At 48.3% G+C, this 68,488-nt stretch overlaps 4 protein-coding genes across 9 annotated transcripts; 2 read left to right on the top strand and 2 right to left on the bottom strand.

Annotated features, from left to right (window-relative positions):
- Positions 1-18,250: 18,250 nt before the first annotated feature.
- On the bottom strand, positions 18,251-29,186 carry Tafa3 (TAFA chemokine like family member 3). Of its 3 annotated transcripts, none has more exons than XM_070007437.1 (8): positions 29,108-29,186; positions 26,282-26,651; positions 25,075-25,128; positions 23,462-23,548; positions 23,252-23,367; positions 22,439-22,588; positions 21,522-21,646; positions 18,251-20,247 (listed from the first exon to the last, which is right to left on the bottom strand). In XM_070007437.1, the coding sequence occupies exons 5-8, from the start codon at positions 23,364-23,366 to the stop codon at positions 20,236-20,238; spliced, it is 402 nt and encodes a 133-aa protein (XP_069863538.1). In that variant the 5' UTR covers position 23,367; positions 23,462-23,548; positions 25,075-25,128; positions 26,282-26,651; positions 29,108-29,186; the 3' UTR covers positions 18,251-20,235. The 3 variants fall into 3 exon arrangements, with proteins under 3 accessions (XP_069863538.1, XP_069863539.1, XP_069863537.1); XM_070007438.1 differs by having other exon boundaries at positions 23,462-23,527; XM_070007436.1 differs by lacking the exon at positions 25,075-25,128.
- A 138-nt stretch (positions 29,187-29,324) lies between these two features.
- On the top strand, positions 29,325-34,615 carry Ppm1j (protein phosphatase, Mg2+/Mn2+ dependent 1J). Its single transcript, XM_070006318.1, has 10 exons — positions 29,325-29,662; positions 30,890-31,007; positions 31,477-31,764; positions 32,041-32,153; positions 32,625-32,709; positions 33,257-33,375; positions 33,559-33,622; positions 33,775-33,882; positions 34,034-34,185; positions 34,327-34,615. The coding sequence occupies exons 1-10, from the start codon at positions 29,325-29,327 to the stop codon at positions 34,472-34,474; spliced, it is 1,533 nt and encodes a 510-aa protein (XP_069862419.1). The 3' UTR covers positions 34,475-34,615.
- A 3,194-nt stretch (positions 34,616-37,809) lies between these two features.
- Positions 37,810-43,881, top strand: Rhoc (ras homolog family member C). The gene is made up of 5 exons (XM_070006317.1): positions 37,810-37,906; positions 41,125-41,282; positions 42,001-42,121; positions 42,362-42,492; positions 43,292-43,881. Exons 2-5 carry the CDS (start codon positions 41,127-41,129, stop codon positions 43,463-43,465), a joined length of 582 nt encoding a protein of 193 aa, XP_069862418.1. The 5' UTR covers positions 37,810-37,906; positions 41,125-41,126; the 3' UTR covers positions 43,466-43,881.
- A 376-nt stretch (positions 43,882-44,257) lies between these two features.
- Mov10 (Mov10 RNA helicase) lies at positions 44,258-67,248 on the bottom strand. Of its 4 annotated transcripts, none has more exons than XM_070006313.1 (21): positions 67,173-67,248; positions 66,590-66,794; positions 54,276-54,479; positions 53,755-53,990; positions 53,352-53,610; positions 51,852-51,986; positions 51,239-51,407; positions 50,499-50,680; positions 50,076-50,252; positions 49,814-49,961; positions 49,297-49,455; positions 48,990-49,093; positions 48,710-48,807; positions 48,390-48,606; positions 46,878-46,995; positions 46,489-46,680; positions 46,177-46,251; positions 45,202-45,327; positions 45,034-45,122; positions 44,679-44,800; positions 44,258-44,592 (listed from the first exon to the last, which is right to left on the bottom strand). In XM_070006313.1, the coding sequence occupies exons 2-21, from the start codon at positions 66,724-66,726 to the stop codon at positions 44,501-44,503; spliced, it is 3,039 nt and encodes a 1,012-aa protein (XP_069862414.1). In that variant the 5' UTR covers positions 66,727-66,794; positions 67,173-67,248; the 3' UTR covers positions 44,258-44,500. The 4 variants fall into 4 exon arrangements, with proteins under 4 accessions (XP_069862414.1, XP_069862415.1, XP_069862417.1 ...); XM_070006314.1 differs by having other exon boundaries at positions 50,499-50,653; positions 67,173-67,247; XM_070006316.1 differs by lacking the exon at positions 67,173-67,248 and adding an exon at positions 67,004-67,068.
- Between the last annotated feature and the right edge of the window lie 1,240 nt (positions 67,249-68,488).

Raw genomic sequence — 68,488 nt, 5'->3', positions numbered from 1 at the left:
GATACTAGAGTCAAAGAAATGAGAACACACTTGGAGAGAGTAGAGCAAGCAGGGACCAGGGGGCTCAAGGTTCTCACTGGCACATGAGCTCCAAGTTCCCTTAAGCAAGGCAATTTATTTAGTTTAGTACAGGGAAGGTTACTACAGGTACATGCAGAAAACAAGGTATCAATCTATTTTGTGGTTACCATCATTGACAGAGTTTGTGTACTTAGTGATCACTGACTCCCTTATTGTTAGGGGGCAAAGAGAAGTGGTAAGTATTTTCAAAAGCTAGGACTGTGACTTAGACAGTGATCTTATTCCCTTTGTCTCAACCCTTATAAGGACCAGTTCTCAGCCTTCTGAGCACTGGTGAGGTGGCATTTCAACCTCTTACCCTTTCCTGACCTTACAGCTCAGCTTCAGAGTTCCCTATAGGGGATCACTTGGGATCGCTTCCCACAAAAGCTCTTTGCACCCACATTCTTGCTTTGGGTCTCTTTTAGAACTGAGACACAATACTTTGATGTGTGGTATCCTGAATCCTGGCCCTGTGGTGGTTTTACTAATTGATGGGCTTTACAGAAGCTCACAATAGGATATCACTTGGGCCCACACAGTGGGTTCAGGATAGAATGAATAGAATAACTTCCCTCATCAGACGGTACAGCTCTAGCTCTGGAGCAGCAAGCAAGATCTCAGACCATTAGTGTCATTCCCTTCTTCTGCCCTGCGGAGGATTTTAGAAGCCCAGCTGGCATGCTCACTAATTGCTTTGAGAGGTGTAGAATCCATAATCCAAGAAGAAAAGAATGGGAAAGATCACCTCAGCAAAAGGGAAACAAGTTGCTTTTCTGAGGCAGGTGCTCATGCGCTGGGCTTTCCTAACAGATTGGAAATAGATGTCCAGAGTCTAAGCCCAGAGCACTTCTATTCTGAAGTAGGCACTCATAGAAGACAACTGCATTAGAAGGCAGGATATCTGGCAGGAGACACTAGCAAAACACTTAAGAGTAAAACTGACTTTATTCAATTTGCTTATTTTTTAGGGTGGGGGGGGGTTGGGGGAGTGCACTTATGCTAGTCAGGGCCTCAAACTCTCACTAGGCTTTTTCATTCAAGGCCACACTTCCACTTCCAGCATTTTGATGGTTACTTGGTAACATTATTCCGCAGAACTTTCTGCTTGGTCTGGCTTCAAAGCTAAGTCCCCAGATCTCAGCTTCTTGAGTAGCTAGGGTTCAGGGAAGGAACCACTGATTTCATGATTCAACCTTTTAAATATTTGTTTTTCAATTAATAACCTTGCTGAGTGAGCTGAGCTGATCCACCATTCATTCATTTATGGGGATAAACCTAGAGCCTTTTGTATTCAAAACAAGTGCTCTATTACTGAACTATACCCTAATCTTTATCAGTTACTTATTTTTAGAGTTGTGTGTCGGCACAGTGTTAACTAAAACAGGTACAAGAATGATAGCACTTGCCATCTAGAAGTTCTTGATCTGGTAAACAGATACAGACAATCTATGTGAAGAGAAAGGTAAGCTCAAGATGCAGCAATACTTGAAAAGGCCTCTAAACCAGGCCAAGAAACCCAGGAAAGAGCTGCTACTTGAAATGAGTCTTGAAGCTGCAGTTATAAAGGGATCAGTATCTGCAACAGAGGGTACAGTTAATGACCATAGAGGAAGGAAAAGCCAACACAGGAGACAAAGCTCTGTGGCTGCTTCTGCATGGTATGCCAAGAGCATATGACTGGGCTGGGCTGGATCTTGACTTCCACATTTGACCTGTTGTATAACATTGAATATAATAATGTGAAAACATCTACTTCTTTAGAAATATGGAAGACTGGAGAGTGAGTAAGAGAGAACTAACCCTACCTCAGCTGTTGAAAGAGATGATAACAATGGGCTGGGAAGGTGGCTTAGTGGTAGAGTGCTTGCAGAGCATGCATGGAGCCTTGGGTTTAATTCCTCAGTATTATATAAACAGAAAAAGCCAGAAGTAGTGCTGTAGCTCAAGTGGTAGAGTGCTAGCCTTGAGCAAAAGAAGCTCAGGGACAGTGTCCAGGTCCTGAGACCCGGGACTGGTAAAAAAAATTTTTAAAGATAATAACAAGAGAGAGGATCCCTGGGGCCCTATTTTCATGTTCTGCCTCTTGTCTGACATATCCTAACTGAAAAGCAATGAAAGTAATTCTGTGCAACAGAACTGGATTAGGAGCAACTGATGAAACACATTTCCAGTAATTTAGTCTGCAAGTTTTTGTGAATTTCCTACTGTATGCCAGGCTCCCTCAAATATACAGTGAGCACAATGAGGAGCAAGAAAGACAAGCTTGGGAGGGGCGGGGGCAGGGGAGCATGTCTCGGATGAGGAAACCATTCATTTCCATCATCGTATTTTATTCCCACACTGCTTTGGAGAGTAGATCAGACTGAGATTCTAACTCTTGATTTCTTAATTAGGGAACCGAGGCTCACAGACACACAATACCTTTCCCAAGTCACACTAGATCATGATAGTACCAGAACCCACACTAAGGTCTCATCCTGATTTCTTCTCTGCCACTGTTCTTACACAGAGACAAATGTGATACAAATCCTGCACAGATGAGGGTCAGAGTGAAGAAGTCAGCTGAGTCCTGGAAGGTGTTAGATGGAAGGGAGAACTGGGCCTCTGGCACCCCTGAAACAGCCTCAAGCAGCAGAGATGGAAAGAACAGGCAACTGGGTTTGGATGTCTCTAGACCCAAATCCAAGAGGACCTTCATGTTTCACATGAAATCCCTCCCACTGCCTCCAGTTCTTCCAGCAAAGTCTGACTCAGCCTTCCTCGGCTATGAATTCATTTATTCCAAAAGGATAATGCATCCTGAGGTCCTTTTTTCATCTGGCTTCCTCCACAGCTCCCATCTGCTTCCTCCCCATGCCTGGAAATAGGAATATATATAGGGATAAAAAAAACAAAAGAAGCTGCAGCTAGGCTGCTAATGACCTGAACATTGCTTATTGAAATCTCCCCTCTAAATGTAACTGGCAGAGCAGGGAGAGGGAGGGGAGGTTGCCAAAGGCTCTGATGAAATTCAAACAGCTGGAGAAGTGGCTTTAAGAGGGCCTGCTGAATGGGAGTCAATAATCCAGCACTTCATCAGGCTGAGCCAGATGTTGGGTGGAGGGAGTGTGAGGGGATGCTGGGGAACAGAAATAACAAGAGATTAGTGACCTCTTTTCCAGGAGTAGGAAACAGGTACAGTGTCCAGGCACAGTGGAAGAGTCTAGCTTGAGGTCAGAGGTTCAAATGGTGTGTCTCCTATTTAGACAGCTAAAGCCCTTCATTGGAGCTCACTCTTTTTTTTTTTTTGGTAGGTTGTGGGGCTCGAACTCTGGCCTGGGCACTGTCCCTGAGCTCTTCAGCTCCAGATAACAGTCTCACGGATGTTCCTACCCGGTCTGGCTTTGAACTGTGATCCTCATATCTCAGCCTCCTGAGTAGCTAAGATTACAGGTGTGAGCCACCGGCACCAGGCTCCCACACATTTATTGATTTACTACTTGCACATTTACTAAGCACCAATCAGGAGCCAGACACTACTCAGAGCTAGAAAACAAGGTCAGTGTTTGTAATCCAGGACTTTAACAGGGTTGAAGCGAACAGACAGGCTGACTGATAAGAGAATAAAGGGTGGGCAGTCTGCCGGAAGGATACATCCTGCATCATGGGATACACAGAAGCCATGGCGGTTCTACTCATTATATCTACACAGATTTTGTGTAACAATTTGAATCTTGAGGGTTTGTTAGTAGGAGAGGGAGGAAAACCATCCCAAGCTCAAGCACAGTGATGCTATGTGTCCTGGATATATGAACACGTCAGGTGTTGAGTTACTTACTTTCCTCATTCCTGAGAACAAAACATTCGCATAAAATATTTAAGGAAGAAATGATTTATTTTGACTCATGGTTTCAAGGGTTCGGTCCAGCATGGTGAGAGGCCAGGGGGAAACAGAGCAGCTCACATTGCAGTACCAGGAAGCAGAGGAAGGGGATACAGGAAGGAGTCAGGGAAACATACATTCTCCAAGGACGCTCCACACCCCCCAGTGAGGCCCTCATCTCCCACTTTTCACCATCTCCCAACAATGCTTCATATCATGAGTCCTTCAAGAGATCAATCCATTTGCTTAGATCAGAACTCTCATGATCAAATCTTCACATACATCATCACCATACACTCAAAAGTGTGCTCTTCTAATCCCCTAGTTGTTTTTACTGTTTCTATAATTGTTGTTATTGTTGTTGTTATAGGGGCTTTGAACTCCTGTTTGTTAGGCAGGTACTATTACTTGAGCCACACTTCCAGCCTGCTTATAATAATGTTTCTCAACCTAATCAAGTTGGCAATCAAAATTAACTCTCACCAATATGGTTCTAAGAGCTTAACATAGTATTCTTTCACTGTTACTCAAAATGTCCCTGAGTGGTAAGCTTATTGTTTTATAAATGAGGAACTTGCAGCCCAGAGTCAGTTTAGGGGAACTGAGAACTAAGGCTTGTAGAGGTGAAGATGTTCTTGATATGAAGAGGCCAGAAACATAGGCATATGCCTATGTTTGGACCTATGTTGGACCTATACCTGTGCAGCCTAGTTCATCTAAAACTCTATGAGCTGACTTCTGTTTCCCAAGATCACCTTGGCAACAGAGCTGAAATAGAATTGGTGTAGCAAGACAGAGAGGCAATTAGGAGAAAAACCTAATGATCCAGAGGACAAATAATCAGGTTGACTAAGCTAGTGACATTAGTAATAGAGACATCAACACCAGAGGAGAAAATGGGTGGGAAATCCCAGAGGATAGGAGCTGAGCACTTCTGACTCACATATGTAATCCTAGTTACTCAGGAGGTAAGAAGCTAGCCTGAGAAGAAAGACCCAAGAAACTCTCTCCAATTAACCAGTAAAAAGCTGAACCACAGGATCTCATGCTCTTACTTGGTTTTCTTGCTCATGATTGGCACTCTATCACCTGAACCATGTCTCCATTCCAGATTTTTGCTGGTTATTTTGGAGATAGAGTCTTGAGGACTTTCCTGTCTAGGTCAGGTCTCAATCTCCTGAGTAGCTAGGATTACAGGCATAAGCCGCCTGCTTCATCTCCCTGTCTGCCTTTCTATCTGTTTAAAACTAAAACATGAGCTGGTAAGACTGTATAATCCCAGCATTTTGGAGACTTTGAAAAAACCTGGCTTTATCACTTTTGGCTTTTCTTTCTCCTCCCCCCCCTCTCGTACTGTGGCAGGGGGGGATTGAACTCAGGGCCTAGCTCCCCATGGGCTAGCACTCTACCACTTGAGCTACCTCTAGCGTTTACAGCTATTACTTTTTAGCTGAATGGAGTTGAACATGTTTCTTATACTCTCTATTCCTCCATTTCTTCCACCTGCAAACAAAAAGATTGAATCAATGACAGTGAAGAATTTGAACAGAGTTCAGTAAACATTAGATCCTAGTCATTAGTTCTTTAGTCATTGAGGGTGATTCCAGTTGATAATATCCAGAGCTGGCTGACCTCTGTCTGGACAAATGAATCTAGCTGGAAGCTAGATGATCTGCAGCTCTTGCTGGGAACTTGGAAGCTTGAGTGGAGCAGTACACTGGCAAGATGGTCCCAAGTGGAGGAAACCATGACCCAGCTAGGACATGGGAGAGCTGGTGCAACCACCCCGGATAAGAAAGAGTGGCACTGAACAACAAAGAACAATTCAGACCCAGGATGCAAAGCAGTGCAGAGTGAAAGGGTCAGCCTGGGAGATCAGCCAAGAGAGAAAAGGGAGTGTGGTTGTTGATATTTCCTTTGCTTTTTCTGTCACAGGGGATTAAGGTGGAAGCATCAGAGGTAGTGCTTACCCATTAATGGGGTGCTGACAGTGAGTGGCTAAAGCAAATGTGTATGCATATATAATGGCTCTCTCCTTCTGGAAGATGAGCTGTGTGCATAGTTCAGAGAGCCCATAGGGCCAAAGTTACATCTTCCTGACTCAACTCAAACCTCCAAAACCAAAGGAAGCATTAATGCCCCACCCTTGAAAAAAGGTTTCTGCCACAACTCGTCTCCTGCAGCCTCAAGACACTTAGCCAAAGCCAGGATGAGCAATCTTGTGCAGTCACTGGAGAGATCACTGGGGCTCCTCTTCCTATCGTAAGCTCCCTGCTTGGCATAAGTCACCCCTCCTGAGTATTGAATAGGGTTTGGGTTTGCTAGTTTGGGAGTGAAAACTTGCAAACATTTCCCCAAACAGGCTACTGAGTCCTCTTGAGGAAAAAGTGTCAGAACGCTATTGCTGTGTTGCTGCTGCCACTGCTGTTACTTGATTGGTAGCAGCTAGCTTTGAGACATGACGATATGTAAAGAAAAGTTAAAATAGAGGAAAAGATCACAAGGTCTCTGGAAGAAAACACTGTACTATAAACAAAACTTGCCCACTCAAGTGAGCTCAGCTCTATAGACTAGACCTAGAGAGAGGAATTTCTCCCAATCTCAAGTATTCAAATGCTATCTATGCTCACCCTAGAAACAGCCTACTTTCCATCTTGAAAGTGTTTTTGTAACAAGTACTTAAACTGTCTAGCTGCCATGAATAAACTAAACACAGAAGGAGGCATCCCTGCCTCCATTTTGTATTTGTCATAGTTTCCAATTGTTCCCTCCACAGCCATTTGGCAGTCACCTTGGGTCCCAGAAATGAAGACTGATGGATAATATCTTTATGACAAGGGACCAAAACTACCCCTAAGGAACAGTAGGGCCTGAAAAACAGACCCCCCCCAAATGAGGGCAATTACTTATAATGATGAGGCTACACATGCTGGAGCAGAAGAACCATCTCAGAGAAACCAGATTGCTCCCCTCAAGTCATGATAGCAGTAACAACTCTGACATGAGAAAAACAGAACTGAGATATGGACCAGCCAGACCACATCAGTAACTGGATCTCTTTATACACATATGCCTTCCTAATTCTTCTGTTTAAACTTAACACTCATATCCATACCCCAGAAGTGGTTCACATAATAATAAATCTCCTTTCCCTGCCTTTCATCAGGTCTTTCTTTTCTTCTGCACATTATGGCCCAACCTGATGTTTCTTTCCTAATAAATTTTACTATCAGTTTTACTAGGTGAAGAATTTTTGTCCTAATTCCTCTCTCACTGACTCAGTTGTTAAGGGGCTAGTTTTGCTCTGGACTCCAGTACTCTTTTGGAAAGAGGCTGTGGATGGTACATGCATTTCCAGGAGCTTAGCAATGAGAAGCAAAGCCAGGCAGCAGTGGCTCATACATGTAATCCTAGCTACTCAGGAGGATGAGATGTGAGGATCACAGTTCAAAGCCAGTCCGGGCAGGAAAGTCCTTGAGACTCTTATCTCCAATTAACCACCAGAAAACCAGAAGTGGTACTGTGGCTCAAGTGATAGAGCGCTAGCCTTGAGCTGAAGAGCTGAGGGACAGCGCCCAAGCCCAGAGTTCAAGCCCCATGATTAAAAAGAGAGAGAGCGAAGCAAAGCCAGGTGCTACTCACAAGACTGAGATATTAGGATCACGTTCAAAGACAGCCCAAGTAGGAAAGTCCATAAGACTCTCATCTCCAACTAACCACTAGAAAACTGGAAATGGTACTGTGGCTCAGAGTGGTAGTGCACTAGCCTTGAGCAGAAGAGCTCAGGTACAGCACCCAGGTCCCAAGTTCAAATCCCAAGACCAACAAAAAAAAAAAAAGAAAGAAAAAAATGAGATGCTAGAGCAGCCTGGTTCAATAGAAAGAGTTTGAATTTGCAGTTTGTTTCAAATCCTACTCCTTAGTTTTGTCTAGGCAAATCAGTTAATTTCTCTGAGCTTTTGTTTTCTATTTGTAAAATTGTAATGACAATAATAATATCTTGAACTAGATAAGATCTGAGATTGTGTGAGACAGTGAGAGAAAAGAGGAACCCTTTCCAAAGTCTAATTTCAAGCAGAACCTGAATATCCATTCAAGATTAAAATGGTATTCTATATGAATGAATACATTTAACAAGATTTCTAACTTTAACATCTTAATGTCAATAACTGTATCTTATAGTTGCTGTGGTGAATCTTAGGTTGTTCGATGAATACAAAAATTTGAAGTTGAGAATTCTGAACAATAATTTCAATCTAATGTATCCTGGTTGTTGGCTAATTTTATTTTGCTTACTCAGAACAAAACTCGTGATTCCACAAATGCCTGCAGCAGTGTTAGAAGTGTTGCAATTTTTTTCACCTCCACGAAGCATAGGTGTCCTTGAGGTTGTTCTTCAGATTTGAGGATAATAGCCCCCACCCCCCTATTTCTTCTTGAGCTAGTGTATTCAAGTGATCCTATCTCAAACTCCTCAATGGCTGGAACTACAAGCACATACCACCACACTAGGCCTGAGAATTTAGACTTCTTAACACACAGAGACCATGCCTTATAGATCCCCAGAGCTCCATCTATACAAGACACACTCATACTTGCGCCTCCCACACAAGTTCCTCATGCATGTGTATTCTGCTCCACAAACTCAGTTATAGTTCTGTGCTCAGTCCTCAAACCAGAGAAACATGATAACTACTACAGGTACACTACGTTAGAAGAGACAATATAGGGACAAAGTATGGACAGAGAAAACATGAAGGCTACTAGAGTCTTCCCTCACTTTCTTTCTTTTCTTTACTGCTCTCTACATTCTTCACCTTGTTCTTTCTGCCAGAGAAGTAGCTCAGCTAATGTGGTCCCCCTGTCCTTCAGTCTCTACTTTGGATCATTTTGACTGTTCAGGGAGAGGCAGCTGAGATCTGAGACACAGGCAGACAAAGATGTTTAAGGAGACTTACCAGGTAGGAGATCAGCCAGAAGACCCTGGAAATTGAGGAGCAGAAATAGAATTGCATGCTGAGTTGGACTTGCATTCCTTGGTCTGAAGTCAGGTCTATGATCCTTCCAGGGCTCAGGTCTGCGGCTCTTTGCAAGGCCCTGCTGCCTAAGCACCAGGCATTTAATAGCTATGTAGTCTGTAAGCAAACTTCGTTTATCAAAGAAAATTATGTGCCAATTCTTATACTGGCAGATCACTGGATTTACCAATCTTTCTACCCTTCTCCCAGGCCAGCCCTTTCTCCTTTCTATTTCTACTGACCTCTCAGCTAAGATACAAGCACCCCATCTACCTTCTACACATCCTTTCTCCCGCTGTCTGTAGAAAAATGTAGGACACAAAGTATATAGAAATGCCTTGACCACGGCCAAATGTTTGTACAGACTAAACAAATCCCAGAGGCTCCAGACCAAGGATGTGGCCTTCTGACAGTCTTACTCAGATGAGTCCGAAAAAGAGACAGGACTCCAGAACTATGCAAAGCTTTTTCTGCAAGAAATGTTAAAAGACCAATGCATTCTAAAGTCCTGCCTTCCCCTGCCTTGGAGACTCCCCTGAAAGGCCCATCTGACCTGGACTACACAAGTGCCCAGCACACACTCCAAGATTTACCAGTCAACCATTCACAATAAGGTACTCCCCAGGCCACCTAGGGGACCTCGGACTCAGTTTTGCTGTTGCTTGTTGCTCTTTTGCTTTTGCTTTTATGTTTTACTACGGCAGGGTTTGAAGATAGGGCCTCATGCTATCATTTGAGCCACACCTCCAAATCAGGTCTTGAGATGAAGTCTCTTGGACTTTTACACCTGGGCTGGCTTCAAACTGTGATCCTCTGAATCTCAGTCTCTTGAGCAGCTAACATTACAGAGGTGAATGACTAGAGAGCGTGGAACGTCCCTGACCCAATTTTCCATATAGATTTCTTCCAGTACGGATTAGCTTCCCTGACAATTACCCTAATTCTAAAAATAACTACAAAATCAGGTAAAATGAATAAAATCACTATTTTCAAACCTCAGGTAATAATCATCAGTGAGGATAGTTGCAAAATTTTTTAAAATGTTTGGGTGATGACAATCTTACAAGTCTTACCCCCTTCCTGTCTCTTTTTCGGACTCATCTGAGTAAGACTGTAAGAAGGCCACATCCTTGGTCTGGAGCCTCTGGGATTTGTCTGCCTGAGCGGGCTTGGGATGGGGATACTCAGACACTCAGACACCCAGCTCTCAGACACCCAGCTAGCAGAGCTAGGGTGACAGGTGTGAGCCGCCAGCACGCACTGCATTACACCAAAAAGTTTAAAAACGAGGAGACACAGGTTTGCACGGAGCTTCATTGGGAGGAATCCCAGCGCCTTCGGCTTCCGGTGCACGCCGAGCCGCGGGGCAGACGCAGGCGGAGGGGGACACGCGGGGACCGGGACGAGGGGTCAAAGCCCCTGGCGGGCTGAGGACCCGGGCCGGCCCGCAGCCAGGGGATGCTGTGCTCCCAGAGGCCCCGCGCCCACCCCTTGCCGGCTCGGGCTTCACCGCAAGCGCGCGGAGGCCAGAAGGACCCCGGGATCGGGGTCCCGGTGGCCTTACACTGGCACCTCCCCCTGCGCCCCGCATTGCTGTGGATACAAAGGACGCCCAGGGAGGGTGAGGGGAGCCGACAGGAGAAGAATCCCTGGGAATGAGTGTTCAGCCTCATGGGGGGGAAAAGGGGGACTGTGCAAGGGGCTGTCTGTCTGTCCTGGGAGAGCTGTCCCAAATTGTACCCGGAGAACTCTTCAAATTTTGCACGCACACACACACCCCTCAACCTTCCCCACCCCTCCCAAGCCCCCACTCCTCCAATCTCCTTTCCCTTCTCTGACATCTTCTAATTGGCTAATGTCTACCAACTGTTTCTTAGTAAACTTAATTGAAAGTTGGGGTTTTTTTGGAAAGATTATAGATGTGTAATCAGCTTAGCATCAGCCTAATCTTGAACAATCAGCAACTACAAGCAAACAGCATTTGCAGGTCCCCTGGCTGGTGGAAGGCTAGGCCAGCAGTCAGTGTGTGTGGCCAAGAGCAGGGGGAGACCTCCCAGGAGGGAGCAGCACACGAACCACCCCCTCCACCCTGGAGGATGCCAACTTTCCCATCCTCTTGGCTCTCTTTTGCCTTTGCTCTTAGAAAGACTTGGGGACTATGTAGGGTGGGACTTGGGTGAAGCTCTCACTGTTCCTGTTTTTTGCTCTAAGTGCTAGAAGGATCTCAGATAGGCTTGGCAAGTCTGAAGGGGCCACCTGTTGAACATCTGTTTCTCCATGGTGGGATTGGTGGGTGGGGGGTGTCAGGATTTCAAAAGAGCTTTTTCCACTATGTGCTCCTCTCTAGCTGGGCCCAGACTGCCTTGAGCACTCCAAGCTTGGTCTGTTAACTCAAATGTATAAAGAAAAGTTCGAGAGAAACTTGACACTGCAGCTTGACAAGGCTTCCCAAATTCCTGAAATCCAAAAGACAAATAATTTATCTTCACCACCCACCCTGACCACCCCAGCAGCCTCTCCTTCCAGGGCAGTATGGTCTCCTCTCTTTAGCAAGAGTTCCTGGACAACTAGTCCCCCAGAATCACCAGTCCATCAGCAAACATTTCACCTTTTGCTCACAGTGGGCTAGGATTTAAATGGTAACCCCTACATAATCCATGCTGGCTTTTGTGCAAATACATCTTTAAAAGGGGACTCTCAGGCCAGGTGCTGGCAATTCACACCTACAATCTTGGCTACTCTTGGAAGGTGAGATCTGAGAATCATAGTGGGAAGCCAGACTGAGCAGGAAAGTCTGTGAAATTCTTTTCATCTCCAATTGATCACCAAAAGGCCAGAAACAAAGCAGTGGCTTAGTAGAATGAGAGCCTTGAGCCAGAAAGCTAAGGGGTAGTTTCCAGACCCTGAATTCAAGGCCCACTATTGGCCTTGTGCATGGGTCTGTGATATAGGAGAGGAAAAAATTCAAGCATTGGTTATATAAATGAGAAGAGAGCCTGAAGCTGGAAATTCTCTCATTGCCCTCCCTCTTCTCTCTGGTTCAAGGGCTTATCCCTTACCTGGATGATTATTAAAACATCTTCTTATATCCCAGTCTGCAGTTTCAACTCTTATGTGGCCAGATAGTCCTGTCTTTGATAGGGACTCTGCATCTTCCCTTGTCCCTGTGTCCTTGTGAGGATCTCTATCATCTCATCATCTTCAGGATAGAACTCAAGCTGCACAGTGTCCAGCTTCTCCCAAGTTCACCCTAGGCTGACTTTCAGCATCATTTCTCCTTCCCTCCTTACCCTTTGTATTCTGGCCAGAGTTAATTCCTTGTTTGAACTTGCCTCAAGCCTTTTTGGCAGATGTTTTTCACTCAGCCTTTGCTCAGCTTTCCCTTCAATATGCACACACACACACACACACACACACACACACACACACACACACACACACACACACCACAGGTTGCTTCTCATTCAGCTTTAAAGACTTGGTACTCAGGCTAGATTCAATTCTCTTTATTCATCCACAACCCCCTCCTACCTATTACACATCCCATCACCAGGCCCCTCACTCCTTTCCTAGGCTTGACTTGTGAAGTGTTTGGATCGTTCATCCTGTAGAAAATGACTAGAACACAGCTCATGTATCCTGAAAGGGTACAACAAGCTTGAGAGGTGAGCCAGACTTGTTCAACTCTGGGCAAACTCTGGTTCTGCTGCTTGTGAGTTCTGTTATCTTTGGCAAACTCTATTGAACCTCTGAAACTTCGATTGCTTGCCTGAAAAATGTAGACAGCAATAGCTCTATGAAAAGACCATGAGACTTAAATGAGACAATTCATTAAAAAAAAAATGTCCACTCTAGCCAGGCACTGGTACACTAGTGACTCAAAAGGCTGAGATTTGAGGATCGAGATTTGGAGTCAGCCCTGGTAGACAAATCTAGAAGACTCTAACCTTCAGTTAAGCAGCAAAACAGCCAGAAGTAAAGGCATGGTTCAAATGATAGAGCGCCAGCTATGAACAAAATTATGAGCATGTGCACCAAGCACTGAGTTCAAAACTTAGTAAAGTCTAGCCTTCAGTGTTCACTTTCCTTATGCCTTTTCCTTGCCCTAGATTCCCCAGTCAGTATGACAGCAGTGATCGAAGCCAGGGGCTTTGTTTTTCATCCTCTTAGAGCATCTGTATCTGTAAACTGGTGTTAATTACACTTACCTCATAGATTCTTGCAGGGAAATAAATGTGCATCCCTTCACTGAATTGCAATGACTTGCTATGGCTCCAGCAGATAGCTTGTTTAATTCTTTCTCACATCTTTTCCTTGAATCCTAACATGGACCCTCTTTATTTTGTGGTTTGTTTTGTGGCTTTAGATGATCTTCTTTGCCTGGCTCACTGTCTCCTAAACACTGTGATAGAAATGAGATGTACCATATCCCAGAACCTCTCTAGGATTGCAGGGCACTTTCCCAGCCACCAAAGCTGCTGTCAGTCCCTTCCAAGAGTGTCCTGAAGCACTGGCAATGGCCTGAAGGCCTGCCTCTCTCTCTCTCTCTCTCTCTCTCTCTCTCTCTCTCTCTCTCTCTCTCTCTCTCTCTCTCTCTCTCTCTCTCTCTCTCTTTGTTTCCTTCCTGAAGATTCCAATATGAGGCAGATTTAAATCCCTGTGAACATGGTTACAAATGGTCTGGAAGCATACACACAAAGCCTTTTACAAGGCTGGAAAAAAATAGTCTAGAATCCTGATTTAGAATATGGGAACAAGGGGCTGGGAAGGTAGCTCAGTGGTAGAGCGCTTGCCTTGCATGCTCAAGGCCCTGGGTTCGATTCCTCAGCACCACATAAGCAAAAAGAAAAAAAAGCTGGAAGTGGCGCTGTGGCTCAAGTGGTAGAGCGCTAGCCTTGAGCTGAAGAGCTGAGGGACAGCTTCCAGGCCCAGAGTTCAGGCCCCACAACCGGACCCCCCCCCCCAAAAAAAAGAATATGGGAACAAGTTGGGCACTGGTGGCTAAGGCCTGTAATCACACTCCAGAGGCTGAGATCAAGTCCATGAGACTCGTATTTCCAATTAACCACCAAAAATCCAAAAGTGCATCTGTTGAGCAAGAAAGCTCAGGGACAGTGCCCAGGCCCTGAATTCAAGCCCAATACTAGCATGCATGTGCACACGCACATACACACACACACACACACACACACACACACACACACACACACACACACACACACACATACACAATATGGAAGCAGTTGAGACTAGTTAATACTTTTTTATCCTGACTTTTAAGGCTTCTGTCAAAAAAATTAGTGGGGATTGTGGGTGTGCTAGGGTTTAAATTCAGAGTTTTGAGATTGCTAGGAGGCATTCTACCAATGAACCATGGCTCCAGCCCGGTTTTTCACCAATTATTTTTGAGATAGGGGTCCTGTTTTCTACTGAAGTGTGCACCTAAGCTGTGATTCACCTGCTTTAGGCTTCCCATCCTAGCTGAATGACAAGCATGCATCACCGCTTATAGCTTGCCTCCATTGAGATGGAATCTCCTAGACTTTTCTGACTAGCTTGGCCTGGAAATGTGAACCTTTCACCCAATTTCAGCTTCCCACATAGCCTAAGATGGCAAGCCTCACCATCACATCTTATCCTATGGCTATAGGGTAAGAAGAATCTTTGACACTTTTCTGCCTTGCTCATCTCAAGCCATGATTCTATCATTCTTAGCCTCCGAATAGCTAGGATTACAGGTATGAGCTACTGGTCCTTGGCTCTCTAATCAAGTTTTGGGGTGGAAAGATTTCCATTTAATATTACTGTTACCTGTATAAAGAGCCTAGCATTGTGCTTGGCACATGGTAGAAATTCACTAATAGAAGTGCTGGTGCATCACCACCAGTCCCAGCATGTAGGTCAATTCAACTTTTGGAAACTGACCACCATTTTCAAAGGTTGAAATTCTCTTCTTTTTAAGCTCAACTAACGAGTCCATTCCTGCACCCTCAAGAATGGTTTGAAAGGTAGTTGCCTGGGCCTCGTATGCCAAATGTAATGCCTATTCCAAGTTCACTTACAGCCATCTGAGTTCAATAGCTGCTATGTCCCTGCTTCTCCCAGACCCATACTCAGTGACAAGTCACAAGCCCATGGATATTGGCTGGCTGCTTATAATAGGAGAAGAGGAAATGAAGCTTCTCTGTTGGGGAGCTCCATGTCAGCCACATAGATGGAACAGGAACATATACTTATGGGCTGGGCTGGGTGTAGTCAGTATGTCTTAAGTCTGGTCAACTGAAGTGGTTATATGTATTTTTAATACATATGGCTTATGGATGTGGAAAGACTCAAATCCACCAACACACAGAAACTTGAGCAGCAAACATACATGTATAGTACATTTTTAGATGTGGTTGCACAGTTGTCCTCCTTAAATTCAAAGGTAGCAGTTACATAAACTGAGAAAATATGAATTGATCCAATAAGAGCTACGATCACTTATTAGGGAAGCATCCATCTGCTCCAGGTCTTTTTCTTGACCAATTACATTTCTTTGGTTGTTAGATATCACAAGTGAAAGCCAGGGGCCAGTAGCTCACACCTATAATCCTAACTACTCAGGAGGCTGAGATCTGAGGATTGTGGTTTGAAGCCAGCCTGGACAGGAAAGGACATGAGTCTATTAGGTCCAATTAACCACTAAAAAGCCAGAAGTGGAGCTGTAGCTCAAATAATAAAGCACTAGCCTTGAGAAAAAGAGTAGCACCCAGGCCCTGAGTTCAAGCCCCTGGGGTGGCGCGCGCGCACGCACACGCACACACACACACACACACACACACACACAAAGAAGTGACAAAATGGCACTAGAAGGGATTGAAGGGAACACAAGCCACAAGCACAGGCAAAAAAGACTATAAATGCAGAAATATAATGTAATCATTTACCACAGGTGTGGAAATTGCTACCAATTTTTTTCATATGAAGTCAGATGATTATTTAGATTCTGTGGGCTGTTTGGGCTCTTCACAATGATTCACTTCTGCTATTGTAGCACAAAAGTAGCCATAGGCGGCATGACTGGATAGATCTAGTGGCAAAGCACTTGGCTGACAAAAGAGAGGCCCTAGGTTCAATTCCCTCTACTGCCCCCCTCCAAAGTAAGAAATAATAAGCAAATAAGCATGGTTATGTTTCAATAAAACTTTATTTGCAAAAACAAAACAGTGAAAGAACCCAAAAACCAGCCCGTCACTTGGTGGCTCATGCCTGTAATCCTAGCTACTCAAAAGGCTGAGAACTGCAGAATTGTGGTTCAAAGCCAGCCCAGACAGCAAGGTTCATGAGACTCCATCTAATTAAACAACAAAATACCAAGATGGTGGCATAACTCAAGTGGTAGAGCACTAGCTGAGAACAAGAAAGACAAGCAAGAGCTCAAGGACCCTGGGTTATGACCTAATACAAAGAGGAGAAGGAGGAGGAAGTGGAGGAGGAGGAGGAGGAAGTGGGGGAGGAAGAGGAGGAGGAAGCAGCACTCAGATTTCTCACTCAAGGCTGGTACTCTACCACTTGAGCCACACCTCCACCTGACTTTTTGCTGACTTTTTTCACACTGCAGCCTCAGATTTCAGCCTCCTTGAGTAGTAGGGAATTGTAGGGGATTCGGGGCTGTTTTTTGGTTTGGTTTGGTTTGGTTTGGAGACAGTCTCAGTACATAGCTCAGGCTGATTTGCAACTTACAATCCTGCCTCAGTCTTGCTCATGCTTGGATTGTACCATAGTCCAGGCCTGCCAAAAGATGGTAGGGCTCCATTCTTCCTCTTCAGAAAGGTCAAGAGTCAATCACTTTTTTATGTACATCAGTGTTTTTAATATTTTACTCTGTGTGTGTGTGAGAGAGAGAGAGAGAGAGAAAGAGAGAGAGAGAGAGAACTACTCATAATCTTATGCTGCTAGGCAGGCTCTCTACCACTTAAGTCATACCCCCAGCCCTGTGTTGGTGTCTTCATGGTCTAACTAAATAATATCAACTTTTCCTTCTTGTCTTCTTTCCTCTTTTGGTATTTATACAATGTACGATTCTCTCTTCTGTCCCTTGTACTTATAGCATTGGATGATTCTAGAATGACACTTTCACATTCATCCATACTGTAATCTGGCCTCTTTCCAGGGTTTCATCTGTTCTGAGGCTAGAGATGATGTGCAGTAGTGAAAAGAACAAGTTATCTGTTATTGGGCAGTACATGTCACCAATTTGCTGTGTCACTTTAAGCACATTACCTAACCTCTCTGAGCACTTTCTCTATCAAATATAGCACCTAAAATCACTCTGGCTATAAGCTTTTGATTTTCAGAAAGCTGAAGCCTTAACCCCATGAGACTATCTGGAGTCATTAATTAGGCTATCACCCAAAAAACTTTAATAAAATTGCCAGAAAAGCTAGGTGCTAGCAATTCATGCTTGCAATCCTACTTAGTTAAGAGTCTGAGACCTGAGGATGAAAGTTTGAAGCCAGATGGGATAGAAAACTCTGTGAGACTCTTATTTCCAATTAGCTATCAAAAAAACATGGAAGTGGAAGTGTGGCTCAAGTGGTAGAGCACCAGCTTTGAATGCAATAGCCAAGCAAGAGCATGAGGCCCTGATTTTAAGCCACCTAGAGGGGGGAGGGAGAAGGAGAGAGGGAGATAGAGGGAGGGAGGGAGGAAGGAAGGAAGAAAAAAAGAAAAGAACTGCCAGGAGGCCAGTAGAAGCTGGCCACTTGATCTGCAGAATGTAACCACCCTAAGACCTGCACAGATGAGGGGAGGGGGGAGCAGCAATTTCAAAGGCTCTGAGATCCCATCACCAACAGAAGAAAAGGAAGACCAATACTTCTAGGAACTTTGTCTGTTTGCCATTGTAATCGCTTGAAAACCTACAGCTTTGATTCCATCGTAAAGCAAAACTCAGGGAACAACTCTTGTTGCCCTTCTCATCAGACCCTCTTCTGTGAGAGACTTTTCTCACCATGTAAGAAATACCCAACCCCGAAGCCCACCAAAGAAATATGAATAGGTCAGGAGAGAATGAGGCTCTGAGGAGTTAAATCAGTGAGTGACCCTATGTCACTCTGGAAGTGGAAATGTGGGTGCTCAGGGAAGGTAAGAGCCAGGATGTTGATGGAGGTAGGGCTTGTGGGGAGCTAGCCGGGGCTGGCAGCTCAGGAGAGTTTATGCAGCATGGTTCTCATGCTCTCAGGCTCATCTCTAACTCGTGTGGATAATACGGATGAGCAGGAGGACAGGATCTCCAGAACAGGGAGAAACAGAGAAGCCCACATTCCAGCCTCCAGGACAGCAAGCAGGCTTTTAGTTGGATTGCTAAAGCTGTCTCATTTGTAGCCTAAATAATTCACTTGCCTATCTCTCAAGGAGCATTATGAGAAAAACAAAACCTGTCCCAACCCTGAGCTCAGGTTTCTCCTTCACATGGGGCAGGCCGGGAAGCTGGAGGCCATCCCAGGACTTGAAAGGTTCCCTGGGGTTGACAACTTGCTGAAAAGGGGCTAGAATCTGATTTTAAGTTAAGAATGGATTTTACATTTCTGAGAGGTTTCTGAAACAAAATGAAAGGAAAACCAGTAACAATGAAGACTATGCAACAAGGACTTACATGGTCTGCAAAGCGTACAATATTTACTATCAGGCTCTTTACAGAAAATCTTTGCCAACCCATTTGTCTCTCCTCTGACCTCCATTCTCCAGTGTTGAAGGAGACAATGGGAGCCTTTAACCCTCTCCTTGGCTACCCAACCCCATAAGTCATCTATGAGCAGTGATTTTATTAGCTGGAGTTTTAACATTTCTAGTTCAGTGAGAAACTGGATCACTGTTCACTCCATTAACAAAAACAAAAACCAGAAAGTTCAGCAGGGTGGGGTGAAGAAGGGAGATGTCAGCCTTGGGTCTACTGCAAGGGGAAGGAGGCACAAAGGGAAGGAGACTCAGCTCCACACCATCATCCAATGGGCTTCTCTGAAGGACAGAATTCAACACCATCCAGGTCTTTAATGACCCCCTAATCCCTAAGGCCATGACAATTCCTGTAAGCCAGTGCATTGCCCCTATACCACCTGGATTGCTAGCCTGACTTCTGGCCTTAATCCTGGCCAGAGGTCCAACCTACCACTCCCCCTGCTGAGCAGGGCCTCTGCAGGAAAGGGGTGCTGACCTACACACTCCAACTCTCCTTGACCTAATGCTTCTGAGAGTTACAACACAAAGGCTCCAGAAAAAAATGAGTCCTGGCAGGGTACTGGGATGACAGCTCAGAGACCATAACTGTAACTGGGCTGAGGGACCTTTGGGCTGTCATGGGGCTTATTTAGAATTTGGATACTAAGGGAAGAGTAGAAATCAATTCTGGACGAGTTCTAATAGAACTGTGATCTTGACCAAAGACCCATTTCGAGCATCTCTCAAGATAAATACTGCTCCTGATTAGCCAATACTTTGCAGGGTTTAATACCTGAAAAAAAAATGCACAGGGAAGGCCCAAACTGAAATCCTAATATCCACATTAGACTAAGTGCCAGTCTTAAGAGACGTGGGAACTATGAGCTTTGAGGCAAATCACTCATTATTCTACGACTCTGTTTCCTCATGTTAAAAAAGCAAACAAAAACCTAAGGTGTTGGGGTAGGGTGATTTTAAGGTCCTATCTGTCACTCATTCAGTGAACATCCCAAACTAGGCCATTCCTCTCAATGTTTGGCTGGAGAGCTGTGTAGTTTCATCTTTGCTTTCCTACTCCTAAGCCAATCCAACCTCTTCTAAATGAGATCCCATTGGCCTGGTTTGTAGTTGGGTCAGTGTTTCCTATAAGGTGTTAGCAGCTTGTTGGAGATTCAAGACTGCCTGGAGGGATAGGATGCAAGGAAGAAGAATATGACATCTAGTCTTTGTGCCCTATGGCCAGGGGTTGGCTGAAGGACTATGGGAGTTTCATCCTCAAAACTTCACCATGTCCACAGCAGGTGGCTCAGAAGTCTAAGTTGTCTGTCATTCTCTCTCCAACTTGACTGGATATTCCTCAAGGGCAGGAATGGTGTCTTGACATTATTTGTCTCCAAGAGAACACAGATCCCCAGGTATGTGGTTTCAAATCCATCCATTTCTTCACAGTACTGAAATACCCAGGAAAGACAGATGCTACATGTGACATGGAGCCCATGTTCAGGTAAGTGAATCCCCATGTTTGCTGGCTAAAAACTGGATATTGTTCTTCAGTCCAGGACTCCATCCAGCCATGATTCCCCACAAGAGCTATCGGGTGACCTAAGGAGCAAGTGATAGGGTAGATAAAGGTTAGAGAAGTCATTGGGGGTAATCCCAGCATGCAGAGACTCCCCCATGAAATACAAGTCACTGAGAAGGTCACTCATCCTGGTTGTCTCCTCCTAAAGAAGCTCAAGTTGGGAAAGGGAGCCTGGGAGCCTATATTAACACAAACTAAAATGCCTCACAACTGGACTCACTACACAAATGGCAAACATAGACATTCACTTTTCAGGCTACAAGCCCAGATCTATAACAGGATAACAAATGTTCTAACCTCTGTGCCAGGTCTCACTCTCTTCTAGCCTTAAATACACTCCAAATGCCTGTTTCTCTTCCCTACCTACAGATCAGATAGTCTGCCTTATATCCACTTGATTTTTTTTCCCACAACTGCTTTTGTTCTGTGCTTTAGAAAAATCACTGCTTTCTTCAGAACCCTGGATCCTGCCCTTTTCTTCTCTGGTTTTGTTTGTTTGTGTTTGTTGTGGGGAAGAAAAGCTGTGCCACGGCTTGACCTGGAGTGTCACTCCTCTGTATACATGGTAATAACAACACAATGCAACTAATTAACCATGACACGCATGGAATTGTTGAAGAGTTTGATAAAATTTTAATTACCCCTTGTTTTGTGGGGCAGGCAGCAAACCATGAAAATATTCTTCTTGAGTGCTGTCACAGCAGACAGAGCAATTTGACTAGAGAAAGATAGATCTAAACTTCAGGAAGCTGATCATCATGGCAGTGAGATGAGAATCCATGGCAGAGGTAGCAACAGACAGAGCTGGCTACTGTAGTGGGATTCAGGCTGGAGAGAGACTTTCCTGAATTATCTAGGCAATTTCCCCAATTCTTGTTTTGGTTTGGTCTTGTTTGTTGAGTCACGGTCTCACTCTGTAGCCACACTAGCCTGTAACTCACTGGCTCACTTAGGATTCTACTGCCTCAGATTCTGGAGTACTGAGATTACAGGCATGTACCACCAACACCTGCCTCCACTTTGTCTTTCTACACCTGGCAGTTTCTGAAGGCAAACACACAGAGAAAGAAACAAAAGCATATGTAACATCAAGAATTTTCCCAGAAAGACACACTGGAGTTTGGATGTCAAGCCCTCCCAGAGTCAGGACAGATCCAGAGGGATTTTCTTGGGATAGATTGTCGTGGCTCACAAATCTCACCTAGTGACCCTGTCCTCCTGGACCCCCAAGGGCTTCAGAATCCCCTTTGCTGCCCCCCAAGTAAGAAAGAAGATGAAGTGTCCATTCCGATACCTTGGTGGTTTTGACTTTGTGTCCACTGCTACAACTCCATCCTGACAGGTCGGGGAGCACCTTACACTCCTCCCCAGGCAGGCAGGGCTCCATCTGACACCACCACCTCTGCAGGACAATGGAGGCTGGGGAGCAGGAGGCAGAAAACCAGTTCTAAGCTCTTTTCAAGCACGGCAGTGGTTCTGAGGGGTCCCAGAAAAAAGGCATACATTTGGCTTTGAGGCCTGAACTTCCATTCTCTTCCCCTTACTCTAGGGAGTCCAGAAAGACAGCCCTGTGCTCAAGCAGAGGCCTGAACTTTATCACATGGATCTGCCTTGCGTCAAAGACAGCAAGGGAGGATGGAAGTGGGGGAAGCCGCCTCGGAGGCAGCCAGGCCATTCACACAAAGGCATAATCTTCAGCATCCCTCCTCACACTGGTGTACAGCGTGTAAGCAAGTGTGGGAGCTGTGTTCAGGAGTGTACAAGCTGCCGTGTGTAAGCAAGTCATGGAGCTGTGTCCAGGAGTATACAAACTGCCGTGCATGAGCACAGTGAGCAGAGGATGGATGGAGAGGTAAGAACAGGGGTCAGGATCCAGTGTCTTCATGAGGAGAAGATAAAGGCCTGGCTGAGAAGAGGCAGCACATGGAAGAGGGCCCCCTTTGGAGGAGTACTGGAATGCGTATGTGCGCATGCGCCAGAGGGCGGATAGAGTGGCACAGAGGCTGTAACAAGAGCTTTCTGCATCCATGACACAGAGATGGCCACATCTGCCCTCTTGTCCCTCAGAGGGTGCCCCACCGTTTGAGACTCTGATCATGAAAGCCCTGATGAGGATGAAATTGGATCCCCAACAGATGGTAAGGCCTGAACACAACCTCCTTATCTCTGCTCAGGGCCTCCCCACCCGCCGGCCAGACCCTGGTTACTCACCATCCACGCAGGAAGGCTTTGCCCGTGTAGTGCCAGCCACCTGGCCAGAAAGACAGGAGCATTTGACAGTCTGAGAGCGCTCCTCGATGCGGTTCTGGTTGCAGCAGCGGTGAGCAGCAATTACTTCACACGTGCCCTGCTTTTCGAGGACTGATGAGGCCAAGGCACACAAGATCAGGCCCCAAGACTTGCACCCCTCCCACCAACCCAGGTGGTCCTCAAGCACCTCCTCCCTGCTTGGGAGGGAGGCGCTATTTAAGAGATTCCCAGGGCTGAGGCTCAGTAATAGCAGGTGGTGGAAGGGGGAGAGAGGACAGGAAGATTTCCAGGTAGAGGAGGTGAACAAAACCTGCCTCTTCCTCCCTAGCAAGGCCACACTCATCAATCACCCTTTGTCAGAGCCTAGTCTTTAGGCAGAAGAAAGTGGAGTCCTACATCAGCCCCCACCTTTAGGCTTTCTCAGGGTGAGAGCAAAGGGCCCCAGGGCTTACAATGCGTGAAAGGGATCATCCGCTTACACAGGCTTTAGCCATCCCAGAAGGAAAACCTCAGAATTAGGCCAGGAGGCTAGATTTAAGCCCTCATGCAAGGTCCTCTTTCTCTCTCTTGCTACAGAACACCTTCCAACCTGGAAGGAGCCATCCCAGGCCTTCTCCGGCCAGGGGGAGAAGAGGACAGAGTGTCCTGGGTAATGATCAGAGGAGTCAGCCCCTGAAATCTGTGGGTTTTACTCTACCTCAGATCTGCCTGCTATGTGGAATGGGGTAGGGTGTCCCGGGAAGCTCTTCTCCGAGCCCCACACCTCCCTCAAACCTGTGGCAGGTGAAGGCTGCAGAGAAGCCGAGGCCAGGCGGGTCCACAGCCAGGCCACGCACAAGGCCAGCAGCCAGCCACCCGGGCTCCAGTTCCATGCGAACCTCTCACTCATCCTGTAGAGAGAAGTGCATATCCTGCTTTGCTCAAGGCAGGTGGCTCCTCTGTGCCATGCCCTCCAGGAAACACAATGGTGGGCAGGATGCATACCTGGTGCCCAGCAACTTGCAGCCTGGAATGAAGTCAGCGTAGGACAAAGTACGTGCTACCAGAGGCCTGGGGGTAATGAGGAAGAGACTGTGGAGGAGATAACATTTCAGATGGGTCTTGGGGAGAAGGAACCAGAAGGAACCAGAACAATGCCGCTGACTCCCATTCTTTGAGCTCTTGACTCAGACACTTCGCATGCATGATCTTAAATCCTTCATAATCATCTCACAAAGCAGACTTGTTATATGTATTTTACAGATGGGTGAAGCATCAGTAAAGGACTGGCTGGATACAGTGTATAGGCTATACAAATGTAGTCCTTTCCACACAACTGTTAGAAAAATAAATAGGCATTAATGGCTCACACCTGTAATCCTAACTACTGAGTCTGAGAATCACAATTCAAAAACAAAACAGAAAGTCCATGAGACCCTTATTTCCAATTAACCATTAAAAAGCTGGAAGTGGAGGTGGCTCAAGTGGTAGAACATGAGCCTTAAGAGCACCCAGGCCCTGAATTCAAACCCTAGTACCAGCACACACACACACACACACACACACACACACACACACACACACACACACACACACGGGGTTGGGGAAAGTAACTGTATAGAATGTTATATAAAATGTTATGTATAGAATGTTATGTAAGCCGGGTACCAGTGGCTCATGCCTGTAATCCTAGCTACTCAGGAGGCTGAGATCTGAGAATGCAGTTCAAAACCAGCCCGGGCAAGGAAAGTCTGTGAGAGTCTTATCTCCAGTTAACCACCGGAAATGGCGCTGTGGCTCTAGTGGTAGAGCGCTCACCTTGAGCTAAAGACCTCAGGGACAGTGCCCAGACCCAGAGTTCAAGACTCACAACCAACAACAACAACAACAAAGAATGTTATGTATAAAGGGGAGGGGCTATCTCTGTTGTTTAACTTACCTCTGGAAAGTGTACACAAAGCCAACAATGTTTGACACTAAGAAGTGAAACTGGGTGGCTGGATTTGAGAGCAAGAGGTAGATTATTTTTCTCTCAATTTTTCATACCATTTGCGTTTCAAACCTTAGGAATGTAGTCGCAGTTCAATTCCATTTAAATAAAAGTTAAAGTTAAAAATTAAACTTAAAGAGGAAGAAATGAAACAAAAGCTAATAGGCTTAAGACCTCGCAGCAGTGGTAGCAGAGGCCAGAGACCAGCAGCTTCCCCAAGTCCTCTGCACTTTGCCTCTGTTCTTCTCCGTTACTTCTCTTCCATTCTCCATCAAACCAAATCAGGCCTCCCAAAACAAAGTTAGAAACTAAGGAATCCCAGGAAAGAAGAAACACAGAGTAGCTGCCCAGTCACAGAGCCAGGGAAGAACAGGGGCCTTGATTGAGCTCAAGGGTTGGCCTGGGTCACTGCCTCAGCCTGTGTCAGAGTCGAGGACTGAGTGGACTCTTAGAGGGGGGGGGGGGGACTGCCAGCCTCCTGTGAGCATTGCTAATCATTCCCCCACCTCAAATGCCAACAGAGTCCCAGGAACACAAGGAGCCAAACCCAAATGCTAGGATTCTTTAGATGCTGACTTGTTCTCTGCCTCTGCTCTTGCTCACTTCCCATCTTTGTTTCCCCACTTACCTTGTTGGAGATGTTTCAGCCTCTGTTCATCTGCTGGCCTCAGACTGACTCTACCTTGACAAGTGGAAAAGAATTTTGAGGGGTTGTAAGGAACAGAGGGAGTCCAGGCCTCCAGAGAGGGTGAAGGAAAGTTTGGGAGAGGAGAAGGGGGTGGGGTGGGCACGCCAGTAGAGTCAGTTCTGAAGCTAGCCCCAGGATAAGGGCAGAGTCTTTCTGCCTGAAGCACATGAGGGGTTCTTATAGACTCAGGCAAGCCTGAGACAAGTGGCCAGGAATTTCTCTGCCCTAGGAGTGAAGCAGGGGTGGGTGGGGCCTAAGAATCAGTGGTGTCATCTCTCTGGTCTTGGGACAGACTTGAGGGTCAAAGATGGGTTTCTCAGCAGAATCCATCTGATCTCACTGGAAGAGGCCACTAGGGAGATTCCAGGGGGCCCTGAATCTTCTTTATCATTCCTTCCTCCCCCCCCCCCCAAACCATTGCTTCAAGGACTCAAATAGATTTGGCTTAATTCTGCAGTCATTCCTGTCTCCTCCAGGAATAGACTGGGGGGTGCCACAGTTTCTGAGCCTCGGAGGCTACAATCCCCCAAGAGCCTCTTTATTCTCTTTTCTCTCTTGGTTCAACCTCCAACAGAGACAGAAGTAAAACTCACAGGCAAGGAGGCCCAGGAAAGACAAAGTATCCTGTGTCCAGCTCTCAGGCATAAAGGGGTAATGGCAGATGGAAGAAGTAATGCCAACACCCACAGGAAGGGTGTGCCCATGGGCAGACAACTCCCACCCATCACGATGGGCCTGTTTTCTGAGTAGCCTGCCTTCAGGAACTCTCATGCTGACCATTACAGATGTAAATTGGTGTTCTCTTAGGAGATCCTATTTCTCTGAGCGGTCACAGGCTCCAATCCAATCCACCTGGGATAGAGAGGGGCATGGGAAGGCAGGATCTCTGGCATTCTGTTCACTCCCTTAAACGGCACTAGAAAAGATGCTTCTGGGATTTCTTTCATCAGCTTTCATTCTCTGTTTTAGTTTCCCAGCCCATTGGCCCCAAGCTCCAATGCAGACTATGGGTGAGGCTGATGGATCAGCCTACAGACCAGCAAGAGAGTAAGGATGTGGACTAACGAAGTACCTGAGACTTCTCCCCACCTTTTCCCGCCCCCATTCAGCGCCCTGCAAATTCTGGGTCCCCACACCCCAGACCTACCTGCCCCTCATGATCCAACTTGCTGGCTTGAGGTCTTTTCTGCTTTTGCACAAAGGATTAAGACTCTGCAAAGCTCGCTGCAAGTTTAGGTGCTGTCCTTCCTAAGAAGCGCTGTCCTAGTCTGTGACCACGTTGCTGTGCGGCGGGCACCGCGGGGTGCTACCTAAGCTGGCATCCCTCTCCCGGTGTGATTGGTTCCGGACACCGGGGCGCTCCCGACTCCGCTCCTGCAGGCGGGGACTGCGCAGCTCTGTCGGGGAGCGCGTAGCCACTGTCTCCTAGCCTGGGGTCGCCAGGCTGCTTCGGCCCCCAGGGCTCTGCCAACTCCTTAAGCTAGGAGGAGGGGTGCTCAGCCTGCACGCAGCGGCCCCTGGCGGCACAGGACAGGAGAAGAGAAAAGAGCTCGAGTCCCATGCTGATGGACAGCTCACGGGTGCAGACCAGGACAGCTTGGAGCGAGTCTTTCCACCCTGCCACCCTAGGATTAGATCCCTAGTTCTGCAGGCTCAGGGGAGGTGGAAGGGGAAAGGGCTGGGAGTGAGGAGTCGTCACCCAGACCTGCATGTGTTTCTGAGTTTTGAAGACTCTAGAAAGCCTCTGTTCAATTCAGTACTTGCAAGCTGCTATTTCAATTTGCATCTACACTCATTAAATACAATTCAGTTCTTCTTCAAATGCTACTTAAAATGTTTATTGGCTTCAAGAAGCTTCTGGGACTTTATCAGGAAAACTGTAATATATTCAATTGTGTCATTCTTTACAGGGTTATATTTTGGATATGGATGTTATCTGACACAAGGGGGGGCAGAGATGTTTTGTTCATTTGTCTCTTCACAGGAAACAGGTGTTTCTTTGCTAAGAAGGTTTTGGGAATTGTGTGTGTGTGTGTGTGTGTGTGTGTGTGTGTGTGTGTGTGTGTGTGTGTGTGTGTGTGTGTTGAGGGGGGCTAGGGGTTAGTGTTGAGCCTTGGGATAAAAAGCCTATCTCAAATCTGTCCTGTCTCTCTCTGGCTCAGGCCTTGTGCTCCCATATGAACAGATCACTCAATAAAGTATGTTAACTCTCATCAGTGAAAGCACCCACAAATCTGCCTCCCTCCTCCCCCAGCTCCTCTCACTTCGACTGCCTGGGGGAATGAGGCAAGGTGATGACCTCCTTGCCAGGTCTGAGAGTACAAGAGATATGATGACGCTAGGAAAGCTATAAGGCTCAGGGGGAGGAGAGTCCAGGGGGTTGGGTATAGCTGGGGACTAGAACCCAAGAAATCATGGGCTTTCTTGTTGGCTGATCTAGTGCTGGAGTCAGGGGTCTTCTAGTTCTGTGGCCCACTTTAACAGTCACACCTTGGTGTTGTGAAGAGCAGGGGATAGGAAGCTGAGTGATACTGAGATGCAGTAAGTAAACTGTCCCAGAAACACTGAATAATAAAAATAGCCATGGGTTATGTGCTTTTTATCCTTCAGTCTTTGGCTCCCTGCTGATGTGATGCCATTTATCAGAGCTGGCTTGATTTTCTCAAACAGAACACCCTCATAGCAGTGTGTTCTTTGTCCCCAGCTGCCTTTGCTGCTCTGTTTTTGTTTCTAATTTTTTTTTTCTGTTTGTGACTTCATTTTTCTGGCTCTTTCTACCCAAAGCACAGGGATTAGTACAGCAACTATACAAATCTGAAGGACCATTGTAGGAGTTTACTTATGAGCTGCCAAGAAAGCCATCCCTTCTTGGGGCAGTTTAGCCTGGGGAGCAGAGTGGGATATAATCAGGAAGCACCCAGTGGATAGAATCTGAATTGAGTCACAACCATGCATCAGTTGCCAGTGGTCCCTAACAGCCTCCCTTGGTGTTAGGACAATAACTTGCCCTCATTTGAACTGTGTTGGGAGCCAGGTGTCTCTGAACTCCGGGTGACCAACTCCTTGACACCAAGCTTAAGGATAGAGCTTTTCATGTCTCAGCTCTGTACTACCCTCCTATAGTCTTTCAAGGAGTGAGCTTTTCCACTTTTGTCAAGTGTTTAGTTTGGCCTCTGTCTCCCCCTGGTGTCAGCCAGAGAACTTGCTCAACATCTGGAATCTACTCTCAATCTCTCTTCAAGTGGCTTGAGAGAGCATGAACCCATCCAGCCATCCTCTCCTTCCTAACACTTCCTCTTCCGTCCAAAGAAATCACTTGGTTCTTAGGTCAGAACCTTGTTTGGGTATCAGGTGGCAGACAGAGCATGAATTTCCGAGTGGCTGTATGATCTCTTAGGGTAAGTCACATAAAATGACAGAGGCGTCCCGTCCAGCCTCATCCATACAATGGGTTAGTGTGCAGTGGAACGGATTTGTTATGTAAGGCCTAGTGTGCAGTAAGTCCTCAATAAATCGTGATTTTGTTCTCTTTACCACAAAATAATAGACAAGGAAATCTAACTATGAAGGAAAAGGTTCTGGCAAAGAAAGCGGGGTGGGAGTGGCAACCACTCTCCCGGATGTGAAGATGGCCTTCAGAGAGAACGCAGCTTTCAAGAGCCTAGGAATTTACCCCAGCAGCCTGATCCAGAAAGATGGGCTGCGCCCAGAGTGGCATCCACTCATCCCTGGGTGAAGCACCAGCTCTCGGACGTCGCTGATCTGGGCGACTTCAACCAGAGGTGGAGTCACACCAGGTGCTTCACACCCAGGGGCCCTGAAGTGGCTGTTTTGTGCTGAGGTCATCGGCTCCTCGCACACCGGTCCCCCAAGGGAGGGACCACTCCCGTCACAATTGGAAAAGTCTACTGATGTCTCACTCAACCGGACTGCAATACGGTTTCCCTGCCTCCACCCACTTCCCACAACAGACCTCGAGTATTCCTTTGAGAAACCAGGGTGCGACACAGCCGGGAGAGGGTGGGGCAGAGGCTCAGAACCAGCTGGGCGGTTCCCGGGGTGGCCCAGAGCCAGTGAAAGTTATTCCCCCCGACGGAGCTCCGCCCACTCGGAGCCCTAGGGGCGGGGCCTGGGCGGGGCGGGGCCAAGCGGAGGGCGGGGCCACTCGGAGGGCGGGGCAGGGAGGCAGCATGCTAAACCGAGTGCGCTCGGCCGTGGCGCACCTGGTGAGCTCCGGAGGCGCTGCGCCTTCGCGCCCCAAATCCCCGGACTCGCCCAGTGCAACCTCCGAGTCGCAGGCAGCCGCTCCAGGAGCGCCCAAGAGCCCGCCTGCCAAGCCCGGGACCGCGAGCGGCAGCGGCAGCGGGGCGCCAGCGAAGACCCCGGAGGCTCGCGCGAGCTTCTCCAGACCGACCTTTCTGCAGCTGAGTCCGCGGGGGCTGCGACGCGCCGACGACCACGCGGGCCGGGTGGTGCAGAGCCCCCCGGACACAGGTCGCCGCCTGCCTTGGAGCACGGGCTACGCCGAGTGAGCGCCCCCCTCCCTGGGGCATCCCGAGCAGCGCGGGACTCGCACCCCTCCCCAGCTCGGCATCTGGGGTGCTGGGATGTGTCCCCGGCGCGGCGGTCTGGGCCAGGACCTTCCCGGGGGATCGCACCCGCTTCCATCCCTCTCTCCAGTCGGGGCATCCGGAATCACCTTCGTCAGGACCTTGCAGCTCGTGGATCATCGTGGCTGCATCAGGACCGGGTTCCCTCCCACACACGGGAGGGCGGCGGGGGCCGGGGGGGGGGGGAGAGGGGCGCCGCTTGGGATCAGTTAGCCAGTTCTTAGTTGCAAGCCGGCAATTTCAAGGCTAGGGGAGGAAAGGTTCCAGAAGAAGCTAGGTTCCTTCTTATAGGGAAATGGTGGTTGAAAAGAATCGCTAACCGGCTTCCTGGGCGCAGCGTCCCAGTTCCCTGTCCCTCTTACCGTTCCCCCTCCCCCTCCACACCCAGAAATAGCCCGCGACACCAGGAGGCCGCTGGCTTCCCGGGACGGGGGAGGGGGGGTGGGGGGCGCCACCCCGAGACTTGCACTGGTGGGACAAGAAAGTAGACGCTGGTTGGTCGGCTGGCCTCTTGCTCCCAGGCTAAGTGTATTTGTAATACACCTGCTGGGAAAGCCAGCCCGCCCGCCCCCACCGCCCCCTGAGGTCTGGGAGGGAGTTGGCTTTAGCCCTTCAGCTGGAGGAGTCTGTGGTTGCATGGCTCTTGCCCAGTCCAGGTGTGGTCACACGTCTAGTCTATTTCAATCCCTCTTTCCCCCTCCTAGGGAGCCCTTCCCCATTGCCAGTGGGGCAGAACTTTGGTTGGCTGCAGGGTTTTAGAGAGATGGTGCAGCATGGTGAGGACAAAAGGACTGATCGAAATTAGGAGGAGATGGAAGGTCTTGGTCAGAAAGAAGGACAACTTCCTGCTTCTATATGGCCCCTCCCCCAGCAGCACCACTCCGGAAACCACCTTTGCCAAGGATGGGGGAACTAGGCCCACAGGTGCTGCCACCACCCTTTCTAGGAGGTGGAAGGGCCTGTCACCCAGACTGTACTCCTTGCTGGCCCTCCCTTCTCTTCCCTCTGGCCTCCATCCCAGGCAGCTGTGACCTTTCTGAGCTTAGCCAACAGGCCAGAAAAGGATGTGTGTGTCTACTAAAGTAGGGGGTTATTCCGGGATCTGGTCTGGTGTCCAACCTAATGTGGTCACTGTGGCCTGGCAGGGTCATCAATGCTGGCAAGAGCCGGCACAATGAGGACCAGGCTTGCTGTGAAGTGGTGTACGTGGACAGCCGGAGGAGGAGTGTTACAGGGGCCCCTAGAGAGCCTAGCCAAAGTCAGGTAAGCCCTGGCCCTCTTTTCTAGGCCTCTAGGCATCTGGTTTTAAACCTGAGACACGCAGAAGAGCTGCCACATAATTCACTAGGCTTCCCGTATGGCAAAGCCTCACACGGCTTTGCTTTGTGAAATTCCACCATGTTTGTATAAATGTTTCCTTTTCCTCTTAAAATACAGATGCTTTGGGCTGGGGCTGGGAATCAAGTGGTAGAGTATCTGCCTAGCAAGCATGAGCCCAGAGTTCAAACCCTAATACCACCAAGAAAAAAAAAATGCAGATGTTCATGTATTTGTGGATGACTTAATCACCGACAGGGGCTTTTTGTCCTCTTTCTTGTATTATTTATGTAGACCCTGCATGAATAAGTGAATAAATCTAATTTGCCCTTCATTACAAGCTGTTTGCCTCACTGATGTTTATATGGATGGTAGTTTTATTCTCTCTCCCTCTCTCAATTTTTTTTTCTACCAGGGATTCTGCTTCTACTACTGGGGCTTGTTTGATGGGCATGCTGGAGGTGGAGCTGCAGAAATGGCCTCCCGGCTCCTGCATCGTCACATCCAGGAACAGCTAAAGGATCTGGTAGACATACTTCAGGACCCCTTGCCACCTCCTCTCTGCCTCCCATCCACCCCAGGGTCTCCAAGTTACTCCAATACCTCTCACTTGGTTAGCCCTCAGTCCTGCTGGTCTTCACAGAAGGAAGTGACCCACGAGAGCCTGGTAATAGGAGCCATTGAGAATGCCTTCCAGCTCATGGTAAGTGGGTAGGCCTAGGCTAAGGGCTCGCTAGGCAGACACTCAGGTTCACTCTAAGTTCAAGGAGTGGTACTGAGAATGTGTAACACCTTTGAGAGCCTATGTGAAGCTTGGTTCTCAAGGGAAGAGAAGGGATACTTCCCCCGTCCCGTGTATTGCTCCTTTCCCTGTATGGACTGTTTGAGCCAGATGATATCTGCAGATGGGTATGGGGAAGGTAATCATGTGCCTGCAAGTTCTTCTTCCACTCTCCTTTGACCCTTCCTCACTTGGCAGGATGAACAGATGGCCCAGGAGCGTCGTGGCTACCAAGTGGATGGGGGCTGCTGTGCACTTGTTGTGGTGTATCTGCTAGGCAAGGTGTATGTGGCCAATGCAGGTGATAGCAGGTATGAAGAGAACTTTGAAAGTGGTTATAAGGGGCCACAACCTCTCAGATGATAGGATAGAAAGAGTGAGGTGGTGGAGGCTGAAAAGAAAAGATCAAAGAGGAGAGAAGAGGAAAGATGGGGTCCAGGTGAGGAATCCTAAAGGTCATTATTAGCAGGGTTTGATCTTTCTGAAACTTTCCACAAAGAGGGCTGAGGACAGTTTTGTTTGTTTTGGTGCCAGTACTGGAGCTTGAGCTCAGGGCCTGGACACTGTCCCTGAGCTTCTTCTGTTCAAAACTAGTACTGTGCCACTTGAGCCACAGCTCCACCTCTAGCCTTTTTGGTGGTTTATTGGAGATAAGTCTCACAGACTTTTCTGCCAGGGCTATCTGTGAACCACAATCCTCAATCTCAGCCTCCTGAAAAGCTAGGATTATAGGAATGAGCCACTAGTGCCTGGCTAGGAGAACCTTTTCTGTCTCTGTTCAGAGCCATCATTGTCCGGAATGGTGAAGTCATTCCTATGTCCAGGGAGTTTACCCCAGAGACCGAGCGACAGCGGCTTCAGCTACTTGTAAGTAGGACAAACTCCTTATGCCCCTTCTTTGAGGCTTTACCTCTTCACTGTGTTCCTAAGAACTCTCATAGCCCTGACACCCATATCAAAGCTTTCTGGGGACAGGGCAGCTGTGTGGACTGTGGAGAGCAGGGCTGAGCTGGTGGGATAATGTAGTAGGAAGGAGCCTGGGCTGGCCCAATGTCCATACTGTGACTCCAGCTGAGAAAGAGAGTACAGTCAGAAGTGGGATAAAGGAACAGCAAAGGTCCTTGACTCAGTAGGGTTTTGTTCTTCAACACATTAACTCTGCCTGGGATCACATCCTGGTTTCTATGTTTTGCTAATAGTGGGAACTTTTGACAATTACATTAACCTCTGTATATCATGGGTTGGTGTGAGGTGTGAATGAGTTAACATATGTTAACATTCAAACAGTGTGTGGCATGTGGTAAACTTTATATAAAGATCTACTATAATTAACATCATTTGTATGTTGTACCAGGGTGTCATGAATGTAATATGCCATCCTTGTGCTCTGACTGGCCCTTCCCAACCTCTTCAGGGCTTCCTGAAACCAGAGCTGCTGGGCAGTGAATTCACCCACCTCGAGTTCCCCCGCAGAGTTCAGCCCAAGGAGCTGGGCCAGAGGATGCTTTACAGGGACCAGAACATGACTGGCTGGTAACACTTCCCTCAGAGCTGGGGCTGTTCCCATGACAACACAACCAGTCCCTCACCAGCAGCTAGGTGGAAGCTGATGCCTGGGGGCTGGGGGGATGCGGTCCTTCCAAGGAGAGGTGTGCAACCACTAGCGAAGAGGAGCTTGGCTGCACAGTGATGCTTCCTCTGTTCCCCCTTCCCTAGGGCCTACAAAAAGATCGAACTGGAGGATCTCAGATTTCCTCTGGTGTGTGGGGAAGGCAAAAAGGTAAACTCCATAGTAGAGGTGGGAAGGGGTGGGGGAGAGGGCAGTGGGCCCGCTTTCATTTGTCTAAGGAGGTGTAGAGGATGGGAGGGATCTATGGTTTCGGGGAGTCTGTGAAAGGCCGAAATAGCAGCACCCCTCCTCATTTCCCTCAGGCCCGGGTGATGGCCACCATAGGGGTGACCCGGGGCTTGGGAGACCACAACCTTAAGGTCTGCAGTTCCACCCTGCCCATCAAGCCCTTCCTCTCCTGCTTTCCTGAGGTGAGCACTCCATCTTTACTCAGGGAGGAGGGGGAGGGGGGGAGGCAGGGAGAAGGGAAGGTCCTCAAGCTGGCTCGCACCCAAGATCCCTTAATCTGAACTGCAAATCCCAAACCCCACAGCTCAGTTCTTGCTACTCCTTTCCCATCAGGTACAAGTATATGACCTGACACAGTACGAGCACTGTCCAGATGATGTGCTAGTCCTGGGAACTGATGGTTTGTGGGATGTCACCAATGACTCTGAGGTAGCCACCACTGTGGACAGGGTGCTGTCGGCCTATGAGCCCAATGACCCCAGCAGGTAGGGGCTGCATGGCCTAGTGATGAGGGGATGGCAAATGGTGACAGAAGGGCAAAGGGAAGTAAGGCCTACTTGTGGGCCTTTGTATCTGGCTTCTCATATACATGTTAGAACATGAGTGTGCACATGTGCTCCTGGCAGGTATACAGCTCTGGCCCAAGCTCTGGTCTTGGGGGCCCGGGGCACCCCCCGGGATCGTGGCTGGCGTCTCCCAAACAACAAGCTGGGTTCCGGGGATGACATCTCAGTCTTCGTTATCCCCCTGGGAGGGCCAGGCAATTACTCCTGAGGGGCTCACAACCCCATTGTTCCTACTACCGTCCTAGCCTCTTCATACCTACCCCTCTCCCAGTCCAAATTCTGAAGTTGTCTCCTTAACTCTTCCTTAGTGGTCATTTACAGCTATTGGCAAATAAACCAGATGGATAAAGTTTTGTGTGTGTGTGTGTGTGTGTGTGTGTGTGTGTACGTGTGTGTGTCTTTCTCTGACTAAACACTGAAAAGTATGGAAACTCTTTGGAGTGATAGAAAGAATATTAATAGTCCTATGTTTCTCTAGGTCTGTCTTCTGTTATGCCCTCTTCCCACTTCCTGCATTTGCTGGGAGTACTTGCATCAATCTCTGTGACTTCATCCATCTGCCTTCTTGTTTCCAGCTGAACCTTTTATAGATTCACATATCCCAGTTATCTCCCACACATCTAGACAGGAGACGTGCCTCAACGTGCCTCAACATACCTCAAACTGAACTTTTCATTTCCTCCCATAAATATGGTCCTTCTCCTTCATCCTCTCAGTGGGCACCAACTTGGCTGCTCAAGTTAGAAATATTGGACTTGGTTTCTATCAGGAAGTGAGCCATGTTTCAATAAATCACCTGCATATATGACAGTATATACCAGATAGCCTAGGTGTGTACTAGGTGGTTCCACTTGTATAAATATGCTATATGGTATGCTGGTCACACAATGAAATCACCAATGAATTTTTCATAATACCCTCACCATTGAGGAATGCATGACTGTACTGTTGTACATATAGATATATAGCTACTGGAGTCTGAACTCTTAGCCTCATTCTTGCTAGGCACTCTACCACTTGATCCATGCCCTCAGCCCTTTTTAAAATTTAGTTTAGTTTTTGGGTAGGATCTCACATGTCTCCCCCTGCCTCCCCATACACACACAGGTTGTCCTAGGTTTCAATCCTTCTGGACCTCCCACATGTCTTGCTTTTTTTGCCTGGGCTGGGCTTAAACCATGATCCCCTCAATCTTCACCTCTGGAGCAGCTGGAATTATAGGCATGAACGATGCCTGACCTTGATTATATATTTAAAAAATGGTATTTGCCCACATATCATCACTTCCATTGTCACCTTAGTTTTTTTTTTTTATTAAATAAGCTTCTTAACTTTAATGGCCCTTTATTATAACTAGAACAGAATTTATATTCAGTCCCTGAGACTGTTCTATAAGACTGTCACATAAGACCTTCATTATCTAGCTATCTATTATAGCCTTCTCTAGTTTCATGAAGATCCTCACCACCACCATCACTGCTCTTCTGGAATTCCCAGAGCTCTGTGGGCCTGTAGTGGCTCCAACTTTATTTAAAATCTACATATTCCTTTTTCTTGAATACTTCACCTGTCCAGGACTGGGCATTCCACAGCCCATGCATGCCCTTCATGGCAATTACCTCCTGGATTATAACAGCTTATCAAAGAGCTACAGAAGTAGAAGTTAAAGAGCAGAGACTCCAGAGTCCAGCTGTTTAGATTCTGGTGCCAGACTTGACATTGGCTCTGTAAGCCCTTTGAGACTCCCTTTTGCAGTATCAAGCAGATCACAGTGCTGCTTTCTAAGGTTGCTATCAGTTAAGTTGTGAGTATGTAGAGCAAGGTCCATGTAATAATTTAATAAATGTTAGCTATCTTGGAACTGTCTTTATTTTTTAATATTTGAATTTTGTTCCTCTTTTAATTTTACTTCTTTGCTTTTTAAAAAAAAATTTTAGTTTATGTGGTACTAAGAATCAGACCCAGGGCTTCATGCATGCTAGGCAAGCACTCTACCACTAAGCCACATTCCCAGCCCCTGTCTTTATTCTTTAGGCTGTAAATGTTTTGAAGGCAGAAATTCACCTTGGCACCTAATGTTCAGTTCACAATAAAAGTTCATTGAGCATATTAAGAGGCCTGTTAGAGCACTGGTGGTTCAAGCCCATAATCCAAGCTACTCAGAAGCCTGAGATCTTACTATGGAGGTTTGGAGCCAACTCAGGCAGACAAATCAATGACATTCTTAGCACCAACTAACTAGCAAAAAAAGCTGGAAGCAAGAAGTGGCATGGCTCATGTGGTAGAGTACTAACTAAGCAAGAACATTAAGCACAGAGTCAAGCATCAGTACACATACACACACACACACACACAGAGGTCTGGTGAGCAAATTGCTCTGTGCCCCAATTTCCTTTTTTTAAAAAAATTAGATTTATAGTATCAGGTTTTTAAGATCTATATGTCTTCTAACATGCATTCATTAAATATGTGCCCCATACTGGCTAGACAGTGATAGGCAAGGGAAGACAGCACAGGCCCAACTGTCCAATTCTTGCTGTCACAGATTGCAAACATTTGCAGAGCCACTTTTGTTAGTTTCCTACCTTCTTCCCTCTCTCCCTAACTCCCTCTCTTCTTTTCTTCCTTCCTCTCTCCCTTCCTCTTTCTTTTTGACTCCGGGTCTCACAATAAAACCCAGGATGATCTTGAATTTACTCTTTAGTCTAGGCTGCCTATATGAACTGGAAACCCACCTACCTCAGCCTCCCTGTGTTGGAATTACAATGCTGCCAATGCTGGTGGCCATACAGGTGATGTGAACCCAACCCATGCCAGGCAATCACTCCACTACTAGGCTACATCTCAACTACTTTCCCAGTTCAGCTATGAAGCATATTAAGCACAAGCTAATAAAATGTTGGCAGACTTCCTCGCCTCCCTCCACCTCCTCAGGGTAGGTGAATACCCTGTGCAACGCGCCAGTCGGTGGAGCAATAGTAATGGCACGGTAATAGATCCGGAGTGGGGAGAGTTCCCAGCGGGGAGCCGGAAGCCTTTCCACAGGGGGCTCTGAAGACTACGTAGGAGCTGGATTCAGAAGGACAGGACTCGGGAGACAGAAAAGAATGGTGGTCGGGACGGGTAGATCCTGAGGCCTTCAAAGGCTGGGACTGCCTCCGGCCGTCCCGGCCCGGCCTGGGCTCCGCGCGCGCGGCGGCGGCGCGTCCCCTGCGCGCTCGCCCCATCCCCATCACCCGAGGCCCGAGTGGGGCTGTTCGGCCGCCGGAGGGCAGCCTCGCCCTTCCTGACCCCTCTCCCGGAGCCTCTCAACTTTCCCGACGCCGGTCCGCCCCGAGGGGCTGGAAGGCAGGGCCCAGGGTAAAGCCTCGGGGTGTGGGGTGGGGCGCTCCGGCTTCCCCCACGCCCCCGATTGCCGCCCCTTCCTTCTCTGCCGGGGCATCTCTCCGTGCCACCCCGGGGCAGCGCCCGCCGCGGCCGGGGGCAGAGGCAGGGGCGGGCCGAGCTCAGGGCCACCCTCCCCGATCCTCCCCCTGCCGGGCCCGCCCCAGCCCGCGAGGGCGGGGCGCCCCCTCCAGCCCGCCCCGGTCAGTCGCAGCCTCCGGCGCCGGCCGCGCAGCTGGAGCCGGCCGAGCAGAAGGTACTGGGGTGGGGGCGGGGTGGCGGGGCGTCCCCGGTGCTCCTTCCCCGGGGTGCGCTGTTCCCAGGGAATGGCGCTCGGGGCGCGGCCGGGGAGAGGGGTTGCGCCCCCTCCCCAAGCGGAAGCACGGAACCCCGGTAACTGCCGGGCAGGGGTTCGACCTCCCCCGCTCCCTCCTGGCCTCCCGCGCTCCCGCTCCGGCGGGGCGGCCCGACGTGGGGCCGGGGCCGGCTGGGGTGGGAGCTCCCCCAGGCCTGGAGGGTGGTGGGAGCGGGCATGGGGCGGGTGTGGCCCGTGGGGACTGACAGCCGAGGAGGTCTGTCGCTGCCTCGGATGCTGGCGTGGGGGGGGGGGGGGGAGGAACAGCTGAGGTAAAGGATAGGGATGACCGAGGGGGATCCTGTGTGTGTGTGTGTGTGTGTGTGTGTGTGTGTGTAAAATTCTCGCCCTTCCTTCACACTCCCAAACCAAGCTAAAAGACTATCCTGCATCGGGGGAATCCGAGGCCCAGAGGTTCCCACACTTGTGGCTTTAAAGGGGAGGAAGAGCGATCTCCAAAGGACCGATTCCTTCTCCAGACTTCCCGAGAAGCAAGCAGGCAGGGTACAGGGCCCCCCTGGGTTATCTGGAGAATGGTTGAGGAGAGAGCTAGAGGATCCACAGTATTTTGTCTCAGGGAAGTTTCCAGACGTTCCAGGCCCCTCTCCAGACTCCACTCCAGGCCCAATGTGAGATTTCGTTGCCCCTTTTAGGGTCAATGGAGCAGATCCATGGGGGTTGCCTCTCACAGGGAGCTGTTGTCTTGCCATCTTGGCCTTGCGCCTACTGGCCTGGTCTAGGTTGCCAGCTCCTGTCTTTTGGCCTAACCAAGAAAGTCTTCTAACTGGGCTGGGCTATCAGGCCACTGAATGCGTGTCACTGACCCAAGTTCTGGCCTCTACTTCTACCCATCTGATGCCAGCTGCCTTCCTGGGGTCCCGCAGTGCACACTTATGCTTAAGTGACCATAATTGTGTATTCAGCACAGTGCTTGACTTGTAGCAGCACTGTCCACTCGTGGTTGGCACTATTGCCAGCCTATCTGTACAGTTGGGGTTGGAAGAAATCCTACAAATGGACCACAGTTACCGGGTAGACTTCCAAAGGACCCCTCTTTGGAGAGAGCCTGCTGGCAGCGGCAGGCTGGATGCCTTCTTGACTGCCTTCTGAGGTTCCATCAGAGAGTCTCTTTGTGGTGGGGGAGAGCGTGCCAGTGTACTCTCAACTCCTATAAATTCTCTGTGATTCATGTCCTCTTCCCCGCTTGCAGTTTTTTGAATGTGTGTGTGTAGAGATGAGGGAGGGGCCACCCCAGATCCTAGTTGAGGAGAATCAGCCTGGGGCTGGAGAGTTCTGCTTCCTAAAGGGCGGGTGGTGAGTTCATGAGGTAGTAGTGGTGGTGGTGGTATGCCTGAGTAAAGCAGTTCAGCTCAGCCTGACAGGATGTGGGACTGAGAGAAAAAAAGCCAGGTTTGGAGTTGAGATCAGATTACCTTCCCCAACTTAACTGCTCCCAGTCTGGGTGGTGCTGGGATTGGCCTCATTTGTCTCTTTTGAGGCTCCTCCCAGCCCAGGCTCCAGCCCCCTCCCCTTTCCCAACAGCTCAACAGTCCTCCCTCTTCCTCCTGGACTGTAGGCTTAGGAGCTTCAGCCCTTCCCTAGGGAAGGAGGAAGTGAGGGAAGCAAGCTGTGAAGGTGATGAACTGCAGGTGTGAGGAACTAACTGCTTGTCCCTGTGTGTTGTGGAGAGGGACACAGGCCTACTCAAGGAAGCTGATTCCCTCCCCTGAGTCACAGGGAGGGGCGGGCAGAGCCTTAGAGCGAGCTGGGCTGGGGAAGGAAGGGGCAGGGGCTGCGGCAGAGTGGGTGGAGGTGATTTCTCAAGTGGATTCTCAGTCGCTGCTGTGGTGGATGTGTGGTTCCCTACAGTGTGGTCATTGTCCCCTGCTGAGAGCTGAGTGACCTAGTGTTGGTGCCAGGCCGGGGAGGAAGGGGAGGGGGGTGCAGACTGCCCGAATGCAAGAGAGCTGTGGGCACTGCCAGGACTGAGCCTGCTTTGTGTGACTGGAGTCTTTGGGGAGAGGGTGGGGTAAGTCCAGGGAAGCCGGCTGGCTGTTGCCACTGTCTTCTGTTTGGATTTCACTGCTTCTGCTCGCCTTTCCACCTGTGAAGTGACATGGAAAGATGGCACAGACTACAGCCACACAGCCCCGCTTTGAGTGTTGTCTCTGAAGATTAGGTGCCAGACTCTTGAATCTCATGACTAACCTTCACTGAGTCTTAATTTCCAAGTGTGTCACTGTAGGCAGTGTACCATCCACCTGGCAGATACCTGGGGACTGAGGAGCTTTTCATCCAAATGCCCAACATAGTGTGGGACACCTAAGGACGCTACAAATACGTCTGGCCTTACCCATCCACTACCTATATCTGGTTCTGCTGGTCTTTAGTCTTGAAGAGGAATTCCTGTGATGAGGCAGGCATGACTACTGCACAGGACAGTCTGTACTAGATTGCATCTTAGTGATTAGTAACCTTTAAATGTATCAGAATCCTGAAATTCTGTTAACAACTGAAGAAGTCTCACATAAAACTCCCCTATGCAAAGCAGATAAAAGCTGACTCTTTTGGAGCCTAGGTGTCTGGGGTCCCCCAGCTGAATGAATGAATGAAACACATTTTCTAGCTCTAAAGTATTGGGCTTGTTCTGCATCCCATTTCTCTATTCTAACCCAAAGGGGGAGACATGTCCCTCACCAGAGACCAGGAATTCCAAGGTCTTCTGCTTACAGGACTGGTTTTGGGAAGACTGTACCTGGGCAAGTCCACTTTTCTCCTTTCCTTTCTTGAAGGCTGGGGAAAAGGAAGGAAGAGGGTGGAGGGGTAGAGGGTAGCCTAGAAGTGATCTTTGCCTGACACCATTGGTAAAACTTACCTACTCTGGAGGCTGAGAGCTGAAGCTTGAGATCCCAAGCCAGCTGGTGCAGGAAGGTCCATGAGACTCATCTGCAGTTAACCAGCAAAAAGCTGGACGTTGAACTGTAGGTCAAGTGATAAGAGTACCAGCCTTGAGCAAAAAAGTTAAGGATGAGTTTAAGCCCCTGTTCTGACAATTTTTAAAAAAAGTGATTTTTTTTCTCCCCTCCCAAATCCCCTATGCTTGTTGTCTGTCACCCTAGCTATGGCTGCAATACGGAAGAAGCTGGTGATTGTAGGAGATGGTGCTTGTGGAAAGACCTGCCTCCTCATCGTCTTCAGCAAAGACCAGTTCCCAGAGGTCTACGTCCCTACTGTCTTTGAGAACTACATCGCTGACATTGAGGTGGACGGCAAGCAGGTGAGGGCTAAGAACCTCTTTCTACACTACCTTGGCACCTTGCCATGTATGGGCCTAGTTTGCCCTTCCTTACCGCCCACACTAATCTGCTTCATTCTCCTTCCTGGAACCAGTTCAAAGTTGGGGAAGATAAACTGTAACCTTAGATAATCTGGATGGATGCTCTGGTTCTACCACCTACTGGCTGTTTAAGCTGGACCAAAGTTTTTTGACTCTAGATTTACACACACACACACACACACACACACTGCAAAATGGAGATGATAGCAAGAGCTCCCCCCAAAGAGTTGATGGAAAGGTGAAATAGAGTAGTGCTCACATGGCAACCAAACCTGCTTGTGGGAGAGGGGCAGCCGGGTAATGGCAGTACTGGAGCCTTAAATCTTTCTTGGCTGTTTTACCCAAGGCTATTATTGCTCTACCACTTAAGTCACATCTCCACTTCTGGCTTTTTGCTGGTTAACTGGAGGAAAGAGTCTCAAGGACTTTTTTGCCAGGATGGCTTTCAATGGTGATCTTTAATCTCAGCCTCCTGGGTAGTTAGGATTACAGGCATGAGCTACCAGCAGACAGCTTCAAACTAGATTATTTTAGAGCTTAGTTTGTTGTGTAGACAGTACTCAATAGATGTTCAATGAATTTAAAGGCCAATGGTTTTAAGAGAGGCCCTCTGGGTGGCAAAGGGTTGGGACCCTACTCACTGGCCCTTGTATGTCAGGTGGAGTTGGCTCTGTGGGACACAGCAGGACAAGAAGATTATGATCGCCTTCGGCCTCTCTCCTACCCAGATACTGATGTCATCCTCATGTGCTTCTCTATTGACAGCCCTGACAGCCTGGGTGAGCTTCAGTGGGATTGAGACCCCTGGAATCAGCCATCTTCAGAGGCTGTTTGGGGTGGGGGTGGATTCTTCCTGTGGCAACAGTGACCATGGGGAAAATTTGGGGAAGATGGGGTATGGGAGAGGTTTTGAGCAGTAAAAGTTATTGCCATGTTGAATAGTCTGATACTGCCATGGATAGACCAGAGGCCTTTTGCTAAGTGGAGATACTGACACCATTTGGGACATGTCTGTGCAGAAAACATTCCTGAGAAGTGGACTCCGGAAGTGAAACACTTCTGCCCCAATGTTCCCATCATCCTGGTGGGGAATAAGAAGGACCTGAGACAAGATGAGCATACCAGGAGAGAGCTGGCCAAGATGAAGCAGGTGCATGGACCACATACTAGGAACCCTTGGGGCAGAAGGGACCTTCTTATGGGTAGCAGGCTGGTACCAAAGGCAGCCTTCTTAGTTGAGTCCACAGTGTTTAGAGTTGACTTTGGTCATCTACTCCTTGTCTATGCCATGGCAAGAACCTGAAGAGCCCTTGGTATCTGATTAAATACCAAGAAAAGTGACTTGTCCAAGGTCACATGGCTCCTTCATTTCTTCTAGTTTATAGTCTGTTTTTTAAACTGGGCCTAGTAAGACAGTCCTTGTCCTCAGAGACAGCTGTCCGTCCCTTGGAGTATACAAGCTGTGTCAGTGGCACACCTGGAGACAGAAGGCACTCTAAGAAGGTCCATAGAGAGTGAGGGAGAAAGAGCCAGAAGCCATTTGGGGATGTGCTAAGTGGCTCTCCAGCCAGAGGACTACTTTATCAGAGGAAGCTGCCAAGATGAAGAAGTTGGACCATACCGGGAAGATAATTATGACAATATTTTAAACTGGGGATGGATGTCAGGTCTGTGTGTTAGGAAAAAATATGGCAGCTGGAGTATGAATCAAGTTAAGGAGATTGGTTAGGGAGTGGCCACTTGTTTGGTAGGGTGTAGAGGCTGGATGGAAAGAGAGGGACTAGATTGGGAGGATTTAGAATGTAGTCTTAGGTCCCTGGCCAGGGCTTGGGTGCTTTGTGGGGTTGGATCAAAGTTCTCCAGTCAAGTTCTACTTATTAATGGTGTCCTAGGGAGAAGCAAGCCTAGCACTAGCTCCCTTTAACCTCTCTTATCTTCTGTCTTCTCAGGAGCCTGTTCGGTCTGAGGAAGGCCGGGATATGGCGAATAGGATCAGTGCCTTTGGCTACCTTGAGTGTTCTGCCAAGACCAAGGAAGGGGTACGGGAGGTATTTGAGATGGCCACAAGAGCTGGCCTTCAGGTTCGCAAGAATAAGCGCCGGAGAGGCTGTCCCATTCTTTGAGACACCTCTGAAGGCCTCCCAACCCTTCTTTACACAGGAGTAACCAATTACTCACCCACCCAAACTCCACCTTTGTAGAACTCTGCACTAAAGGCTTCCTTTGCAATTTGCATCTGCCCATGACTGCATCAGATTTCCCCAGCTCCAAATGGTGATGGTGGGTTCTCCTCTTCCCCTTCCCTGTCTTCTGGGAACTTCTTGGCCCGTGTCCTACCCTTCCTGAGCAGGATCTGTGGTCCTGTTACCTTGGTCCGGGGGTGAGGCTCCTGTTCCCTGTGGCCTTCCCCAAAGGACAGCCACACCAGCACTTTATACACTTCTGATGTCTAGGGTGGTGAATTGGGGTTTCTGCTTTGGGCATGGCCTTGTCTCTGACTGTACTTGGTAGGGGCATGAATAAAGGCTGCAGGTTCTAATGTGTGTGGCATCTTTCTGTCTTTCCTGGTCCCTAATTTTGCTGCAAGCCTAGAGTCTCATCTTCATTCATTTCCAAGTTGCTGGCCAGGCTGGCCCCATTCGGAAAGGCAAAGGCGGGACTGAGGCAGGGTGGAGTCTAGAGCAAAGGGATGAGGTCATGGCTGGCTGTGAGCCCAGGAGGTGGATGAGGGAAGTGGTCTGTAGTGGGGGCTAAACTTAGAAATCTGTGTGTGGCTTCCCTGCCCACTGGGTTTCCTCCCTTGGAAATGGGGGGGGGCACCTCTGGGCAGACCTTAACAGTCTCACCCTCCTGTAGGGGTCATTTTGGGGGCACAGGAAGTTGGGGGTGGGGCTGAGGAGACATAAGCAAGAGGCTTTTGCATAGAACAAGATTTTGTTTTCAAGAGTTTTTCTTCCTCCCTTCCCCCAAGTGTTAGCAGCTTGGTATGTCACTCTCCCCAGCAGGGGAGGGGAGGAATGGCTTGGGTTGTAAACTCCCTCCCCAGCCTTCCTGTCCTTCCCAGGGGCAGCTGGGCTGGGTTCAGGTTCAGGGTTGGGCAGCGGTTAAGGCTTGGCTGGCTGGCGTGAGAAAGCTGGCAAAGGCAGGCAGCTGTATCTTCAGAGCTCATTCCTCCACTCTGGCTCCACTTGCAGGCACAAGCTCCCTTCACCCTCCCTCTCCTGGGGGAGGTAGTCACGGCAGTGGGGGCCTTGGAAGAAAGGAGGTATACTTTTGTCTTTTTTTTTTTTTTATCCCCCTCTTTTCTTTCCCTAGATCTCCCTGGACCTTTCATACCTGAGGTAGAGGGGCTGAGCTTGCTCAGACCTAGGAGTGAGTTCTGTCCCTGCTGCAGGTCCAGTTTGGCAGGAAAGGGGCACCCAGTATACCCTCCGTTTTCTTTACAGAACTCCAGGAATCTGTGGGTACAAGGATGTTGGCACATGACACTAGGCAGGCCTGGCCAAGTAGTACTGGAGATGGTGCATCATCTGAGGTGGAGACCAGAGGTCAGGCCCCAGTCATCAAAGGTACACAGTCCATACACATCCAGTGAGGCCTAGCAGAGGCATAAGTAGTTGGCTAACAAAGACACATGGTCTAGGCTGGGCTTATGGCCACCAAGAAGGATTTATGGGGTGGGAATGCTCACGCTTTCCAGTCGGGGTCATGGCCCAGGAGAAGAGGGTTGCCTATTACGATGAGTAGAGCCTTGGCCCGGGTCACTGCCACATTGAACCGCTGGAAAAGAGGTGCTGAAGTTACTGGAGGGAAGGACTCTGAGGAAGGAAGAATTCCTGCCACCCACCAGTCCTCAAACCTTAGGGTTCTTAAGGAAACCCAGGTTGAAGTCCAGGTCCAGTTGCACAAAACCCTGGCTGCTTCGCACAGTGGAGATGAGGATGACACTTCGTTCTTGCCCTTGGAATTCTTCCACGGAGCCCACCTAAGATGAGGGGTGGCAGGGCCTGAGGCCAGGTGGGCTCAAGGGGAACAGGCCTGGGGGGGGGCAGTGAGGAGGGAAGGGAAGGGGCACCTTGTTCTGCCAGGATTATACCAAAGTCACAGGGAAGCTGTGATGGCCAGGAAAAGGGGACAAGAGGTATACCATGCAAGCTGAAACCTATTCAGCTATGGGGTAGACCTGGAAAGGGTTCAAAGCAAAGCAAACATGGCCAAGACTACTAGTAACTGAGCAGTGTTTCTGAAACTTTCCTGAAGATAATCATAAGTCCTGCCTTAGTAGGATCATAACAACCCTGGGTATAATCCAGAACTCCTGATCAGAATTGTAAGGGAGAGGCCTCTAAATCATAAAGCAGTGGTTTTCAACCCTGGCTGCACCTCAAATCACCTGAGGAGCTGTAAAACATACCAGTGCTTTGGCTCTGCCCCCAGACAGCAATGTTAATTGGCTGGGTGGGGCCTTGGCACTGGGTGTATTAAAAGCTCTCCAGGTGGTTTTTATCTGCATCTAGTACTGTGAACAACTACCTCAGAGCCAAGCTACTGAGAATGGGGGCAGAAAGGGGCTGGCAAGGTCACATGACAGATAAGACCGTGGAGTTTGGACTTCATCCTTCGGGCAGAGGCCTCAAACCTGCCTGCTGGTAAGAATGACGTAAGTGCTTGTTAAATAAACAGGCCTCCTGATTTCATCCCTGATCTACCTGGGGAGAGCCTCAGGTCTGTCTCAACATAGTGGAGTGGGTCAGGGACACAAGCTAAGGTCTCTGAAAGTGGAGAAGTGAGGGGTACCCAGAAGGCAGGGAGCAAATGTGGAAGAGTGTGTCACCTTTAAGTCCTTGATGTCATCCAGTGCCCGCAGCTCCCTGTCAAGTCTGGTAATACAGTGGCGGATTTTTTCCACCTGGAGGGAAAGGAAGAATGCCTTTCTCTCTTATGTGTCCTCACTCAAAAGCAAGAGGCAAGAAGCAGGCAGGATGCCAGGGAGGAGGGGCAAAGAGGTTGAGGACACCTGACCTCTGTGCTCTTCTGAGATCTGAGATAAGGGCCGGCAGAGGTTGGGGGCTCCTAAGTCTCTGCCTATTTAGGGAGATGCCAGCTGTGGGGAGGTTCCACCTTTGCTGCAAACTGAAGGCCAGACCTGCTTCCGGTATGGAGAGATGACCCCCACACTTCGAGGGTTCAGGCGGGCTTTGCCTTTCTTGGAGGAAGGGGCCAGGAGCAGCTTCAGGTAGGAAGTCACTGTGGCGGCCTCTTCAGGATTGAAGAAGGATGGGCTATTGCCCTCGCGCTCATCTTTGCCCATTACACCATGAAAGATGATGGGAAAGCCCTGGACATAGGGTAAGAAGAAGAAGAAACCCTTAGACACCCTTCCCGAGAAAGTAAGGGGTCCCTGGCCAAGATGACAAAGGGAGGATAATATAGCATCTACTCTGCACTCAAGTTCCTCCTGCCACGTTCCTTCAGCAGGAGGAGGCAAGTCAGGGTACAAGGTAGGGAGCCCGAGCCTGCTCTGCTCAGCCTCACCTGTCTGGGAAGACCCTCCCAGCGGCAGAAGCGCTCCCGATCAACTGTGTCTGCACAGGCCTGCAGTTCCCCCTCGTAGTACAGTCGGTTAGGAATGTCCAGGATGGTGGGATGAGACCTAAGAGGTAGGAGGAAAAAGGAAACACAAGACTGAGGGTTGGATTGTTTCTACCAGCCTTAGGGGACTCCCCTTCCACCTGCCCATGGCCCACACACAGCTTCCGCCTTCCTGCTCCTTGCCCAGGAGGCCTTTCATTCAACGTCACAGCCAGACCACAGAAGAATGAAATGTGGATTCACACAGCATGCAGACCTGGAATTTCATTGGCCAGCTGAATGACTTAAGATACTAATGACCCATTCAAAGGATAGCACACACACAAAGTATTTCCTATGCCCACCACTGATAAACTTTGTTAAACCTAAGATATGAGTGCTATAACTAACATTTATTAGACTCACCAATAATAGTGTAGAAATAATCTAAAAGTCTGTTTTTTTTAGTACTGGAGTTTTAACTTAGGGCATCATACTTTCTGCACACATACTCCACTATCCACTACTTCAACCATACCTCCAGCTCTTTATTGCTTTTTTAAGGTATTTTTCCAGGTGCTGTCTCCAGCCTCCTAAGTAAGCTGTGATTACTGCTTTAAGATCATTATTTATTTAATCCCGAGGTTTGAACTTAGGACATTTCTACACAAGCACTCTATCACTTGCACCATACTTTCAATTCTAATCTAAGCATTTCTAATGTCTTATGTTATAGTTGTAGTTGCCAGTACTGGAGCTTGAACTCAGAGCCAAGGCTCTGTCCCTTAGCTTTTTCACGTAAGTCTGGTGTGCTATCACTTGAACCACAGTTCCATTTCCAGCCTGTTGATGGTTAACTGGAGATAAGCATCTCATAGACTCCCGTTACAGGCTAGCTTTGAACCACTGTGCTCAAATCTCAGACTCCTGAGTAGCTAGGATTATAGATATGGGCTACAGGCACTCGGAATATAGTCCTTTTCTAAAAGAAATATACAAGATGGGTACAGTGGCACACATCTGTAGCTCCAACTACTTAGAAGGTTGAGCCAGGATTGCTTGAGCCCTGGAGTTGAGTCCAAGCCTGACAACACAGACCTGTCTTAAAAGGGAAGGGGAAAGTGAGGGTGTAGCTAGCCTAGCCTGTGCAAGTCCATGGGCTTGACACCTAAGCACCACATACACACACACCATAAAAATAGCAGTATATAGCTTACAGCTCTATGCTTATTTAAAAACTAAACAGAACACCTGTATTCTGCTTTTCTCATTTCTTTTGGGTTGCCTAGAAACTTAGACCCATTCCTGACCTATGCTAGCATACAGATTAGCCATGTGGTCCAGAATGAAAACTTATGGCAGCGGTGATGGGGCTAGAAAGAAACCAGCACAGAGTCTTTCTGAATCACACAGGCCCTTAGTCCCCAGCTGAGGCATGTATGGGACAGCAGTGTCCGTGGGGAGAGATGGGAATACCTGTAGTTTCGGAGCAGTTTGGTTATAAACTGGGGGTTGTAGCCATTGGGGCCCTTCTTGTACAGTGTGTTATAGGTGAGCAGCCGCTCCAGCAGAGAGTACCCCAGCCCATACTTCTGGGTCAGTGGGGATCGTAGTACAGGCCCCAGCTGCCGAGGGTCTCCTGCCAGCACCAGCTGCCCTCCTGGGTTGCCTGTTTCCTTGACTTCCATCAGTCCTGGGAGTCAGAGATGGAATAGGAAGAAAGGTGAGTGGGGAAGGGACCTCTCTTATTCCAGGCAAGGTGGCACACCTGCAGCCAGCCATTCTGAGCCCCTCACCTGCTATGGCCACCAGACTCTCAGGCTCCATGCAGTGACCAGCTTCATCGATGAAGATGTGTGTGAAGTGATCGATGGGAAACTGAGCTGACACCAACCTGGGAGGTGTCAGGCCAGGCAGGGTCGTTCCCAGACACCTCACTACCTAACTTAAATGTTCACTACCCGAGCTGACTCCTCAATGCAGTCGTCCCTTCCCATGGACCCTTCTTTCCCGTCTCCCTAGCCCTGTCCCTCTGTACTTACACTTACAACTGAGATACATGCACACACTTCCCACCTGCTGGCAGTGATGAGGGTGGTAATTAAGACCCGATATTCCTGTAGCTGCTTCTTGGCAGGAAACACATACTCGCCCTTCCTAGGATCCCAGTTACAGCAGGGCTGTGGATTGTGAAGCAACAGAGGAATCAACATAGCTCTACCCATTCTCAACTCTACAAACAAGGGAAAAGGTCCCTCGCTCACTCTACAACCATGAAAAAAAGATCCAGAAGTCAACCCAGCTAAGGTCCCACAGCAAGGGCTCAGATCTAAGCTTCTCCCACCCCAATGCCATTCCATGTCATCCTATTGAGCCTAGGTACCTTAATGTCCTCAGGTACCATGCGGATATCCCTGCTGGGGGCCAGGAGGCGGTAGATGGAGCTGGGCAGGTGGACCCGGAGCCGCTGACAGAGAAGGTCAGCCCCAGAGTTAGAAGGAGCACAGGCGAGGATGTGAGCTTTAGGCAAGTGCTTCACCACCTGCAATGAACATGTACAGTATGGAAACAACTTCCTGAGACACTGGGATTCACACCGAAAAGTGTGGCAGCACTTGTCTCCTAGAGCTCAGGTGACATAAACGGTTAAGTTCTGACTTCCATGTCCTTGACAGTTCAAATAGCACCTTAATGCTGAGTGACTACTGAAGTAAATATTAAGATCCGTAATGACCACTGCACAACTGTGCTCAACTGCCATACAGACCCTTATTTCCAACCTACGCTGTGGATGTGGCGCAGTGTAAGGAACATTAGAAGGTGAAGGGAATCAGAATCTGGGGACAGCTATTTGAAGTTCAAGGAATCAGGACTATGGGTTTTAAGTGTTCAAATCTCACCTGCTTAATGGCCTCCACCAATGTGACAGTCTTGCCAGTCCCTGGAGGCCCAAAGATGATGTAGGGGGCTGGCCGGGTGGTGCCCATAACAATGTGCTTCATAGCCTGCAGCTGCTCTGGGTTTGACTCCAGACTCCGGTCAAACAGCCTGGCAAGAAGGGCCAGGAACATCAACTTCCAGTCATCCAGCATCCCAGAGGACTTTGCGGCTCCACTCCCTATACCACCCTCCGAGGAGCCCCAGTGCCCCTGCCATTCTCACTTAAGCTTCACATCTGCAGGAAGTAGTGCAGCCCCAGAAGAGGCCACAGGAAAAAGCAGAGGTGACAGTGGCCAGCGTCCTGTCAGCTCCAAGGCACGGTGTTGGACCCTCAGGGGCTGGCGGTTGAAGGTGAAGTTCACCTTAAAGGTCAATCCATCCACAAAGCGGTTCATGAGGCTTTGGGCAGGGAGAAAAGAAAAGAGCTCCAGTCAGGTGGAGTGAATATTCTCTCCACCTCCCATTCCTCCACTTGCTCTTCCCAAGACTTCCACACAAATCTATCTAGAAGAGGAAGCTGCTGGTATAGTTCAGGGTTCCCCTAAAGAAAAAGCCTCCCGCTATGGAAGCATACTTGGCCTTAGAGACAAGCTTGAACGTGTTCTGGTTGGGGGTGTGTGTGTGTGGGAGAACCCCAACACTTACCTTGGAGAAAAGCTCAGCTTGACACGGTCCAATTCCACCTTGTGCACAAAGCCCTTGTAGGTGACAGAGTCTTCCTGGTGTGTCTCAGAGGACAAGAGGGCAAACAGGTGATCACCGCGTAGCACTGAGGGGCGGCTCTCAGCCACCCCGGGAACCTGTGGGGTGTGAACACAAGCAAGCTTCTATCCTAGGGATGGTAGTCAAAGGCTCTTCAGACCCGAGAGACAAGTGAAGCTCTGGCCTCAGACTCGTGCTAGCCCTACTTTTCTCTCTTCTCCTATTAGACAGGACAAGACTTGGAGAGGGAGGAGCCCCACAGGCTACTCAGAGGTGCCAAGCCCAGGAATCTAGAACATGTAGGGCAGGACTCCAGAACCTGCAGCCACCTTCCCAGTCCATCCAATTAGCCTCTTGGCCAGCTCAGTTTCTACTTTGCCTCTGAAATTTAGTTCAGATCAGAAAGGGCCACAGAATGATGGAGTCCAGCTCTGTGCTTTTTATAGAAGGGACTTAAGATCAGAGAAAGCCAGGTCACATATCACAGGCAACAGAGTCTAGGATAAAACCCCACTGCTCTGCCTACATGTCTCGGTTATGGCATAGACTGTCCACCTGTTTCATGTTGAGCGCTCTGGGACAGGAATGAATTCATCGTTATTCTAGGTATGATCTGCTGTCAAGAATCACAGCTTAAGGTTGACTGACTTGGGCCCACCCTTGCACTGTATGCAAGTTCCGACCTCCAGTGTGAGCAGTCTGGGGTTCTGGTCCATGGGGTCCCAGGTCATGGGCACCGACTCCAGGTCGTAGTGTCGGATGTCATGCTCCATCTGCAGTTCCTCCAGGTGCAACAACAACCGAAGCTTCATCTCATAGTTCCTCCACTTCAGGGCTGTCTCCAACTGGGCCCTGGCAGTGATGGTTGGGGGTGGGGTGAGGGCAGGAACAGCACAGTAGGCAACCCCCAGGTCTCGGAACTCCACCCTCTCCCACCAGAAGCTCTGGAACTATGAAAGTCGTGGTTGGAAGCAAGGAAGACTGCCTGTTGTAAAACTGTATCCCTTACCCTGCTTTTAGTTTCATTTAATTTCATATCAGTTCTTCATAGCACTGATCGCTATGTAAGATTATAAAATGTTTTGGGTTTTTTTAGGCAATTATAAGTGCTCTCACTGTTCTCCACTAGAATGGCCAAGGCCCACAGTGACTGGTTCACCTACAACAGTGCTGAGCACTGTCAGTGAGAGGCGAACGAAATGCCTGGGAGGCTGAGGACAGAAGTGCTGGGAAAAGGGCCAGCAGGGAGGAAACAGAGGGGAGGGAGGAGTGTGGGTGGTGAGGGGTAGTACTTACTTGATCTTTGCAATCTCTTTAGGGGCAGTGAAGACACTTGTTCCCTGAAGAAGGATAGGTAGCACTTGCCTGAGGTGGGGTGGGGGGTAGTAGGTCCCCAGTGCCATACTTAGCTCTAGTTCATAGCCTTTAGCACTGTGGGGATGGAAGAAGAAGAGCTGTCATAAACATGCAAACCCCTCCCACCTTCAAACTCTGGTAATGCCACCTCTTCCTTGGAGCGTGTGCTAGGTTTTTTTGGTCAGTCATGGGGCTTGAACTTGGGGCCTAGGCATTGTCCCTGAGCTCTTATCACTTTAAGCCACAGTGCCACTTCCAGTTTTCTGATGGTTAATTGGAGATGAGAGTCTCATGGACTTTTCTGCCCAGGCTGGCTTTAAACCACCATCCTCAGAACTCAGCCTCCTGAGTAGCTATGATTACAGGCATGAGCACCAGCACCAGGCACACTAGGTCTTTCTATAACACGACTGCTCTACCCAAGAATGCAAAAGGCACTAATTCATGTGCCAGACTGGTCTAAAGTTGGACCGTTCTTATTGTTGCTAAGTGCAATACTGGGAACGCTTAAAAAAATATACTACATAAACAACTGTGGATCATTTGAGACCTGAAGGATTGAAGTCCAAAGGCAAGTGGGGCAGAAAAATTCTCGAGATTCTTTCTTTTTTTTTTGGGGGGGGGGTCCAGTCGTAGGGCCTGAACTCTGGGCCTGCGCGCTGTCCCTCAGCTCTTCAGCTCAAGGCTAGTGCTCTACCTCTTGAGCCACAGCACCACTTCTTTTTGCTTATGTGGTGCTGAGGAATCGAACCCAGGGCCTCAGGCATGCAAGGCAAGCGTTCTATCACTGAGCCACCTTCCCAGCCCTCGAGATTCTTATTTCCAATCAACTTGCAAAAGAAACCACACTGGGGGCATGGCTCAAGTGGTACAGTGCCTGCCTACTGGGTTGAATTCCCAGTATCAAAAAAAAAAAAAAAAAATTGAAGTAGTCACAATTCTTCTTGCAAGGAGTAGCACAGACCTACATTTCCAGCTAGGGGGGTGAAGGGTGTGTGTGTGTGTGGGCATCTTGAATTTGAAACAAGCTCTGGCAAAGTTATCAATACCATAAGAGGGTATGTGTTAAATAGTAGAGTGCTTGCCTAATGTGTGAGGCTCTGCCTTAATCAGAGAGGGGAGGAAGAGAATATTGGTGATAGAGCTCAAGTTAGAGCATATGTTTAGGATGCATGAGGCCCTGGATTCCATCTCTAATACCATCAAAAAGGGAGGGATGGGTGGACAAACAGAAATGTCTACAATGGGTTGCCTGATAATCAGTCACAGAGTGACTCAGATCTACCGCTTTCTTGCAAATTGCTTCCCAGATAATAAAGGTACAGGGAAGAAAAGGGGCTCTGGCTCCCTACTCCTAGTTCCAAGCTCTGGGCAATTCCCAAGGATCCACTATTATGGTCAGGATGTGCCCAGCCTGGACAGGGTTGGGGGAGGAGTTACCGGTCAGGTCTCTCTCCTTCCTCTACACGGTTAGTCACTACAGGGTTGCCAGTGATCCGGACACGCTTGTATGGAGTTGTGGGCTTCAACTGTGCAGCCAGGGGGCTATGGGCAACAGCTGCCAGGAAGCGGGCAATGTAGAAAGTTCCAGCTTCTTCTGATTCAGACTCTCCTGGTCCCAACAGTTCCCAGAGCACAGTGGCAGGGAAGTAGCCCACAAAACTGGTCTTACAGTGGACATGGAGTTCATAGTATTCACCTGGAAGAGGAGGACTGAGTGAATAGGATGAGATGGGGAATCTCCCTGCAGTTCCATTCCAAGACATAAGTGTGCTTTCCAAAGCTTAGCCCATCCAGAATGAGTCCATGTGTGCCGGTCTTTTCCCTTTGGGAATGTACTTACCAGGGCCCAGGGGGCAGGGCAGTTCCTGATCAGCATTGTAGAAGGTAAACTGGGGTGTCCAGCAGAGTGGGAAGAGGTGAGTGAGAGTAACAGGCTTGGGCCCTCCATTCTGAAGCCTAAGGGTCAGTACTTCCTTGCGGTTTAAATCCAGGCGGATAAGAAGCTGCCCATCTCGGGCTTCATGGGGCCCCTGGACTTCCACATCTACCCCATGCTTCCCGTGAAGATACTCAGCCCTGAAGAAAGTAGAAGGCAAGCAGGAGAAATGAAGTGTGAGGGGCCTGGACTGGGGGGCCTGCCCTGGGTAACGCTGTAGGACTAATAGGTTGGCAGAGTGTGGAGAGCTATGCTCAGGAAACTGCCCCACCCCTCATCCCCCACCATGACCAATTTCCTGCCCTTACCCCATTCCCAAAGAACAACCTGAAGCAGTCCTCTGTTTTCTCAGCCAGAAGGCCTCCTCTCCACCGCCCCCACCCCCACACCCTTGCCACCGGACACACACATGGACACACACACACCTGTCATAAAAGATCTTGGCTAGCAGTGACTTGTGGTGGTTGCTGATATCTGACCCCAGCTTCATTCTCCTCTTTTCTGGGAACCGCACATCGACCCAGGGGTCAAGACTGAAGAACCTGACCCGAGTCTTGGTGACGTAGGCCAGATTTGCAATCTTCATTCCATACAGCATGGAGGAGAAGCCAGGGGCGGGGCTCCCAAAGCTGCCAGAAGCAGAGGAGACTGGGAAGTGAGGGAAGGCAGGGCCAGTAGGAGGCAGGGTGACGGCAGGGGGTACAGAGGGGTGGGGACAAAGGCTCCTGAGGGTCACTGTGCTGGACACACCAGCACTGCTGTGGGGCAATATGGGGCTCAGACAGAGACTTGAGCTAGATTTTAAATGTCTTAAGGCAAGGCAACGGAACTTTCTTTCCAAGGTAAAATATAATCATCTTAACAGCAGGTTGTGGATTGTGTACTACATAGGAGAATATTCCTATCATGGGCTGTTGGTTGGGAAGACTAAGGGAAGAAAGAAAGAAAAAGATTTTTATTTTTTAGGGGGAGGGACTATTGGGACAGGAAAAAGAAAATGCAAACAACCAGTGGAAAACACTAAGGCCAAAGGGGAACTCAAATGAGTTGACTCAGGAGTGGACACAGGCCCAGCCTGTGGGGGAGGAGGGAGAAAGGGGACCAGAGAGAGCAGAGATGTCCAGAGTATGGGCAAGCTGGCTGATCAGACAGCAGTTTCCACCCGAAGTCAAAGGGTGCAGGTGGAACCCAAGCAGGAAGGGAAAGGATCCTTCTCCAGAGATCAAATAGCCTGGCTTTGTGCCTAGAGAGGTGAAGACAGGGAAAACTGGTCAGCAGGACAATAACCTCAAGGTTCAGCTTCTGGAATTCAGTTTAGTAAACTCAACAAACACTTACGGAGGCCTGTTAGGTGCCAGACACTGCACTAGATGCTGGGGGGTTCCAAGATGAGAGACATCCAGACCCTGCCCTGAGGACCACTCAGCCCAAGCCCATCAATTCCAGTGTGGCCACTGGTGTGCAGCTGCTGAGGCTCCCTGGATAGCTCACTGAGCTCAGGAGGGGCACTGACCACAGCCAGGGGTAGGGGTGGGTTTCCAGAGGATGAAGCGCATTACCCAGGCCAGAGGACATCCACGGTGAGCAAAGATGAAGGGTACAAACCATCTGTAATTTGCCACTCCAGCTAAGGCAACCCTTATTCAGTTACTACAATATGCCCCTCAGAGGCTGGCTTTGCTTCTTTCCTCCTCTAACACATCCATCTGGGAACAGAGCTCAGAGGCAAAGTACATAAGTATTTGGGAGGCCTAGGGTTCAATCCTCAGCAGCATACAACAAAAAGGGACAGTAAAGACTTATCTTTTAAAGATTATGGTGAAGCTTACGTGAGATACTGACATCGCAGGGAAGCACTTAGTCCAGTGCTTGGCACATAGGAGACCTCAGTAAGGGTGAGTGATGATTAGTATGACATATAGTTTGGTTGTACTAGAATGGAAAGTGCAAAAAAGGGAATGGCAGGAATCGCAGGGGTGGGCAGGGACCCAGGAGCCAGAGGACACACCCATGCATGACATACTTGGGTCTCATGATCTCATGATCTCAGAGTGTCACCTTACCCTCAATGCTTTGCAGAGAGTTAAAGGAAATCTCTGTTCCTAAGAACTCTGGTAATCCCTATGAACTCTCAGGGCTAAATCAGCATAGTTACACACTAGAGTACATGGTAAGATCATTTCTGGTTACAAACATTTACCTGGTGCCCCATCTAGAACTCTGCCCCCCTCTGCCCTCCAAGCAAAAGGAGAGCGGTGCCATTTAGAAGGATGAAACTGGCTATGATTTGTTTTCAACAGATAATAAATCATTGGAAAGCATAATGGAGAATGCTCAATAAATGTTAGCTACTATTAGTATTGGTATTAGTAACAGTGGTACTAATGGTGGCAGTATAGGAGGAGGAGTAACAACTTACTTTCAGCCCAGCCAGAGGCTACCCTGTGGCTACAGAACCACTGCAGGTGGAGGGTTTTAAGCAGGGGGAGTGGCAAGATCATATTTGCATTTCAGATCACTCTGGCATCAGGATTGGAGCATGGATTTGCTGGAGGCAAGACTGTAGGCAGTTAGAAAAAGGATACGGTAATTGTTTGGGTTAAAAGATAACAAGGCCTGCATAAGACATTGGTAGAAATAGAAGAGGGACAGATCCTAAAACATTTAGAATGTCATTTAGCAGAAAGTACAGACTGACAGCACAGAAGAGGAAAGGAGCCTAGGATAACCTAGAAATCAGGGCTTGGTGTCTGAGACTATCCTTAAGTAGGAGATAGACAAGAGAAGGTCAACCAAACAAAGGACCATAAAATAAATCTGCTCATACTGGGTTTGAGACTCCTGTGGTTTAAAGGCAGTTGTGGCTCATCTGAGTTACAAGTTGAGAACTCAGGCAAATGTGAGCCTAATGTTAGGGAATCTTGGGTTGGGAGTTACAGCCAGGGAAGTATTTGTGATCACTCCAGGGAGTGTGAGTTGTCTGAGGCCAGGACAACCCAGGGAGAAAAAGAAACTCTCACGAGAGAGAGAACCAGAAGTCTCCACATCAGGCCTCAGAAGGGTCAAATACCAATGGGTGACTAGGAATAGTCAGGTAATCAGGACTAAAAAATAAATAAAAATTAAAAAAATCAGGTAGTCAGCATTAATTTTCATTGTGTTTCTTTAATCTTCCAGTCATAAAGTCCAATAGGTTGAAACACAAACCCAAATGTCTATCAAAACCAGTTTGGACAGGTATCTTGATATGCATTCTTCTCAGAGCAGATCAGATACACTGTCAAGTCATTAGTGCAAGAATAACTTCTTGTCCCTCATAACCCAACCATAAAGAACCACCACCAACAACAACAACTGTACAGGAGCCTTAGCTATGGGCACTGTGCCCATTCCAGCCAGAGGTGGCCAGCCGATAACCTAGGACCAAAGAAAGACATAAACAGATGGTGGTCCCTATCTGTAGTCTTAGCTACACGGGAGGTAACACACAATAAGTTTTAGAGATCCCCCCATCTCAATCGAAAAAGCGAGGTATGATAGTAGGGACTAGTCATTCCAGGTACTTAGTATAAATACAAGTGTAGTGGTTGGGGCCAGCCAAGACAAAATGAGAGGCTCTGTCTCAAAATTAAGAGTATTTGGGTGCTTATGGCTCATGCCTATAGCTGTTCAGAAGGCTGAGATCTGAGGATCACAATTCAAACCTGGCCTGGGCAAGAAAAGTCTATGAGATTCTTATTTCTAATTAACCATAAATATGCTGGAGATGGAGTTGTGGTTCAAGAGGTAGAGCACTAGCCTTGAGCAGAAAAATAGCTAAGCAAGAGTGAGAAGCTTAGATTTCAAGACCTCAGTACTAGCAAACACAAAAAAACCTTTCTCAAGCCAGGCACTGGTGGCTCATGCCTGTAACCCTGGCTACTCAGGAGGCTGAGATCTGAGGATCGGTTCAAAGCTAGCCCGGGCAAGAAAGTCCGTGAGACTCTTATCTCCAATAAACCATTAGAAAAACTGGAAGTGGCACTGTGGTTCAAGCGCAAGAGTGCTCGCCTTGAGCTGAAGAGCACAGGGACAGCGCCCAAGCCCAGAGTTCAAGCCCCATAACCCACAAAAAATAAATCTTTTTTTTTTTGGGGGGGGGTGTCGTCTGGTGGTGGGGCCTGAACTCTGGGTCTGGGCGCTGTCCCTCAGCTCTTCAGCTCAAGGCAAGCGCTCTACCACTTGAGCCACAGTGCCACTTCCGGCTTTTTTCTTTTTTCTTTTGCTTATGTGGTGCTGAGGAATCGAATCCAGGGCCTCAGGCATGCAAGGCAAGCGCTCTACCACTGAACCACCTTCCCAGCCCCAAATAAATCTTTTTGAAAGTGGTCTTTCCCAGTCTCTAACATCTGAAAATGTCAATCTTTTACTTTTTTTTTTTTTTAAACAAAAACTGGTTCCTTGTTTAGATCTGAATTTCAGGTCACAGATTTTTATAATCAAGGACCTTTCCTTCTGCTTACAATCATTTGTATTTCTTCTGTGAACCATCTGATCATACCCTTCCTCAATTTTTCAGGGCTCTATGAACTCTCACATTAATTGTCCCCAATTAATGACTCTACACTGCTCAGCCTAAGTCTAGCCCTTTAATATGGCATACTCTTGTCCTCTATAGGAACAATGATAGTTATATCATCACCAGAAACCTGTAACTGAGTACTTACCGTGCTAAGTACCTTTAATGCTCACAACAACTCTTTGAGGTAACAACTACTGTCACTTGAGAAGAAACTGAGATACCTTCACATGATGTTGGGCCTCTAGTCAATCATCCTCAATAGTCTGCCCTGTGCTGCCCCTGGCCTTTCCTCAATGCCTGAATGTTATCTAACTTTTTCAGACCCAATTCAGAGAAGACTAAAGGCTACAGGAATGATATTTCAAAATATAGTATCATGGGGCTGGGAAGGTGGCTCAGTGGTAGAGTGCTTGCCTTGCATGCTTATGAAACCCTGGGTTCAATTCCTCAGTACCACATAAGCAGAAAAAGAAGTGGCATTGTGGCTCAGGTAGTAGAATGCTAGCCTTGAGCTGAAGAGCTCAGGGTCAGTGCGCAAGTCCAGAGTTCAGGCCCCACAACTGACAATAAATAAATAAATAAATAAATAAATAAATAAATAAATAAATAAATAAATATCAGAACAGTAGTTCCATGTTTTGCAAACTTTAGCCACTCCTACCAGGATTTTATTTTGAAAAAACTACGTATTAATTCAGTGGAATGTATTGTTAAGGTTATACATATTAGAGGCCAAGATAAGACTTTTTTTTTCTAGCTTTATGGCTTTATCCAAAGCCACCTTCATACCAGAAGCCAGAATAATCCAAAACCCTGATTCCATCGGTCTCCTATTTTACAATCTTCCATGTTTAAGATTTTAAACAAAATAACACACCTATCAACACTTCTCTTTGACTCACAAGGTCCTGCCCAAACAGCTATTGCCTCCCTTTGATGACCAAGTTCAAGGGAACCCCAAGCCTTTGTAAATGGAGCTCCCTTTGTGTCTAAAATGTTCTTCCCTTATATTTGCTCATTTCTTCTAACCTTTCAAGGCTCTACTCAAATATCACCTTCTCCCCAAACCTCTGGTTTCTAGACTAGGTTTTGTTTCCACACGCAATTGTACACTCCCAAAGTGTACTGGACTCTTTCTTACAAGCACTCATCACAGCAGCAATTAAATGATTATCTGTTTAATTTCTACTGCCTTCCTTAGTTAGGTTCCTTCTGTGTATCTCCAACCTCTGGAGGGTCTGCCTTCACCACCGGGGGAGGGCAAGTCAATATTTGTGGAATAAAGAAGTGAATCCAGTCAGAAAGGGCGACTCATGTCAGTAATCCTAGTTACTTAGGAGGCTGAGATGTGAAGCCAGCCACAGGAGAACAATGAGACTCTTAAGTTCAAGTGAAGGTGTAGCTCAAGTGACAGAATGCCAAGCTGGAGCAACAAAGCCAAGGGCGAGTATCCTGACCCTGAGTTCAAGCCCTCGTAGAACCAGCACAAACTGCACCCAAGACATTTTCTTTTCTTCTCTCAAAAATTTGTTTAGCATGGTAGGGCACACTTATAATTCTAGATCATGAGTTTCAGGTTAGTAGAAACTACAGTGTGGAGTCTCTACCTATCCTTATAACTTAACCATAAGAAAACATCAGTACAAGCCGGGTTCACACCTGTAAACCTAGCTACTCAGGAGACTGAGATCTGAGGATCACGGTTCAAAGACAGCCCGGGCAGGAAAGTCTGTGAGACTCTTATCTCCAATAAACCACCAAAAAACTGGAAGTGGAGCTGTGACTCAAGTAGTAGAATGCTAGCCTTAAGCTGAAGAGCTCAGGGACAGTGCCCAAGCCCAGAGTCCAAGCCCCACAACCGACAAAAAAAGAAAGAAAGAAAACATCAGTGCAGGAACCTTAAAAACAGCTGTGGAGGGGCTGGGAATGTTGGTTAATGGTAGAGTGCTTACCTAGCATGAATGAAGCCCTGGGTTTGATGCCTCAGTACTACATGCCTCACTGCCACATAAACAGGAAAAAGCAGCTGGAAGTGGTGCTGTGTCTCAAGTGGTAGAGTGCTAGCCTTGAGCACAAAGAGGCTCAGGGACAGGGCTCAGGCACTGAGTCCAAGCCTTTGGACTGGGGGTAAAAAAAAAAAAAAAAAAAAAAAAAAGCTGTGGAAACCAGGAGCTGGTAGCTATTCAGAAAGCTGAGATCTGAAGATTTCCATTCCAAGCTAGTCCAGCCAAAAACAGGAAGGGGAGGTGTGACTCGAGATGTAAAGTTCCAGACTTGACTAAAAATATAAGGAAAAGCAGACTGGTCCTGAATTCAAGCAAACATAAAACAGCTGTGTACCAGGTGCTGGTGGCTTATGCCTATAATCCTAGCTACTCAGGAGGCTGAGATCTGAGGATTGCAGTTCAAAGCCAGCCCAGGCAGAAAAGTCCCTGTGAAAATCTTATCTCCAATTCGTCACACAAAAACTGGAAGTGGTGCTGTGGCTCAGATGGTAGAAAACTAGCCTTGAGCACAGAGGTTCAGGGACAGTGTTATGAGTTTAAGCCCCACAACTGACCAAAAAACAAAACAAAAACAAAATCTGTGCATACTGTGCCTCACCCAAACCAGATGTAGCTAGCAGATAATCTAGGCTCAAGACAGACAGATCAGTTTTCAAGGAAACACAAAAATCAGCAAGTACAGGTGGTTCATACCTGTAATCGTAGCTACTTGGAAGGCAAAGATTGAGAAGATCATAGCAGCCAAAGCAAAAAATAAACGAAGTAAAAATTTGAGGTTCCTCCCATCCCCATCTTAACAGATAAAGAAGCTACATATGGCAATGTACATCTATCATCCCATTTCCTCCAAAACCATAATATAAGACTCATAGTCCAGGGCTGCGTTGGGCAAAAAGGAAGGCTCTATCTCAAAAATAATGAAAGGGGTGGGGGGAGGAAAGAAGGGAGAGTGGGAGGGAGATAAGTCTATTTTTGTAACTTTCTGCATGGACTTATCAGGAAGGAAGACAGAACTTGTGTTTGCAAATTTTGCAATGTCTACAGATGCTACTACCCCTGAAATCTTTCTCAAGTGATTGTTTTTTAGCCCTACCCAAATTCATCTGCCTCAGGCCTAAGGCATTAAAACAACAACAACAAAAACTTAATACATAGCTCTAACATGTAAGCTACAGCTTCCCTTCAGGATCTGTGGTAGTTACTTGGATGTAGGAGTCTCACAGACTTCCTTGCCCAGGCTAGCTCTGAATCTTGATCCTTGTATCTCAGCCACCTGGGTAGCTAGGAGTATAGGTATGAGCTACCAGTACCTGGCAGAAAAATAAAAATAAAAAAAAGAAAGAAAAAAAAGAAAAGATTTTTGACTACTTTTTTTATTGTGAAAATACTGTACAGAAGGGTTACAATTACATGGGCAAGGTGAGTTTTGACTATTAAAACCTATTTTGAAGCCAGATGCCAGTGGCTCTCACCTATAACCCTATTTACTCAGAGGCTGAGATCATGGAGGATCATCGTTTGAGGCCAGGCAAGGTAATAAAGCTCACCACATTCTATCTTCAAAATAATGAACAGATGGCAAGGCTGGAGGCATGGATCAAGTGATAGAGCAACAGCCTAACAAATACAAAGTCCTGAGTTAAAGTACCACCAAAAATGAAAAGAAAAAAAAAATATATATAATATATATAGACATTATATTAACATATACTACAAATATATGTAAATAAAATGGCAAAGACAATATAAACAAATTCAACAGATGAATATCAAAAAATACTTGAGATATGGGGCTGGAAAGGTGGCTCAGTGGTAGAGCGCTTGCCTTGCATGCCTGAGGCCCTGGGTTTGATTCCTCAGCACCACACAAGCAAAAAGAAAAAAGCCGGAAGTGGCGCTGTGGCTCAAGTGGTTGAGCGCTAGCCTTGAGCTGAAGAGCTGAGGGACAGCGCCCAGGCCCAGAGTTCAGTCCCCATGACCGGACCACCCCCCAAAAAAAATACTTAATGGGGGTTACAGTTACATAAGGTAATGAGTGTATTTCTTTTTTTTTTTTTTTGTCGGTCGTGGGGCTTGAACTCTGGGCCTGGGCGCTGTCCCTCAGCTCTTCAGCTCAAGGCGAGTGCTCTACCACTTGAGCTACAGCGCCACTTCCGGTTTTCTGGTGGTTTATTGGAGATAGGAGTCTCACGGTCTCTCCTGCCCGGGCTGGCTTTGAACCGCGATCCTCAGATCTCAGCCTCCTGAGTAGCTAGGATTACAGGCGTGAGCCACCAGCGCCCGGCGAGTGTATTTCTTTTTAAACACTGTTATCCCCTTCTTACTCCCCCCACCTAAGGTTAATTTTTATAATATGCAAGTGTGAGGCCCTAAGGTTTCCACTATTACTGCTAAGAGGGGAGGGAATTAAAGGTATATAAAATTAAAGGTAAATTGTTGGGTGCCAGTGGCTCATACCTTTAATTCTAGCTACCGAGGAAGCTGAGATCTGAGGATCTTGGTTCAAAACTAGCCTGAGCAGATAATTCCAAGAGACTCTTTTCTCCTGTTAACCAATAAAACGTCAGAAGTGGATGTGGCTCAAGTGGTAGAGCACCAGACTTATACAAAAGCTGAGCCAAGTGGCGCTATAGCTCAAGTGGTAGAGCGCTCGCCTTGAGCTGAAGAGCTGAGGGACAGCACCCAGGCCCAGAGTTCAAGCCCCACGACCGACAAAAAAAAAAAAAAAAAAAAAGCTGAGCCAGAGTGTAGGCCCTGAGTTCAAGCCTCAGTACTAGCACGAAAGAATAAAAACAAGAGCTGGGAATATGGCTTAGTGATGGAGTGCTTGCCTAGCATGCATGAAGCGCTAGGTTTGGTTCCTCAGTACCACATAACCAGAAAAAGCCAGAAGTGTGTTGTGGCTCAAGTGGCAGAGTACTAGCCTTGAGCAAAAGAAGCTCAGTGCCCAGGCCCTATGACTGGCAAAGAAAGAAAGAAAGAAAAATAAAGAATAAAAACCAAGGTAAAGAGTCAGGTGGGGAAGAGAGCCTGACAATAGCTGGCTCAGCAACATCTAGGCTACACCCAAAGTAAGCTATCAATGTCCAGAGGAAGAAACGGGTTTATTACAGCAAAAGGTCTAACTTCATAGTATTTCGACCAGGCTTTAAAGACTACATGGGGGCAGGGATGTAGACAAAACCTATTTCTTCCTTTTGGACATACATAGTTCAATCCACCCAGATTGTCTCTAAAATATTTACAGATAACTACCTTGTCTGAATTTTCTCTTTTCAAGGCAAGTATTTCTCAGTTTCATTGACTGGGTCCCATGAAAGGCTATGCATGAACCCAGAGAGGTCTTTCCTTCTCTTCCATATACTAAGGCCAAGGTCAACCTCCTATTTGCATTAAAGAAAAAAAGAAAAACAAGAACAGCCAGTTGGCAGTAGCTCAAGCCTGTAATCCTAGCTATTCAGGAGGCTGAGATCTGAGGATCTAAGCTCAGAAGCTAGCTACGGCAGGAAAATCCATGAGACTCTTCTCTCCAATAAATTGGTAAAAAAAAAAAAAAAAAAAAAAGTAGAGCTGTGACACAATTGTGGAAGGCTAGCCTTGATGGAAAAAGTTAAGGGTCAGAATCCAGGCCCTGAATTCAAAACCTAGTATTGGCACCAAACAAACAAAAAAGTATATAATACTTTTGGGGGCTGGGAAGGTGGCTCAGTGGTAGACTACTTGCCTTGCATGCATGAGGCCCTGGGCTTGATTCCTCAGCACCACATAAGCAGAAAAAGCCGAAGCAGTGCTGTGGCTCAAGTGGTAGAGTGCTAGCCTTGAGCTGAAGAGCTGAGGGACAGGGCCCAGGCTGAATTCAGGCCCCACAACCAGAAAAGAGAAACAAACAAACAAAAAAAACTTTTGGGCTTCAGTAACTATTGCTTTGGGGCTTCAGATGTTGTTCAGTTATGGAGCAATTGTTTGCCTAGCCCTGGGTTCTATTATCAGCACTGCAAAATAAATAAATAATAAATTTAAAATGGTGTGCATTTGTTGTTTCAGCTACCGGTGAGGCTGAGGTACAGGCACTGAGTCTGAGGAGAGCCCAAGGCTGAGAGAACTGTCCCCAAAACCAAACAAAAACAAAAAAACCCGAACTTCCCCCCCCACAATGTCACTCATAATGAACCGCTACATAGTCTTCTACATGCAACCCAAAATAGCTGATCCCTTTATCCTTGCTGAAAAACATCTTGTGTAGTTTTGGTTTACAGTTGGCAGACTCCCTCCAATCAAGCTATAGTAGGGCTCCCTTCCCTGGGCTCCTTTGTCAGTCCTGGGGCCTGAACTCTGGGCCTGGGCCCTGTTCCTCAGCTCTTTAGTTCAAGGCTAGCGCTCTACCACTTGAGACACAGTGCCACTTCCATCTTTTTCTGCTTTTGTGGTGCTAAGAATCAAACCCAGGGCCTCATGCATGCAAGGCAAGCACTCTACCACTGAGCCACCTTCCCAGCTCCCCCCTTCCCCCTTTTTTTAATGCTCCCACACTGGGCATACTCAGGGTCTAGGCAAAGTCAGCTTAAATTTTTTGCTCAAGACTACCACTTGAGCCACTGCTCCACTTCTGGCTTTTTGCTGGTTAGTCTCTTGAACTTTCCGGCCCAGACTGGCCTCAAACTGTAATCCTCAGATTTCAGCCTCTTGAGTGGCTAGAAGTACAGGCATAAGCCATCTGGTCTGTCTTTAACAGCAGTTCTGTAGGTCAATTTTGCCAGAATCACCACTCTTGATGTTTCTTTAGTATATTCCTATACACTGGACACTCCCCCAATCCTAACTCTCCTCCAGTATATATCCAGGGTTGTGCTTTTGGATCTGGAGCTGAGCTCTAGCATTCTCTTTTAAGGTGAACTCATATACAGGAAGTATCCACAGAAGGTATTCCAAGACCAGTCCTCTAGAATTCCCATTACCTGTATTATCATTCCCTTCTACTCTTAAGTAGATTGTACACATATCATACGTAGCCTCGCCTCCCTAGAATTATCTTTCATCTGTGGCACCCACAGTGCCTACAATGCTGTAGGGATCTAAATCAAATCTTCATCTTCTTTGCCTCTTCTTTAGATGTTGCCCAAGCATTAGTCAAAACAATATCCTAGAAGCAATATTCTGGTCAATACGGAAAAAAAAAAATCTTCCTTCTCCCCAAATCCTCGAAACCACAAGTCTACCAATTCAACCTAAGACTGCCACAAAACCATAGAAGTCATTCTTACCCTTACCGGTTTGCTAAAACCCAACCTTCTTTCAAGAGATCTCTTATTAAGACACCCTGTCCCCCCCACCCCGCGCCCCTGTGTTTATTTGTACAACTCTTTCTACTGATCCCTGTTAAATTGTTTTCTGGTTTTCGGCCCACGGCCAGCAGCAGCCTGTTGATAGAGTTGTTTTTGAAGCACACTTCTATGGTTTGACAGAAGTCTCTTTGATTTTCACTTGGGTGGTAACAGGAAAAGGAGACCAAATATCTTCAGCCACAGGGTGAAAGGGGCCTCCCGGAGGCTGGCCCTGGTTCTGGGTCTCCATGGAGAAGCCACAGGTGCTAATAGAAGCTGGGTGCATACGTAGTGTGTGTGTGTGTAGTGTGTGTGTGTGTGTGTGTAACCTCCTCTCCATAGCTCTCGGAGATTTCTCCCTTCCACACTGTGCCTCAGGAGCTCTCCCAGATTCTGGACGCCCCCCCTCCCCGAGGCAGCAGCCCCTCAACATCGGGCCGGGGATCCCCGTGAAGCCCGCGCCAGCAAGGCAGAGCCTTCTCCGTGCTCTAGGCCCCCCCGCCCCCGTGCTGGCCTGGACCCCCCGGGGGCTCCCCCTCCCCCGACCCCAGCCCTGTGGGCTCGGTCCGTGCGCGCAGCCCCGGTCGCGGGAGGCGGGGAAGCGGGCGGCCCCGGAGGATCCTCGGGGACTCTGCGCAGGGGCCCGCCGTGAAGAGCAGGCGGGCTCCGGGCGGCGCTGGCGGGGCGTGGGCTGGGCGCGGGAGGAAGGTCTGCGCCGCCCCGGGACTCCCCAGATCCGCTGGGGACGCCGTGCGTCCGCGCCCCGGGGCGGAAAGGTGGCCCCAGCGCAGGATCGCGGCGGCGGGCGCGCCAGACCCAGGATTTGGGGTCGGGGGTGGGCCGGCCCGTACCTGGTCTTGAAGTCGCGGTTGTAAATGGTCCGCAGCCGCTCGCGATCAGTCTCCAGGTCCAGTCCCCGGGCGGCCAGGAAACTCTCGAAGTGCTGGCCGGTCTCCCGGAGCTGTCGGTAGCTGAACTTGCTGGGCATCGCGGCGGCGGCGGCGGCGCGGCCCAGGCGAGAGGGTCGGTGAAATGAAACTGAAAGTCGCCGCTGCGCTGTAAGTTAGGGCCCAGGGTGAGGGGCAGAAGCCGAGAAGCCCCCACCTCCGACCCCCCGGATCCTGGACGCCTTCGGGCTCCACCGGCCTCCCCTCCGCTCGCCCCTACCTGAGCCTTCCCTTCCGTCTGTTCGCCCAGTCCCCTCCCCCTCTTTGCATTAACTCTTTCCTGAGGCGCTGACCCCTCCCTCAGGGCCCTCCCCTTACCCCCAGCTTCCTCCCCTGGCTGCTGGCCAGGGGAAGAACGTGGCTATCGCTTGGGGCCCCCCAAACAGCCCGGCGTGGGTCTGAGACTCCCCGGGGTGAGCCCCGCGCCCACCCTCCGGAGCCTTGGGACTTATTGAAAAGCCGGAGAGCAAAGGGCAGGGACTGGAACCTGGGTCGGCCGCAGCCGGACTGGGGCCGCTCGCCCAGCACCTCCCCCAGACCGCCAGGCACTGAAACCAGCACCGAAGCGGCGGCACGCCCCCCTCCTCCATTTCCAGACTCTGGGCTTCAGATGTAGGGAGGAAGGCAAACACCGAAGTTTGGGGGAAGGATTGGGGTGGGGGGAGAAATGAGATAAAGGTGTGTACGTGTGGGAGTGAGGGACAGGGAGTTCTGCCAGGAAGAACAGTGAAGACTTTTCTTCTGCTACACAGTCTTCATTATGTTGAAAGACTGGGGATCCTTAACCTTGAGCCACATATTTGGGCACTTAATTACACTCTAGTCTGTATTGCTCTTTTATTGTTCTTAGTATGAAAGTAAGGGCGGCCCCAGTCATCAAAACATAATTAGCTCCCTGAGAGCAGGGTACTATTATGTTAGGCAATGAATAGTTAACAGTTAACAGCAATGTGCTTAAGCTGTTTAGACAAACCAAAGGGGGTGAGGCTACTACAAAAACAAATATAACAAGCTTTTCTCATCTAGTTATCCTACAGAGAGAAATTAATAATAATAATAAACCTACTAGGATGGGTTAAGGATACTAAGTTACATAAAAAAATGAAGCATACCAAAGCTAGTGCTGTTGTCCAAGATCCCCCAGGGAGGCCACACAATCTAAGGTATTGTGAGAAAAGTCCAGGACCCAGGTCATGCTCCACATTGTACAAACAGGCCAACAACTAAGGAAAGGCAGGAATAACTGGCTTTAACAACAGGAAATGCAATCTTGGTGAGAATCAGAGCTACAGGGATGGGAAAACAGGAGCAGGAAAAATATGTTCATGCCCTAGAAATTGATTATGCAAAGTAGTGGGAAAAAAATAGGAAAGCAGCCAAAGATTTTACCTTTTCTCTTGTCCAATTTCTTGATGAGGCCCTAGAGTAAAGAGGGTGAACTAAAAATCCCCACTGCTTAGCTAGGCAGCAGTGCTAGAGTACAGTAATCCCATCACTCAGGAGGCTGAGGCAGATACATGGTGACTTACAGGCCAGCCTGGGCCACAGTGCAAAATAAAAACACAGAAATAAAACTGCTGTTGCTTACAATCTCAAAAATCTACCATCTACACACTACCCAAATTGACTTAATTCTGAACCCAAATTTAGGTCCTCATACCTGGACATATAACTTTTGCTTTTTTTGGTTGAACCTAACTTGTGCATGTTTCCCAAACACAATAATCACTTGGGTAAAAATTTTCTGCTTGTGTGACTGTGATTGCCCTATGTCTCTAATGTGTCTGGGGGAAAAAAATCTCT

Source organism: Dipodomys merriami, unplaced genomic scaffold, assembly GCF_024711535.1.
Source record: "Dipodomys merriami isolate MVZ:Mamm:240054 unplaced genomic scaffold, mDipMer1.0.p SCAF_7, whole genome shotgun sequence".
Lineage (NCBI taxonomy): Eukaryota > Metazoa > Chordata > Mammalia > Rodentia > Heteromyidae > Dipodomys > Dipodomys merriami.
This window is presented reverse-complemented; position numbering and strand designations above follow the sequence as displayed.

Excerpts from the sequence above, each read along its gene's own strand:
- Tafa3 (XM_070007436.1), bottom strand. Across the intron at positions 23,368-23,461 it reads TGCAAGTTGCTGGGCACCAG|GATGAGTGAGAGGTTCGCAT; the intron begins GTATGCATCCTG and ends TTCTCTCTACAG. Across the intron at positions 21,647-22,438 it reads AAAGCCTTCCTGCGTGGATG|CCTCCATTGTCCTGCAGAGG; the intron begins GTGAGTAACCAG and ends CCTGCTCCCCAG.
- Mov10 (XM_070006313.1), bottom strand. The coding sequence starts at position 66,726 with ATGCCCAGCAAGTTCAGCTACCGACAGCTCCGGGAGACCGGCCAGCAC. Across the intron at positions 54,480-66,589 it reads AACCGCGACTTCAAGACCAG|CTTTGGGAGCCCCGCCCCTG; the intron begins GTACGGGCCGGC and ends TGCTTCTGGCAG. Across the intron at positions 49,962-50,075 it reads CCTGCAGATGTGAAGCTTAA|GCTGTTTGACCGGAGTCTGG; the intron begins GTGAGAATGGCA and ends CCTTCTTGCCAG.
- Rhoc (XM_070006317.1), top strand. The coding sequence starts at position 41,127 with ATGGCTGCAATACGGAAGAAGCTGGTGATTGTAGGAGATGGTGCTTGT. Across the intron at positions 41,283-42,000 it reads TTGAGGTGGACGGCAAGCAG|GTGGAGTTGGCTCTGTGGGA; the intron begins GTGAGGGCTAAG and ends CTTGTATGTCAG. Across the intron at positions 42,493-43,291 it reads AGCTGGCCAAGATGAAGCAG|GAGCCTGTTCGGTCTGAGGA; the intron begins GTGCATGGACCA and ends CTGTCTTCTCAG.
- Ppm1j (XM_070006318.1), top strand. The coding sequence starts at position 29,325 with ATGCTAAACCGAGTGCGCTCGGCCGTGGCGCACCTGGTGAGCTCCGGA. Across the intron at positions 33,376-33,558 it reads GACCAGAACATGACTGGCTG|GGCCTACAAAAAGATCGAAC; the intron begins GTAACACTTCCC and ends CCCCTTCCCTAG. Across the intron at positions 34,186-34,326 it reads GAGCCCAATGACCCCAGCAG|GTATACAGCTCTGGCCCAAG; the intron begins GTAGGGGCTGCA and ends TGCTCCTGGCAG.